Below are 60,948 nucleotides of genomic sequence, written 5' to 3'. Positions count from 1 at the left end.
GGAAATGACCAACTACAAACTACAGTTTTTGGGAATGAGTGAAGTTCATTGGAAGACATTTGGTGAAAAAAAGACTGCAATCAGAAGAAGCCCTTCTCTTCCCTGGAAAGGAAAAAGATTTCCATGAAAATGGTGTAGCATTACTACTAAATTTGGTTAACAGAAAAACATACAGGTGAGTGGAAAAATGGTTTGCTAAAAAAACTACCTAAGAGTGGAGATCTATCCCAATGTGAGAAATGGCGTGGCATCACTTTGTTTTGTTGTCAGTAACAGAATAAATGGAGCATGTGATGAACACCTAAGGGAAGAACAGGCCGGATTCAGAAAAGGGAGATCTTGTGCTGACCAAATAGCAACACTCAGAATAATTGTAGAACAATGTGTCGAATGGCAATCTCCTCTTTATGAAACATTTGTCGACTTTGAAAAAGCCCTTCATAGTATTGACAGAGAATCTATCTGGACAGTAATGGGACATTACGGTATACCAAATAAAGTAATAACAATAATCAAGAACCTTTATAATGGTTTCACATGCCAAGTAGAGGAATTTACAGTCACAACAGGAGTCAAACAGGGGTGTCTTCTTTCACCACCCCTGTACCTTATAGTATTGGATTGAGTCACAAAAGAAGCTGACTAATTCAGGGAAGCAAATCCTATGGACTTTCACACAAAAGCTGGAATTCGCTGATGACATAGGCTTATTATCACACAGACTTCTGGATATGTAAAAAAAAAAAAAAAGGTCTCAACTTTAAGTAGAAAAAAGAGTAGGCCTCAAAATAAACCATCAAAAAAAGTACTTAAAGTAAACAACAAACAAAAAGAGACATAGAACTAGATTTTCAGATCATAGACCAAGTAGATAGTTTTATATACCTAGGGAATGTAGTCAGTGTATCAGGTGGAACAGATGAAGACTTTAAACGTCGTATAAATCTAGCGCGTCAGCAAACTGTGGGAGATGGGTGGACAGAGAAATATAGAGTTGCAGATCTTAGAGAGAAAGTGGAGATGGATTGGTCACACCCTTAGAAAAGATACCAACAACAGAGCTAGACAGACCTTAGAGTGAAACCAACAGGGCACAAGACCTACAGGAAGACCAAAAAGAACGTGGCGTAGTGTACTGGATGAAGCCGAGGGGACATGAAAGAGCTGGCAAGCCATTAAAAAACTATCAAGAGACCATGGGAAGGGAAGATGATAATGATGAATGTATTCTAAACCGGATGTTTTTCTCTGACATTATAACAGTATAGGGGAGACAAACACAATATCACAAAATGTGATTAGGCCAAGCCAAAATTTCAATAGTCTCGATGACAACAGTTCTAAACATCAAAAAAGTATACATATCCGCGCCACTAGTACACGAATGAAAGTACAGTTAATTCCCCTTTGCTGCTAATACAAAGAGTTGTTTTTATCCATGCATGAACGTAGGGTGTCACGTTTAGCTAATAATGATCACCGTAAAGTAGGGTGTCACGTTTAGCTAATAATGATCACCGTAAAGTAGGGTGTCACTTTTTCAACAATTTGATAGGATTTCAACAACAACTTTTTGCAGCCAAACAAAAATGAAAATATAGATTTATAGATTAACCTTGCATACAAATGTTTGGGTATCTTGAGATACATTTACTTATTTGTTTAAACTTGACTGCTTATGGAAACGTGTTTAATGTTTTTCCAATTGCGTGCAGGGTATTACACTGTGCGGTCCCGCATCCCCGTACCCACCTAGTGACGCTTCTGCCATCGCACACTTTATTTAATGTTACTAAATAAAATATATGTATAGGGGATTGACGTGAGCAGCCATCAGGTCGTGCGTTTGCCTCATATGTATTGTCTGGTGTATTCTTGACTAAACTGAGCAGGAAACGTTTGTTAGAAACAACTAAGAATGTGTAGACATAGCACATCTACTTTTTAAAACAAGAGGTCAGGGTTCAAAGTATTTTTTTTTTTGAAGTAGTGGCTGCAACACTTATTAATTTAAAAACAAAAAAGCAGAGCCTTGAGATCGAAGAGAAGGACCTCTTCCAAAAGCCAGTTAGGAGATACAGTCCTCCCCAATGCATAGAGGGAGATAAAGAGTGTAGGTTTTTTTGGTACCCGGCAGTATAATAACTTCTAATATTTGTGCTTAAATATCAAAACAACACAAATCTGCATTGCTCACCAAACATGGACTAATGTGGACATGGACAACTCAAAGTTTATGTAAAAGACTGACTCTCTTTTTAAATCTTTTTAAGCTACGAATGCCATTAAGTTACACAAATACGTAAAATAATAAGTTTACTTTAGACACAAAAATAGATTCATACAATAATGTGGGATTGAAATGATTATTTTTATTTGTATCTTTTTCTTTTCCAACTTGAAGGAGATGCGGGACCAACATCAGCAGCAAAGTCTGGCATATTTATTGTCGTAATACGAGCACAACAGTGAAAACATTCCAGACTATTGGATTAAAATTCTGTGAATGGTCGTTTAGATACATAGGCCTTGATTTTGTCTTGGTTGTCTACCTTCTTGTACAAAGTATTTAACAAGTGAAAATCATCAAGTTTGACAATTGATCTTTGTTGAAAGTTAAAAAGCAAGTCATAGACGTACAGCTCTGCCAATGTTAACTGAAAGAATGCAAGGAGATTTTTTAAAGTAAAATTTTTAAAGTGGAATTTATTTTTTTAATTGATAAATATTAAAATAAAAATTGAGTAAGTAAGTAATAAAAATTAAATAGTTACAATCAAAATAACATAGACAGAATACTAAGCTATTTTTTTTTATTAAGGTAAAAATTCATTTATTCATCAAGCAGATACCATTAGTGCACTGACAGCAGTGTAAGTAGAACTGACAGCAGTGTAAGAAGAACTGACAGCAGTGTAAGAAGAACTGACAGCAGTGTAAGAAGAACTGACAGCAGTGTAAGAAGAACTGGCAGCAGTGTAAGAAGAACTGGCAGCAGTGTAAATAGAACTGACAGCAATGAAAGTTGAACTGACAGCAGTGTAAGTAGAACTGGCAGCAGTGTAAATAGAACTGAAATCAGTGTAAATAGAACTGAAATCAGTGTAAATAGAACTGAAATCAGTGTAAATAGAACTGAAATCAGTGTAAATAGAACTGAAATCAGTGTAAATAGAACTGAAATCAGTGTAAATAGAACTGAAATCAGTGTAAATAGAACTGAAATCAGTGTAAATAGAACTGACAGCAGTGTAACTAGAACTGACAGCAGTGTGAATAGAACTGAAATCTGTAAATAGAAGTGACAGCAGTGTAAATAGAACTGAAATCAGTGTAAATAGAACTGAAATCAGTGTAAATAGAACTGAAATCAGTGTAAATAGAACTGAAATCAGTTTAAATAGAACTGACTGCAGTGTAAGTAGAACTGACAGCAGTGTAAGTAGAACTGACAGCAGTGTGAATAGAACTGAAATCTGTAAATAGAAGTGACAGCAGTGTAAATAGAACTGAAATCAGTGTAAATAGAACTGAAATCAGTGTAAATAGAACTGAAATCAGTGTAAATAGAACTGAAATCAGTTTAAATAGAACTGACTGCAGTGTAAGTAGAACTGACAGCAGTGTAAGTAGAAAAGACAGCAGTGTAAATAGAGCTGACAGCAGTATAAATAGAACTGACAGCAGTGTAAATAGAACAAGTGGAACAGAAATAAGTGTAAGTAGAACTGACAGCAGTGTAAATAGAACTGAAATCAGTGTAAGTAGAACTGAAATCAGTGTAAATAGAACTGAAATCAGTTTAAATAGAACTGACTGCAGTGTAAGTAGAACTGACAGCAGTGTAAGTAGAAAAGACAGCAGTGTAAATAGAGCTGACAGCAGTATAAATAGAACTGACAGCAGTGTAAATAGAACAAGTGGAACAGAAATAAGTGTAAGTAGAACTGGCAGCAGTGTGAATAGAACTGAAATCAGTGTAAGTAGAACTCACACCGTTGCAGATACAAATCGTTTTTGGGAAACTGTTTTTCTGCTGTGGAACCTCTTGCTGACTAAAGAAACATGTCTAAAGTAAAGTTGATCTAAGTCTGTTCTTAAGAAGCTGAGTATTGTGAGGAAGATGTCACTTTTTATTTGTAGATTTATGGTTGAGAAAGCAAAGCTCTTTTGCTCACTGATTTTGCTACTGATAATCGTTTAAGGAAATATAATAAATCAAGGTCTGCTACTAAATTATAGAAGTTAATCTATTTACACATTTTACTTACAGAGGAACCAACAAAGTATCCAGAGCCATTTTCTTTTAGAAGTTTTTCAAAAAATCCAAGATATTTAGGAACTTCTACTTCTCTCAGATTTTTAAGACCTTCAGCCTACAAAAACATATGTAAACTGCTAGTTAACGCAAGGTAAAAAAATTAACACTTTAAGAAAGCTAAAAGCCAAATGCAGGTAGCACACTTACTTTTTTATTTTCATCTTTTTCGAAAAAAACTTTTGATGCAGAGTTTTGAAAGTCAACACAGAGTTGAACAACTTGGTCTATTTTTAATCCGTCCAGATTAGTTTTGCCGTACAAATCTGAGGGAAAACCAAATAATTGCAAATGTATTAAATTCAATAAAAGTTTTTTTAATTGATGTACGTTCATTTAGGCTGAAATTTTTATATTCAGATGAATTTAGAAAGACCGATGAAAGAGAATGAAATAAGAGAGCGAGGGAAGAGAATGAAGGAAGAGAGCGAGGGAAGAGAATGAAGGAAGGGAGCGAGGGAAGAGAATGAAGGAAGAGAGCGAGGGAAGAGAATGAAGGAAGGGAGTGAGGGAAGAGAATGAAGGAAGGGAGCGAGGGAAAAGAATGAAGGAAGAGAACGAGGGAAGAGAATGAAGGAAGGGAACGAGGGAAGAGAATGAAGGAAGGGAACGAGGGATGAGAATGAAGGAAGGGAACGAGGGAAGAGAATGAAGGAAGGGAACGAGGGAAAAGAATGAAGGAAGAGAGCGAGGGAAGAGAATGAAGGAAGGGAACGAGGGAAGAGAATGAAAGAAGGGAACGAGGGAAGAGAATGAAAGAAGGGAACGAGGGAAAAGAATGAAGGAAGGAAACGAGGGAAGAGAATGAAGGAAGGGAACGAGGGAAGAGAATGAAAGAAGGGAACGAGGGAAAAGAATGAAGGAAGGGAACGAGGGAAGAGAATGAAGGAAGTGAACGAGGGAAGAGAATAAAGGAAGGGAACGGGGGAAAAGAATGAAGGAAGAGAACGAGGGAAAAGAATGAAGGAAGGGAACGAGGGAAGAGAATGAAGGAAGGGAACGAGGGAAGAGAATGAAGGAAGGGAACGAGGGAAGAGAATGAAGGAAAAGAACGAGGGAAGAGAATGAAGGAAGGGAACGAGGGAAGAGAATGAAGGAAGGGAACGAGGGAAGAGAATGAAGGAAGGGAACGAGGGAAGAGAATGAAGGAAGGGAACGAGGGAAAAGAATGAAGGAAGAGAGCGAGGGAAGAGAATGAAGGAAGGGAACGAGGGAAGAGAATGAAGGAAGGTAACGAGGGAAGAGAATGAAGGAAGGGAACGAGGGAAAAGAATGAAGGAAGGGAACGAGGGAAGAGAATGAAGGAAGGGAACGAGGGAAGAGAATGAAGGAAGGGAACGAGGGAAAAGAATGAAGGAAGGGAACGAGGGAAGAGAATGAAGGGAGCGAGGGAAGAGAATGAAGGAAGGTAACGAGGGAAGAGAATGAAGGAAGAGAGCGAGGGAAGAGAATGAAGGAAGAGAATGAAGGAAGGGAACGATGGAAGAGAATGAAGGAAGGGAGCGAGGGAAGAGAATGAAGGAAGGGAACGAGGGAAGAGAATGAAGGAAGAGAATAAAGGAAGGGAACGATGGAAGAGAATGAAGGAAGGGAGCGAGGGAAGAGAGCGAGGGAAAAGAATGAAGGAAGAGAGCGAGGGAGGAGAATGAAGGAAGAGAGGGATGGAAGAAAATGGAAAAGAACGAGGGAACAGAATGAAGAGAGGGAGGGAAGAGAATAAATGAAGAGAGTGAGGGAACAGAACGAAGAATGCGAGGGAAGAGAATGGGAAGAGATCGTGGGAAGAGACGAGTAGGACCACAAGATTTCTTGATCTGTAAAAAAAAATTAAATTACTTACTAAATTCTCGAGCTAAATACGTAGCAATGGCAAGACTCTGACCAAATGTTTGACCATCCACTTCTAGTACTGGAAGTTGTCCGAACGGAGTTTCTGAAATAGAATTTCGTTGTTTTTTTTTTAAAGTCCTGTAGTAGACTAGTAGTAGGGTTGGGCCTCTACTGTAGAAAAAACACTAGCTACAGAAACACCAGACAGCAATCAGTGTTGTAAGCCTGTTCCCCACTGACCATGTTTTTTCCACGTTAGAACTATTTGAATTTTGTTTATGTTGTAAAGCCAGCTATAAACGATACTTGAGGACATGACAGCTAAAGTCGTGGGATAATGCAGTATAGCCAATAGAGACTGGTTTGACGAGAACAATACCGCAATTCAGGAACTGTTAAAGAATAAGCACAAATACTATCGCTCTGTTCTTGCGAACCCTAATGACAACGCAGCCAGAACTCTCTTAATTCTTCAGACAAAGGTCAGGGAACTAAAAAATAATTGGTGGTTTGAGCTGTCCGTAAATATGCAGAGACATGCCGACACTGGTGTTTTAAAATATTTTTTTTTTAGTTTGCTTGTTTGAGATCTAAATGTTACAGACGGACAGAACACATAAAACTAAGACTGGATTTTGAATTTTCCCCCTTCGTGTGCCGCTAAAATGTACAGAAAACGTATAGATTCTACAATTAAATAATTATTACCCTTTTGAAATGATTAAAAGCTAAAGGTGCATGTTCAGGGACGTATCTAGAGATTTTGGGGCCCGGGGGATTGACCTCTTTGGGGCCCCTTGCATTTTGACATTAGACATCATGACATGAGATAATGTACTTAATAAATATATAACCCTCATTCTGAGATTTGACCAGAATTCCAGATAAGTGAAAAATTCATAATTTTCCACTGTATGAAGAAGATTCTGTGCATTGCTTCTAGTGTCCATTCTTTCAGTTGTTGATTCAGAAAGTTTCTCCAACAGTTTGGTGATTTTATCGAGATGCAAGGAAACTGCCGACGTTTCTTCTTCTCTTGCGGACCACCCTCTATTACTGTCATTTTTTTTAACTCCAGGCTCCAGCTTCTTTCAGTTTGGCCCATCTCTGGGGTGAATTTGAAAAAAAAGGTTCTACAATTCATGTACAGTTCCAAAAAAGGTGAAAATAGCTGGATCTATCTCAGCAGAATGAAGAGCTGCCAGGTTCAGAGAGTGATTATCACAGTTCAGAAATGTTACCTTTGATTTATGTCTGATACGTTTCTGCAAACTTGCTTGACTTTCCCAACAATTGATTCCCTAACTTTGTTGCCCATCAAATTTATGAACTCATTTTGAATTTCTGTTGACAAATAATGTGTCTTCCCATATTCAATTCTATGTAAGTGATGTTTCGTAACTTCATCAAATTCTGCAAGAAATTTCAAATATGCATAAAAGTTCCCAGGATTGGGTGAATTAAGTTTTTCGTTGTGACCACTTAAGCTTGCATTTGTTTTTGCTAATTGCTTAATAGCTGCTGCTACACACTTCAGAATATCTCTCCAATGCTGCTGATTTTTCAAAATTTGCGCATGAAACATATGTAAGAGTTCATCTGGTTCTGCCTTTAGCTTTTCTTCTTCCTACTTTCACTTCAAAAGAGCTTGTCAGTGGTGGACTCCATCTTCCTGTTCTTTCAATCTCTTAGGTTTCTTCTATTTGGTGAAACCAACTCCAGGTTAGCTCAATTTACTAGATGTCTGATGCCTCAGAACACATGCAAAAAAAAAATAGACATCCCAAGAGTGGGGAGAAGAGGAATCAAGATCGGTTGCAAATTTCTTCTGTTGGAAGCTTTTTAGTGAACCATGGTGTTAAACTTCGTGATTTATTTTGGGTAAACTCTATTGGAAACAATACCGTTCATCTTTGTTTTGGAAAAATAAGCTACCCTTTAAGTGAATTTTGCTCGCAGTTCCTCAGATAAAATTTTAGGTTGGATATATCCGAAGTCTTTGTACTTAATTACAGCTTCTTCCACTTCTGGAGAAAATAATTTTGGAAGACCATCACTTGACTCATCATCACTTACTTCAGATGTTTTCTCTGCCTGTGGTAAAAGGTATTCCCCTGGGGTCTCTTCAGCACTACTTCTCTCATCAAGAGACATTTTCAATTCTTCGACTGATGTATCTTTGTACGAATCATCTGAATAGTGACACTTTTCTTCGACACGTTCATGGTCTCCTTTGTTTTCAGTCCTCTTATCAGTTTCTTCTTAAAGAGAAACTCCGATGGTTTTTTTTAAATTAGAGTTATTGACATATTTAAATTCTGCGTAAAAAGTTGTAATAGTAAACATTATTCCATTTTTCATTTAAATGCTTAGAAACATTTATATTTCATAAATTAAACAGTAAATACTTGACATTTCAAAAACATAAAACAGGGTTATTTGAGATTTTGTTTTTAGGTTAGGCATACGTCACTTCCCTCAACAATACTGAAAGAGAAACTACATTTAACCAATCGTATCGCTTCATTCTTACAGTAGCTGTTAGGCTTAGTGACGACCTAGTCCAGAGCTATGGTACAGTTATATATAATATATATATATATATATATATATATATATATATATATATATATATATATAGAGAGAGAGAGAGAGAGAGAGATCTAAAAGCATTAGTTTAACCAAATTGATAAAAAAAAGTAACATTTTCATCTAAGCCCCCTCATCGTGTGTCTGACTGATTCTAACAAAGTGGTCAGTGTAAGGGTAGTCTAGACTACGTGTAGTTGGTCATGACAAGACAACCAACGATAGTGTTTGTGTGTATTGAGTGGTCAGGCGAGAAAAAAAAAACCTGCCGTGGTTAGTCAAGCAAGTAAATCTTCTTTCAACACGCATTTTTTTCTTTGTTTACAAGATCTAGATCTAACTGCATAGACAAATATATATTTTTTTACGAGAATGTAAACTTTACTGCATGGTCTCCCGTTATATAAATCAACAGATTAAATTAATAGGCTAGTGTGACGTCACATAGAAACCCGGTAAAAATCTGATCGTTTTGGATGCGCAGAAAAATATGTCAGAAAAACATCAATTATTAGTTATTATTGCAAATTTTTTTTAAAAAGAATAATATATTCATTATCTGTAAATCAAAAAACATATAGTATCAAAAATTGTCAAAACCATTGGAGTTTCCCTTTAAATGATAAGGATGCTGAAATAAACTACCGTATATACCAAGTTACTTCTTGCGAGCACGGCACTAGTCAGCGCTATGGAAGTTACTCGTTGAAATTGAGATTAACCCGGCACGTAAAGTGTTAATAACCTGTGTGGAAAACATACAACAGGGTCACTGACTTATATAACAACATGAAAAGCAAGATTACATGGCAGTGACGTAATATTTAATTTAGTCAAAAATAAATTCGGATACTCATTTGGGGAACCCAACAAGTGGGGGCCCGGGGATCTTCAAATTCTTCCCCCTCATCCCCCACCCTAGCTACGCCTCTGTGCATGCTCTGAAAGAAGAGAAATTTATAGTCCCAATCAATAGGCCTATTGATTCACTTTGAATATGTAAATAGGTAGTTTACAGATGGCCTAAAACATTCCATGTCTTTGTACACCATCGTTACAAAAGATGAGAGCAAACTTAAACAAGATATCTTTGAGACATAGTAAATGTTGGTCATTTCTTAGACTCTATACTTTGGAGTGTTTGTTTGTCTGAAGTGGAACTGTTAAACGTGTTGGAATGTTGAACAACTTTGATGTTGTACACATTGAAAAGGAAATCACTAACTGGACTTCTCAGCTGGCCAGTTCTCTCCAACAATTCGCACATCTTCATACTTTTGTCCAGCCACAGCCAAGATCAAGCGAGAGAGTTCAGCTCTACCACGTCCATTAAAGTAGATCAACTTGAGACTTTTTGGTGCCATTATTGCTCAAACAAACCTACAAAAAAAAAGAATGAGTTAAAAAAAATATACATATAATATATCGCTGGTGGATCCGGGGGGGGGGCGGTAGAGGTGATCGCCCCCCAACTAGGCAAATCTTTTACTATTTTATTACTATATACTAATTATTTATATTTTATCACATTTTTAGATCATGTCGCCCCCCCCCTTTCTAGTATGTTGACCGATTTGCTGGGATAGGGGGCGATTTATCGATCCAGTGCACTCCCATTAAATTTTCGAGTTGGGGGCGGTCAAATTTTTTGGGTAGAAATTACAGTTTGTTAACTGAATTAGTTTACATATCTATATGATAAAAGCTTCTTATTATATTTTAACCAATATTTATATTATGTCGTTCTCCTTCTGGTATGTTAGCTAATTGGATGGGGTGGGTGTGGGCGATTATATATACTGCAAAATTAGTTGAATATCTATATAATTTTTATATTATGTCGTTCCCCTCTGGTATCTTGGCCGATTTGGGGGGGGGGGGACGATTGCATCAACTGCCCTCCGCACTCTTGTCATTTGAGGGGGGGCGATCCAAATTTGTAGAAATCATAGCGTGTGAACAAAATTAATTGAATATCTATACAATATAAGCTACTTATTGATATTTGAAACCATTGGTATATTATCAAAGAGAAGACTCTTCAAGGATTAATCGATTTCACGCTACTGTCCCCTCACCTTTTCTGACGAAAATATGACGTTTTAAAACAGAATCGTCAAATATGGCGGCAAAGTCTGTGAATTTATGAATTTATCCTAATTATTTTGAGAAAGACTTTGTTCTGAACAATGTAATATTCATGAGAAAGTTTTAAACATCAGAGTCACAATTGAGATCTGAGTTTTGAAATATTCTTTACTATTCGCCTTTTCCCAAATTTAACTCAATCTTAGATTTTATTATTATTATTGAAAATATTTATATTATTTTTATATTGTAATTTATATCACTCTTTTTAACTTAGTTTAACGTTATTATTTTGCTTATTTTGTTTGAAGCTTGCTTCATTGTGCTGAACATTAACTTAGTTTTATTATTATGGGCAACGTGGTTATTTAATACGGGTATCACACAATGCTCTTACTTAAACATCGTCCCTCCTTTCGATCCCATTAGCCTTACATTCAATTCTCTCGCACACACGCAATGGTCAGCATTACAAGATCCAAAACAGATTCCAACTAAAAAAAAAACAACTCAAACTACAGGAGTTGATAGAGAAAGCGGCAAGGGACAGAGCGTGTTGGATACCATCCTGAAACATCTGGATACATGGGAAAGAGAAGCTGAAAGGGAGAAAAGGGAATTTGAGTTAGCAACGAAAAGGGAAAAACATATGACTGGCAGAGCTAAAATAGAGAATGAGACGGCTTGCTAGCCCAGCTTCCAGCCAAGGTTCCTCAAATAGCTCACCCAATATCCCCTTCGAAGAGAAGAGCGAAAGTATTGAAGTTTATTTAACACGATTCGGTGACACGCTTTTACAGCTTGCTTAAGGATAAGTGTTTTAGACTTAGCTCAATGTCTTCGAGGCAGCTGCTTACGCAAAGCTCCTCTCTTACAAACGGGAGGACTTTGAAGCCCTAAAAGCTAAAAGAGGCTTTTAATTTGAGCAAACTGCTGACTCGAACCACAAAAAGTTTCGAGGGTCCCTCCTCGAGCGCTATTGTCAATGCCCATTATAATTATTAATTAAGCCTTAAGAGCTTTTTTTTTTCTCCCTGTTGTCTCATTGCTACTAATTCTCTCCTGATTTGCATACGTCTGTGTTTGGTGTTTTAAAAAAATCAACGGGTTTGTCTTTTAGTTCATTATGATTTGTTACAAGATGACGCTTCGGTTTACCATGTTTCAAACTTTCATTAGATAACGCATTGAAACATACGACACATTGTAACGCGTTGAAACATATCACAATGTAACGCATTCAAACATATCACACTGTAACGCATTGAAACATATGACACATTTTGGCTGATCACTGTTGCCTTTGTACGATAGAAATCCGACTATTCAGAAGCATATTGACATCATGTTCATTGTCACTATTTCACTCCTGCTCTTCTTCACATGTCTGCTCTGCTTTAGATTAGCAAGAAAAACATTGGAACTAAAACGAAGTATCACAGGAGAACTTAATAAGTTATCATACAGTGAACACGATTAATAAACAGACTGATGTCACTGTTTCCTGGAGTCTCAGGCTCACCAGTTCGAAACGTAAACACAAAGCTTGGCCTACTTCTTTGAATGGCGCGATAAAGTGGTGAAATTGAAAGAACGACGTTGATTGGTTTGTCAAATAAGTAAACTTTGTATACATGCGGAAATAAAATTATATCGCAAAATAAAATTCCATCACAGGTCTGTTATTAATCATTGTTCGTAATAGTTCGTAATAAACATATTAAACAGTAGTACTGTGCGAATTGATTATTATTCAAATTATCTGCTCGGATTAAACTGGCTATTAGCGAAGAAGATATTATAATTGTATACAAGTTTTATCTTTCTGTGGACCTCTACGGTCATCTTGCGGACCCTGGGGTATGCGGACCACAGTTTTAAAACCACTACCGTATATAACTTTTAAAGGGAATCATTCCTATCATTTCAATTACTCAAAAATAGTTAATTCCACTTATGTTACATGAGCAAAATACCACTGAGTCACTGATTACTTGATTAAGAAATCTCTTAAACTATCGTAAGGTTTGCATGTGAAAGTTCTAATGCAACGGCTACTTTTTTCTTTTCCGAAGGTGAACCATCTAATTTTTAAAATTATATATGCAAGCAGATTTTTCAAAACATTACACCATTTTGAAATGAAAAACTACAGGGGAAGTAAGTCTTATTAAAAAGTTCACAAGCTTCTTCATTAATAAATCAAGCTTCATTCATAGATTCACTCATTGGTACAAAAAAAATTGCATCTAAGGTCATAATTGAAAAAGTATCAATGGATCATTATAAAATAGATTTTACATTTATTAACTAACTCAAGGAGTAGAATACTGTTTCAAATCTTGTTTTTAAAAAGAAATTTTAATACGAACTTTCAATTTCAATTGTAAGTTAAAAAAACAACAACTACTTTTATAACGCGCAGTTTTCACATATCCTCATTATGCTATATACACTTGACAACAATCTAAATTAGCCTACAATAAATAGAGGCCAGACATAGATCGAGATTTTGATTTAATTGTATTAAACAATTTGAACAAAATTTACATTTATAATTCATTAAGAAAAATAGTTTATCTTCTAACAGCTTAGGGGTGCAGATTTATTTATTATGTAAGCAGTAGTATCACATAAAGAAGTGAATCTGATGCGAACAACATAAGCACTCTACAACCCAGTTGACTAGTAGGCCTGCTAATCCTGATCATAATACTGACCTAGATCTAGCTCTAGTAGATCTAGATTATATTTATAGATTTCTAGATCTATTATAGTCAAGATTCTAGTCTAGATTAGGCTATAGATTTAGTTCTTATCTTTATCTAGAGTCTATTTAGTAAGACCTAAACCTAGTCTACGATGGCTGCCTGGTCGTGCGGTTTGCGCGCTGGAATGTCGTTTGGATTTATTGATGGTCCCGTTCACGGTCGTCCTGTGGGAGATTTGGACTAGGAAGTAAACTATCTTCAACTCTTAAGGAACATCCGAAACATGTAAAACATTTTACAAACATTTTCTAGACCTAGTCTAGATTCGAGATCGAGATCTAGATAGATATAAATCTTCAAGAGTCTAGATCCAGATCTAAACTAGATCTATATCTAGAACTAGTCAAGAAATCTAGCTCTAGCCTAGATTCCAATTCTAGTTCTAGTCTGAATTCTAGTTCTAGATTTTAATTCTAGTTCTAATTCTATCTAGCTCAAGTCTAGATCTAGATCAAGAACTAGTCTAGAGATATAGCCTAGTCTAGATGTAGATCTAGATTCTAGATCTAGACTATATCATATATAGAACTAGTCAAGAAATCTAGATCTTGTCTAGATCTATATTCTATATATAGGCCTATTCTATATTCTGGATCTTATTGTCTAGACCAGTGATGTCCAACCTTATTTGGTCTGTGGGCCATTTTAATTTTCGGCATTCGTGTCGCGGGCCATATCACCAAAGAGAACAAAAATTAAATATACAATAAGTTATTTTTAATATAGTTTTATTTGTGGACCTACTTACATAAATTAATGTGATGCATGAAATTTATCCAAAACCATCTTCTGAATATCTGGCTGCATAGATGAAACACCAAGTCGGAGCACTGAATCTAGATGTTCATCCGTGAGGCCATTACGTAGCATGGTTTTCGCCCGTTTCATCATTGAGAAAGTTTGTTCACACAAATAAGTGCTTGAAAACATTGTGATCATCCTTAGCGCTTGTTTTTGAAGATTTGGAAACGCTTCTGCAGGCAACATGGAGTAGAAGTCAATGGTCTGCATCACTTGAAATTTGTCAAGCAGGGATGTCTGGCTTTTCAAGTCAATCAGTTCCAGTTGTAGATCTGTCGGAGCACTTGACACATCGGCAGCAAACGGATTTTCAAAAAGACGGATTTCATTTTTTAAATTCTGAAAATCCACAAATCTTTCACTGAAATTATGTATCAAGAGCCTCAGAAGTTTCATATTTATCTGCTTATCATTTTGTAGAGTGGTACAGGTTGGAAAATGGACAGGATGCACCTTGTCCGCCTGTTGAATGAAGAGTTGCAATTTTGTTTGGAAAGCATATATGTCTGCATACACATCCGAAATCACTTTGTCTTTCCCTTGTAGTTTGGTGTTGAGTTCATTTAGATGTGATGTGATGTCGAATAAAATAGCCAAATCCCACAACCATGAGGGGTCGTTCAGTTGTGGCACTTGTTTTGATTTATCGGTCATAAATATTTCAATTTCGTGTCTCAAATAAAAAAAAAGTTTTAATACCTTTCCTCAGCTTAACCAGCGCATTTCAATGTGAAATAGAACCATTTCATATTCAGACTCTATTTCTGTCCGAAAATTTTTGAAAGTTCTGTGATTCAAAGTCTGTGATTTCATTAAATTTACAGTGTTGAGCACAATCATCATCACATGGTCCAGATTCAAAACCTTTCGACGGAGATTTTGTTGTTTAATGGTGCAGTGAAGCCGCAGGGGTTCAGTTCCATTTGACTCAACAACTGTTTTAATAACTCTTGTGTCATTCCGCTGTGACATCCAACCATTTTTCTAGCGCCATCAGTAGTCACTCCAACTAATTTATTCCAAGGAAGAGCAAGGTCCTCTATAATGGCTGACACTTCTTTGAACAGGTCTTCTCCAGTTGTAGTCCCATGCATGCTCCTCATAGCTGCTAACTCTGTTATATCATAATTGCTGTTTGTACCGCGAATTAATACCAAGAGTTGCGCGGTATCAGTTATGTCAGTGGACTCGTCAGCAGCAATAGAAAACATTTCGAATTCTGCTGCTCTGTCTTTTAATTGTGAATGAGGATTTACTCCCATATCTTCCACTCGCCTTGTAATTGTCATGCGAGAAGTGTTGACAGCTTCTACTGTATTCTTCTTTCAGGACACATTTCTTCCATCACTGCTAGCAAGCACTTTTTTTTACACATTTGCCATTGGAAAAAGTCTTCATTGTTCTACTTAAGATGTGAGCAACTCTGTAGCTGACCCTATCGCAAATTTATTTTCTTGTCTTTTTGTTCAATTTTCTTGTCACTCCCCCAATCTCTAGTCGTAACTTGACAATCTTGTCTTCGCGGCTCAAACCAAGAATGCCACCATAAGTGTTTATGTGTTTGACTTCATAATGTCTTTTAATGTTATGTTCTTTAAAAACAGCCACACTTTCTTTACAAATAAAACATGTTGGCTTAATAATATAATAATAATAATCTTTATCGTCCGTATGGAAATTTGTCTTACAATTTGTGCATTACACCAAACAAAAAACATTATAACTATAAGAAACCAAAGTGTACATTCACACCAGACTCACTCATAATTTACATGTGACAAAGAATATGTCAGATTGTTCTTATTTAATGATTTGATTGCTTACTATCATATTCCACAAAAAAGTAAAGATCTGTCCACTTTTCCTGAAAGTTTCTACTTTTCGTTTTCACACTTTTCATTAAATCAAAAACGTTAAACAATATGATACCAATCGCTTTGATATAAAAAGTACACGACCCAAAACGATGCATCAATGATGTTGTGTTGCACACTGTTAGACACCTTATTTATATAGGTTAGTTATTTAGCGACGCACCATAGAAGACGCATATTGAACGGGACTAGTGACGTTTGGGATATGTTGGGTTAGAGACCGGAAAATCAGTTAGCGATAGAACATTCCAGGGTAACGACGTGTTTAGTGACAGAGACTTCTACTGTGGCCTTTTATCAGAATAAATCCATGTACAATTGTTCATCAGAGTTGACTACATCTCTTCACTTGTTAAAATAGATGTTGTATAGTCCTTGTTTGGATTGTCGTTCAACTGCACGTAATACACCCGAACAATTACACCCAAACGATTGCAGAGTAATTGGTTGACTTCAAGACAGCCTGAACTAGCAACATCACAGTGGCGACCCCCGACGCCCGAAGCCCGGATTAACCGAACCTCGAAGCCGAACATCGAACCGGACCTCGAAGCAGAACGTTTACTCAGGTGAGGGTCGTGCACTCGAAGTTATAAGATTTCATCGGAGTACGGCTGAACACAGCATCATCGCAGAGTGACTTTGTTCTAGATCTACATACAGTCGTCGCCTCCTGTTTGATCGCACGTTCAACGAGCCGTTAACTCAGGGTGACCTTCGTCAGGACAGTAATCATCGCAACGTCTGGTCTACTTAACCAGTATATTATCAACGCCTGATCTTCATATGCTGAATCGACCTACAACCAGAGAAACCGTTCATTCATAACGGGTGAGAGATCGCTAGTGAACCTGTTGGACATATTTTTTCTTCGTCGTAGGAGCCACATCGAGTATCAAGTTTTACCTCGTCAGTTTCGAGAAGGACAGTTTGCCCGCTGTCAGAAGTATTGTGAGTACTACAAGTGTGGTAGCTAACTAAATCGAAATCGCTCTGTCGTCTTACCCTTGGAGAGATTCTTGTGGAGCAGTTTGCTCATTGAACCGGTTGCTTACCACGTTTATAACGGTCACTGTGTTTAACCTTTGGAAGGTTAGTGAAGTAATCTTTATCAGCACTGAACATTGATCTATGTAGTATTCGTCGGTCTAGACCATATCTAGACTTGTTAGCAGTGAAGTTGTGGAAACAGCTACATCCACTTAATTTCGTTGAAAACCGTTAATCGTCTAACGGAACGTCGTCGGAGGTGACCTTGGTCTCACCTAGTCTACATTGGACAGTTTGGTCTAGTGAAGCAGAGTACAACAGAATTGAAAGAGATATGGACTCAAACATATAACAACAATAAGAAGTACAAACAAAGTGCTCATGAGAATATAAATAAGAAAAGGCAATTGAAAACACTAGAAGTAGGAAACAATGTATTAATATTAATAAATGACCTGAAAAATAAAATTGATAAACAATGGAAAGGTCCATTTAAAGTGATAAAACAAATTAATGATGTGAATTATCAAATTGAAATAAATGGGAAAATTAAAACATATCACATAAATAATTTGAAACTGTATTATGATAGAGAAGATGAGTTAATACAAAACATTCAGGAGGAAATAGAAAATACATTTTCAGAAAGAGAAGAATGCTTAATGATAATAACAAATGAAAATCACAATGAAAATGATATTAAGGAAATACCTGTAATAGAAACAAAAGAGAATCAAACTTGGCAAAAGATTAATCTTAATAATTTAACTAAGAAAAAGTCAAAAGATATAACTAAAATAATACAGGAATACAAAGAAATTTTTTCCAGCATACCAGGAAAAACAAATATTATTAAACATGACATTAAAGTAACAGATCCAAAACCTATCAAGCTTAAGCCATATAGAATACCGCTACATTTACAAGACAAAGTAAAGAAAGAAATAGACAATTTACTAGAATCAGGTATAATTGAGCCATCAACATCTCCTTATGCTTCACCAATTGTGATAGCCAAAAAGAAGAATGGAGATATAAGATTATGTATTGATTATAGGAAACTTAACAACATCACAGAATTTGACCCATATCCAATGCCAAATATAGAGGATATTTTACATAAATTAAATGGAGCAAAATTTTTTACTAAATTGGATTTAACTAAAGGTTATTGGCAAATACCTTTAACAGAAAATGCAAAACCTTACACAGCATTTGTAACACCATATGGTATTTTTCAATGGAATTATATGAGTTTTGGATTAGTAAATGCACCTGCCACATTTAATAGAATGATGAACATGATAATTGGAAACAAAGAAAATGTTATTTGCTATTTGGATGACATATGTATTTTTAATAATAGTTGGGAGGAACATTTGGTAGATGTAAAAGAAGTGTTCAAAATAATAAAAGAAAGTGGACTTACAATTCAAGCAGAAAAAGTAGAAATAGGATTGAAGGAAATAATTTTCTTAGGACATAAAGTAAATAACAACATGATTAGCCCTATTGAAGATAACATAAAGAAAGTACTTAATATTGAAATACCTACAACAAAAAGACAAATTAAAAGCATATTGGGAATAGTAAATTATTACAGAAAGTTTATAAAGAACTTAGCAGAAATAGTGAATCCACTAAATGACTTACTTAAAAAAGGAAAACCTCAAAAAGTAGTTTGTAATGAGGAATGTGTGAAAGCTATTGACAGAATTAAAGATGTTTTTAGTCATGAATTAATATTAAGACTACCTGATAAAGACAAAATATTTTATGTCACAACTGATGCATCTGGTAATGCTATTGGTGGTTGTTTAATGCAGAACTATGATAACTTACATCCTATATTATATGTAAGCAGAAAATTGTCAGAGGCAGAAAAAAAATATAGTGTCATTGAAAGAGAAGCCTTAGCTGTAATATGGGTAATTACTAAGCTAGAGAGCTATTTAATAGGAAGGAAATTCATTTTATTAACTGATCATAAACCTATTCAGTATATACAGCAAAAGAGCATGAAAAACAGTCGTGTTTATAGATGGTTCTTAGCACTACAGGAATATAAATTTGAAGTGAAAGCTATTAGTGGATCTGTGAATATTGTAGCTGATCTATTGTCTAGAATGACATTGAAGTGAAATAATTTTGTAAATAAACTATGATTATATTGAGTATGTAATATATATTAATATATTGACACCATTTATATGTTATGGAAAAGGGAGATAGTAAATTTGATGTTAAGCATTTAAAAGTAAGTATGGATATTTTTTTTTTTTTTGTGTGAATCATTTCATATATCATTGACGAAAGTTAGTTCTATGGAAAAGGGTGAGTATAAAAGAAAAATGGACAAAAGCGTATAAAAGGGTGGTAAGAAAAAAAAAATTTATTGAATGTGTAAATAAAGTCTATAATTGTTTTTTGAAATGTTGTATTTTATCAGATTACTGCCAGTGAAGAACACCTGTGACGTGTGACGTGCCCATAAGATGCCACATTTTCTTACATGATGAACTGTGTACTAATGAAGATGATTCTGGAATGTTATGAACATTGACATGTATGTGAGGAACTATCAAGTCAAGATGAAGAGATCAAGATTTTATGTTTGTGGTCTTCCCCTTAAATTGAAAATGCCCTTGTAAGACTTGACAGTAGTGGAAAAATATTGACATATTTTTTTTTCAAGGGGGGGAGGAATCTGTTAGACACTTATTTATATAGGTTAGTTATTTAGCGACGCACCATAGAAGACGCATATTGAACGGGACTAGTGACGTTTGGGATATGTTGGGTTAGAGACTGGAAAATCAGTTAGCGATAGAACATTCCAGGGTAACGACGTGTTTAGTGACAGAGACTTCTACTGTGGCCTTTTATCAGAATAAATCCATGTACAATTGTTCATCAGAGTTGACTACATCTCTTCACTTGTTAAAATAGATGTTGTATAGTCCTTGTTTGGATTGTCGTTCAACTGCACGTAATACACCCGAACAATTACACCCAAACGATTGCAGAGTAATTGGTTGACTTCAAGACAGCCTGAACTAGCAACATCACAACACATAAGATGTCAAGGACACGGCTAGCTCAAGACAGTAGCGGAATTTTCCAAGAATTAAAAATAGCTGTCTAGTTTTATCGTCATTGAAAAAAACAAAACAACACTTGTGTTCTTACAAATAAAAAAAATATTTACTATGAATATTAGAATACCAAACATAAAGATAGAATTCAACAAAGAATGAGTGAGAATTCTATTTTTTGAACATTCTAATTTTTTATTTTTTTTTATTTACATTTAGTACCAATGCTTTGGCGGGCCGGATAGAAGCACGTCGCGGGCCGGATCTGGCCCGCGGGCCGTAGTTTGGGCATCGCTGGTCTAGACATATTAAGTAAATAGTCTAGAGTACTCTAGAGCGATTATGATCAGGATTAGATATGCTACAAGTTGTTAATAGTGTATTAGCCTATGCTGTTCGCATGGGAAAGCCCGTTAAGTTGTGCAGGCCCCCTTTTTTTTATTTCTTACTACGTGCCAACATATTAATCGAAATTGTTGAAAAAGTAGGTATCTTGGAGCAGTGGCGTCATTTGGGGGGGGGGGCGATGGTGCGGTCCGCACCGGGCGACACCATTTTGGGGGCGACTACCAAGTTGTAAAAAATATAACTTGGCAAAAGTAGACACATTGAAGAAGATAATAATAAAATCTCTAGATATATCTTGGAGCAGTGGCGTCACTAGGGGGTGGGGGTGTGAGGGGTAAAAAATAAAAGTAGGTAATCAGCTCACTGTATTGGTTCAACAAAAACAAAACTAGCAATAATGTTCATTGGAACATATTTCAAGAAAGTTGATGGGAGAGATGACACCCTGAGCTACCTCACTCGGTACCCCTGAGAGGTTTCCTTGCTGATCTTAGGTGATCACTTAATGCTACTCTACGTATTCCAGAAGAGTTAGAAGAGTCTTATCAAAGACGACGTGTTGCATTGTTTGCTTATATGTGAAAAAAAAACGCCAAATTTCTTTAAACGATTAAAACATTGGTGAATTTGATGGGGACTCGCCTCTGAGTTTGTGTGATAACACAAACTGTTTTTGTAATCTTGTTGCTTGTATTAAGATTAAAGATTGCAAAACAAGAAATGTAAAAATAAAAGTAAGGTATTGTGTGTGTGAAACATAATCTAGATTCAATTGAGAAGTACGGTGGAATTACGTGGGAGGTAAAAACAAACTGGGGGTTTCAGTGAGCGAACAAAAGAGATAGATAGAAAGAGAAGGAAAGAGAGAGCGAACAAGAGAGATAGACAGAGAAGGAAAGAGAAAGCGAACAAGAGAGATAGACAGAGAAGGAAAGAGAGAGCGAACAAGAGAGATAGACAGAAAGAGAAGGAAAGAGAGAGCGAACAAGAGAGATAGACAGAAAGAGAAGGAAAGAGAGAGTGAACAAGAGAGATAGAGAAGGAAAGAGAGAGCGAACAAGAAAGATAGACAGAAAGAGAAGGAAAGAGAGAGCGAACAAGAGAGATAGACAGAGAAGGAAAGAGAGAGCGAACAAGAGAGATAGACAGAGAAGGAAAGAGAGAGTGAACAAGAGAGATAGACAGAAAGAGAAGGAAAGAGAGAGCGAACAAGAGAGATAGACAGAGAAGGAAAGAGAGAGCGAACAATAGAGATAGACACAGAAGGAAAGAGAGAGCGAACAAGAGAGATAGACAGAAAGAGAAGGAAAGAGAGAGCGAACAAGAGAGATAGACAGAGAAGGAAAGAGAGAGCGAACAAGAGAGATAGACAGAGAAGGAAAGAGAGAGTGAACAAGAGAGATAGACAGAAAGAGAAGGAAAGAGAGAGCGAACAAGAGAGATAGACAGAGAAGGAAAGAGAGAGCGAACAAGAGAGATAGACAGAGAAGGAAAGAGAGAGTGAACAAGAGAGATAGACAGAAAGAGAAGGAAAGAGAGAGCGAACAAGAGAGATAGACAGAGAAGGAAAGAGAGAGTGAACAAGAGAGATAGACAGAAAGAGAAGGAAAGAGAGAGCGAACAAGAGAGATAGACAGAGAAGGAAAGAGAGAGTGAACAAGAGAGATAGACAGAGAAGGAAAGAGAGCGGGCCCTATTGTAACAGACACACACTAATTCACGGACTCAAAAGTAATGGTTAGTTTGATCGTTTAAATGTGGCCCGTTCATTACAAAGGGGGTCCTGCTGTAATAAAAAAAAATAAAGCCTGGGAAAAAATCAAAGGGCGTAGCAGGTCAATAAGTCAAAGAATATTTATCATGGACATTCGGTGGCAAGACCGCACTACAAATAGCGATGTCCTTTTGAACGTCGGTATAGACAGTATAGAGGGACTTCTTATTATGTCCCGACAGGTACGCTGGGCGGAGCACGTATCCCGTATGGGAGACGAACGTGTGCCAAAGGCAGTCTTTTTTGGTGAGCTAAAAGGTGGTCAACGTAACAGAGTTGCTTCACCAAACGCTTTAAAGACCAGGCTTAGGCGCCTACTTGCCTTAGCTGACATAGAAGAGAGCACCTGGTTGCGTGCGGCATCAGAACGAGACAGCTGGAGGTCACTCACGAAGGCCGCGTCATACACATTTGAGACCAAAAGAAAATCCGCTGCCGAGGACAGACGCAGACGGTGAAAAGAAAATCTAAATCAACCACCTGCGGACAGTGGTTATGCTTGCCCTGCATGTGGCAAAATATGTAGCTGGGTCTGCGCAGCCACGGGAAATACTGCATTCCTCACTAATCTTTGGACTCCAAGTCAAGCCTTATTATTATTATAATATAATAATAATTATAATAATAATAATAAACAGCAATATATATAACATAAAAATGAGTGAGAAACATACCAAGAGATCCTGTTAAGAAAAGACACGAACTGGTGAAGCCACTTCTAAAGCGACGCAGTTTATTTATATCGTTAAGTGCTAATACGAATGGAACGTATAGGGGAGGGTCTTTTGTGGAAATACACACGCACGCACACAAACACACACAGACACGGTGCTTGCTATTGATCAAACAACGCCAAGGTCTTAACAGAGAAGAATTGACCTCTTTCTGCTTCAGTGGATTCGGAACATTCTCCACACAAATGCACTTAACACCAATAGAGTGATTTTGTCTAGTTTTTTTTTTTAACTAGGATACATTCTAGTTGAATTCTAAATGAAAGTAATAAAATAAAAGAAGGATTCGTGTTTTTTCATTCAATACAGTCACAGTGGCCTTTCTCTTCTGTACCTAAGTGCCGTAATTACTCGATTACTAACATAGGTCTACATTTATTCAGCCGGGAAAACTGGAATAACGAAATTCTATATTTGAAACTCAATTTTAGCTAATGTCATGGAGACTCGAACTTCTCGAAGTGATATCAAATTGAAACAATAAAAAAAATGCAAAAGGGTGATCAAGTTAGATCGTTACAGGATAGATGTTGATTGTTGATATATGTTGATTACAACAGTACAGTATAGATGTTGATTAGAGTAGTAGCCTACAGGATAGATGTAGATTTCAATAGACTGCCACAGAACTGCATCAAGGTGTCCTCAACTTATCATTACTTAAAGTTTATTAAGAACAGCATCTGAATAGAATGTTGTCATTTTCTATATATCCTCAAAAATACATAATGCGCTTGCTATTCCGTACAAAAGTTAAAGAGATGATTGCTACTGAGATACTCCATGCGGATGATTGCTACTGAGATACTCCATGCGGATGATTGCTACTGAGATACTCATGAGGATGATTGCTACTGAGATACTCATGAGGATGATTGCTACTGAGATACTCCATGCGGATGATTGCTACTGAGATACTCATGAGGATGATTGCTACTGAGATACTCCATGCGGATGATTGCTACTGAGATACTCAATGCGGATGATTGCTACTGAGATACTCATGAGGATGATTGCTACTGAGATACTCATGAGGATGATTGCTACTGAGATACTCATGAGGATGATTGCTACTGAGATACTCATGAGGATGATTGCTACTGAGATACTCATGAGGATGATTGCTACTGAGCTGCTCCATGCGGATGATTGCTACTGAGATACTCCATGCGGATGATTGCTACTGAGATACTCCATGCGGATGATTGCTACTGAGATACTCATGAGGATGATTGCTACTGAGATACTCATGAGGATGATTGCTACTGAGATACTCATGAGGATGATTACTACTGAGATACTCATGAGGATGATTGCTACTGAGATACTAATGAGGAAGATTGCTACTGAGATACTCATGAGGATGATTGCTACTGAGATACTCATGAGGATGATTGCTACTGAGATACTCATGAGGATGATTGCTACTGAGCTGCTCCATGCGGATGATTGCTACTGAGATACTCATGAGGATGATTGCTACTGAGATACTCATGAGGATGATTGCTACTGAGATACTCATGAGGATGATTGCTACTGAGATACTCATGAGGATGATTGCTACTGAGATACTCATAAGGATGATTGCTACTGAGATACTCATGAGGATGATTGCTACTGAGATACTCATGAGGATGATTGCTACTGAGATACTCCATGCGGATGATTGCTACTGAGATACTCCATGCGGATGATTGCTACTGAGATACTCATGAGGATGATTGCTACTGAGATACTCCATGCGGATGATTGCTACTGAGATACTCATAAGGATGATTGCTACTGAGATACTCATGCGGATGATTGCTACTGAGATACTCATGAGGATGATTGCTATTGAGATACTCATGAGGATAATTGCTACTGAGATACTCATGAGGATGATTGCTACTGAGATACTCATGAGGATGATTGCTACTGAGATACTCCATGCGGATGATTGCTACTGAGATACTCATGAGGATGATTGCTACTGAGATACTCCATGCGGATGATTGCTACTGAGATACTCCATGCGGATGATTGCTACTGAGATACTCATGAGGATGATTGCTACTGAGATACTCATGAGGATGATTGCTACTGAGATACTCATGAGGATGATTGCTACTGAGATACTCATGAGGATGATTGCTACTGAGATACTCCATGCGGATGATTGCTACTGAGATACTCATGAGGATGATTGCTACTGAGCTGCTCCATGCGGATGATTGCTACTGAGATACTCATGCGGATGATTGCTACTGAGATACTCCATGCGGATGATTGCTACTGAGATACTCCATCAGGATGATTGCTACTGAGATACTCATGAGGATTATTGCTACTGAGATACTCATGAGGATGATTGCTACTGAGATACTCCATGCGGATTATTGCTACTGAGATACTCATGAGGATGATTGCTACTGAGATACTCATGAGGATGATTGCTACTGAGATACTCCATGCGGATGATTGCTACTGAGATACTCATGAGGATGATTGCTACTGAGATACTCCATGCGGATGATTGCTACTGAGATACTCCATGCGGATGATTGCTACTGAGATACTCATGAGGATGATTGCTACTGAGATACTCATGAGGATGATTGCTACTGAGATACTCCATGCGGATGATTGCTACTGAGATACTCCATGCGGATGATTGCTACTGAGATACTCCATGCGGATGATTGCTACTGAGATACTCATGAGGATGATTGCTACTGAGATACTCATGAGGATGATTGCTACTGAGATACTCATGAGGATGATTACTACTGAGATACTCATGAGGATGATTGCTACTGAGATACTCATGAGGATGATTGCTACTGAGATACTCATGAGGATGATTGCTACTGAGATACTCATGAGGATGATTGCTACTGAGATACTCATGAGGATGATTGCTACTGAGCTGCTCCATGCGGATGATTGCTACTGAGATACTCATGAGGATGATTGCTACTGAGATACTCATGAGGATGATTGCTACTGAGATACTCATGAGGATGATTGCTACTGAGATACTCATGAGGATGATTGCTACTGAGATACTCATGCGGATGATTGCTACTGAGATACTCAATGCGGATGATTGCTACTGAGATACTCATGCGGATGATTGCTACTGAGATACTCATGAGGATGATTGCTACTGAGATACTCCATGCGGATGATTGCTACTGAGATACTCATGAGGATGATTGCTACTGAGATACTCCATGCGGATGATTGCTACTGAGATACTCATGAGGATGATTGCTACTGAGATACTCATGCGGATGATTGCTACTGAGATACTCATGAGGATGATTTCTACTGAGATACTCATGAGGATGATTGCTACTGAGATACTCAAGTGGATGATTGCTACTGAGATACTCATGAGGATGATTGCTAATGAGATACTCCATGCGGATGATTGCTACTGAGATACTCATGAGGATGATTGCTACTGATATACTCATGAGGATGATTGCTACTGAGATACTCATGAGGATGATTGCTACTGAGATACTCCATGCGGATGATTGCTACTGAGATACTCATGAGGATGATTGCTACTGAGCTGCTCCATGCGGATGATTGCTACTGAGATACTCATGAGGATGATTGCTACTGAGATACTCCATGCGGATGATTGCTACTGAGTTACTCCATGCGGATGATTGCTACTGAGATACTCATGCGGATGATTGCTACTGAGATACTCATGAGGATGATTGCTACTGAGATACTCCATGCGGATGATTGCTACTGAGATACTCATGCGGATGATTGCTACTGAGATACTCATGAGGATGATTGCTACTGAGATACTCATGAGGATGATTGCTACTGAGCTGCTCCATGCGGATGATTGCTACTGAGATACTCATGAGGATGATTGCTACTGAGATACTCATGAGGATGATTGCTACTGAGATACTCATGAGGATGATTGCTACTGAGATACTCATGAGGATGATTGCTACTGAGATACTCATAAGGATGATTGCTACTGAGATACTCATGAGGATGATTGCTACTGAGATACTCATGAGGATGATTGCTACTGAGATACTCCATGCGGATGATTGCTACTGAGATACTCCATGCGGATGATTGCTACTGAGATACTCATGAGGATGATTGCTACTGAGATACTCCATGCGGATGATTGCTACTGAGATACTCATGAGGATGATTGCTACTGAGATACTCATGCGGATGATTGCTACTGAGATACTCATGAGGATGATTGCTATTGAGATACTCATGAGGATGATTGCTACTGAGATACTCATGAGGATGATTGCTACTGAGATACTCATGAGGATGATTGCTACTGAGATACTCCATGCGGATGATTGCTACTGAGATACTCATGAGGATGATTGCTACTGAGATACTCCATGCGGATGATTGCTACTGAGATACTCCATGCGGATGATTGCTACTGAGATACTCATGAGGATGATTGCTACTGAGATACTCATGAGGATGATTGCTACTGAGATACTCATGAGGATGATTGCTACTGAGATACTCATGAGGATGATTGCTACTGAGATACTCATGAGGATGATTGCTACTGAGATACTCCATGCGGATGATTGCTACTGAGATACTCATGAGGATGATTGCTACTGAGCTGCTCCATGCGGATGATTGCTACTGAGATACTCATGCGGATGATTGCTACTGAGATACTCCATGCGGATGATTGCTACTGAGATACTCCATGCGGATGATTGCTACTGAGATACTCATGAGGATGATTGCTACTGAGATACTCATGCGGATGATTGCTACTGAGATACTCATGAGGATGATTTCTACTGAGATACTCATGAGGATGATTGCTACTGAGATACTCAAGTGGATGATTGCTACTGAGATACTCATGAGGATTATTGCTACTGAGATACTCCATGCGGATGATTGCTACTGAGATACTCCATGCGGATGATTGCTACTGAGATACTCATGAGGATGATTGCTACTGAGATACTCATGAGGATGATTGCTACTGAGATACTCATGAGGATGATTGCTACTGATATACTCATGAGGACGATTGCTACTGAGATACTCATGAGGATGATTGCTACTGAGATACTCCATGCGGATGATTGCTACTGAGATACTCATGAGGATGATTGCTACTGAGCTGCTCCATGCGGATGATTGCTACTGAGATACTCATGAGGATGATTGCTACTGAGATACTCCATGCGGATGATTGCTACTGAGATACTCCATGCGGATGATTGCTACTGAGATACTCATGAGGATGATTGCTACTGAGATACTCATGAGGATGATTGCTACTGAGATACTCCATGCGGATGATTGCTACTGAGATACTCATGAGGATGATTGCTACTGAGATACTCATGCGGATCATTGCTACTGAGATACTCCATGAGGATGATTGCTACTGAGCTGCTCCATGCGGATGATTGCTACTGAGATACTCATGAGGATGATTGCTACTGAGATACTCATGAGGATGATTGCTACTGAGATACTCATGAGGATGATTGCTACTGAGATACTCATGAGGATGATTGCTACTGAGATACTCATGAGGATGATTGCTACTGAGATACTCCATGCGGATGATTGCTACTGAGATACTCATGAGGATGATTGCTACTGAGATACTCCATGCGGATGATTGCTACTGAGCTGCTCCATGCGGATGATTGCTACTGAGATACTCCATGCGGATGATTGCTACTGAGATACTCATGCGGATCATTGCTACTGAGATACTCCATGAGGATGATTGCTACTGAGCTGCTCCATGCGGATGATTGCTACTGAGATACTCATGAGGATGATTGCTACTGAGATACTCATGAGGATGATTGCTACTGAGATACTCATGATGATGATTGCTACTGAGATACTCATGAGGATGATTACTACTGAGATACTCATGAGGATGATTGCTACTGAGATACTCCATGCGGATGATTGCTACTGAGATACTCATGAGGATGATTGCTACTGAGATACTCATGCGGATGATTGCTACTGAGATACTCATGAGGATGTTTGCTACTGAGATACTCCATGAGGATGATTGCTACTGAGCTGCTCCATGCGGATGATTGCTACTGAGATACTCATGAGGATGATTGCTACTGAGCTGCTCCATGCGGATGATTGCTACTGAGATACTCATGAGGATGATTGCTACTGAGATACTCCATGCGGATGATTGCTACTAAGATACTCCATGCGGATGATTGCTACTGAGATACTCATGAGGATTATTGCTACTGAGATACTCATGAGGATGATTGCTACTGAGATACTCAATGAGGATGATTGCTACTGATCTGCTCCATGCGGATGATTGCTACTGAGATACTCATGAGGATGATTGCTACTGAGATACTCATGAGGATGATTGCTACTGAGATACTCATGAGGATGATTGCTACTGATAAACTCATGAGGATGATTGCTACTGAGATACTCATGAGGATGATTGCTACTGAGATACTCCATGCGGATGATTGCTACTGAGATACTCATGAGGATGATTGCTACTGAGCTGCTCCATGCGGATGATTGCTACTGAGATACTCATGAGGATGATTGCTACTGAGATACTCCATGCGGATGATTGCTACTGAGATACTCCATGCGGATGATTGCTACTGAGATACTCATGAGGATGATTGCTACTGAGATACTCATGAGGATGATTGCTACTGAGATACTCATGAGGATGATTGCTACTGAGATACTCATGCGGATCATTGCTACTGAGATACTCCATGAGGATGATTGCTACTGAGCTGCTCCATGCGGATGATTGCTACTGAGATACTCATGAGGATGATTGCTACTGAGCTGCTCCATGCGGATGATTGCTACTGAGATACTCATGAGGATGATTGCTACTGAGATACTCATGAGGATGATTGCTACTGAGATACTCATGAGGATGATTGCTACTGAGATACTCATGAGGATGATTACTACTGAGATACTCATGAGGATGATTGCTACTGAGATACTCCATGCGGATGATTGCTACTGAGATACTCATGAGGATGATTGCTACTGAGATACTCATGAGGATGATTGCTACTGAGATACTCATGAGGATGATTGCTACTGAGATACTCCATGAGGATGATTGCTACTGAGCTGCTCCATGCGGATGATTGCTACTGAGATACTCATGAGGATGATTGCTACTGAGATACTCCATGAGGATGATTGCTACTGAGCTGCTCCATGCGGATGATTGCTACTGAGATACTCATGAGGATGATTGCTACTGAGCTGCTCCATGCGGATGATTGCTACTGAGATACTCCATGCGGATGATTGCTACTGAGATACTCATGAGGATGATTGCTACTGAGATACTCATGAGGATGATTGCTACTGAGATACTCCATGCGGATGATTGCTACTGAGATACTCATGAGGATGATTGCTACTGAGATACTCATGCGGATCATTGCTACTGAGATACTCCATGAGGATGATTGCTACTGAGCTGCTCCATGCGGATGATTGCTACTAAGATACTCATGAGGATGATTGCTACTGAGCTGCTCCATGCGGATGATTGCTACTGAGATACTCATGAGGATGATTGCTACTGAGATACTCATGAGGATGATTGCTACTGAGATACTCATGAGGATGATTGCTACTGAGATACTCATGAGGATGATTACTACTGAGATACTCATGAGGATGATTGCTACTGAGATACTCCATGCGGATGATTGCTACTGAGATACTCATGAGGATGATTGCTACTGAGATACTCATGAGGATGATTGCTACTGAGATACTCATGAGGATGATTGCTACTGAGATACTCCATGAGGATGATTGCTACTGAGCTGCTCCATGCGGATGATTGCTACTGAGATACTCATGAGGATGATTGCTACTGAGCTGCTCCATGCGGATGATTGCTACTGAGATACTCATGAGGATGATTGCTACTGAGATACTCCATGCGGATGATTGCTACTGAGATACTCCATGCGGATGATTGCTACTGAGATACTCATGAGGATTATTGCTACTGAGATACTCATGAGGATGATTGCTACTGAGATACTCAATGAGGATGATTGCTACTGATCTGCTCCATGCGGATGATTGCTACTGAGATACTCATGAGGATGATTGCTACTGAGCTGCTCCATGCGGATGATTGCTACTGAGATACTCATGAGGATGATTGCTACTGAGATACTCATGAGGATGATTGCTACTGAGATACTCATGAGGATGATTGCTACTGAGATACTCATGAGGATGATTGCTACTGAGATACTCCATGCGGATGATTGCTACTGAGATACTCATGAGGATGATTGCTACTGAGATACTCATGCGGATGATTGCTACTGAGATACTCATGAGGATGATTGCTACTGAGATACTCCATGAGGATGATTGCTACTGAGCTGCTCCATGCGGATGATTGCTACTGAGATACTCATGAGGATGATTGCTACTGAGCTGCTCCATGCGGATGATTGCTACTGAGATACTCATGAGGATGATTGCTACTGAGATACTCATGAGGATGATTGCTACTGAGCTGCTCCATGCGGATGATTGCTACTGAGATACTCATGAGGATGATTGCTACTGAGATACTCCATGCGGATGATTGCTACTGAGCTGCTCCATGCGGATGATTGCTACTGAGATACTCCATGCGGATGATTGCTACTGAGCTGTTCCATGAGGATGATTGCTACTGATCTGCTCCATGAGGATGATTGCTACTGAGCTGCTTCATGCGGATGATTGCGTCCTTTTTACACAAACCAAGCAGGAGCTTCAACTTGCTGTTCATGAAATGGCATACATTAAAGTAGCTGGCAGCGAGTTGCTTCTGAAAAGCTGAAGAGCTCTCATAAAGGCCGCGGGTACTACATTTGAGACCCAAAGAGACGCCCTTATTGAAGGCGCAGAAGAAGAAAATACAAATTAAATGGACCGCAGACGGACAACAGCTTTATCTGAACGTGATGTGGAAAAATATGCAGGCTGCAACTGGGTTTGGGTAGTCCTTTGAAACACTGCACTTGGACTTAATCTTCGGAATCGAAGACATAGCCATTATTATTATTAAATTATTGCAATAGCGATCACTTTGCTCTAAATAACTAATGAATAATAGATTAATTATTATCCCGCTCCGATTCTCACCCTTTATCGGAAAATGTCCTGGTTTAGCGCATGTATTGCACAGATTATATGAAATTCTTATTATATAAAATTCTAATGATAAAAAATTCTTATGCTAGGCCTTATAGATTCAGTATATAGTCTAAGGTTCAGACTTAGACGACGGTGTGCAAAATGCATGGGCGTAGCCAGGGGGGGGGGGTGTTTGGGGTTCAAACCCGAAATGATATCCCCCCCCCCGAAGGGGGGAGTCGGAATTTAATGACTGATATTTTGCTTTGATTTTGTTTATTTTAGGTGAGTTTTTAATACTAAACCATCACTTGCCCCAGCACAACCAAAGGGTTTTGATTTTAAAACCCCCTAACAGGGGGGTTCGAGTTTTAAAACCCCTACCAGGGGGTTCGAGTTGAAAACCCCTACCAGAGGCGTTCGAGTTTAAAAACCCCTACCAGGGGTTTTGCGTTTAAAACCCCCTACCAGCAGTTTTGAGTTTTTTACCTGGAGTTTTTGCAGTTAACTCCCCCTCTTCTATAAAATAAAACAAAAAAATGCAAACGAAAATCCCCTAATTCCAAGAGCACAGTTAAGGAAGATTTTGATTTTAAAATAGTGCTTGGCGGCGGGGCTTCGCCCCACGCTGGGGGAGCTCCTATCGCTCCCACAGACCTTCTTGCTAGTAATGGCGGGGAATCTACAATTTTCCCACTAACTCATGAAAGAACCTATTCTAGGGCACAATAAACGTCTTCCGAAAGAATGAAGGGTCAGAATGTAATAAAAATTATGTACACACACACACACATAAATACATATATTTTTTTTTCGCGGGGGGGGGGAGAGAAAAAAATCCCCACCCAACCCCCCCCCCCCCCGAAAAAAATCCTGGCTACGCCCATGGCAAAATGTATTTATATACTTCATTCTTTCATTAATACATGTGAGAATACCAGCTGACGTACGAGCGTTCAAGATACTAGACCGCGCGACCAAATTTAATTATTATTATTAGATTACTAGCCATATGTTGCCTCAATATGCGTGTCACTAATATAGAACATTAGAACTATATGGTGAGAAGCATGGTCGAGAGGCTAAGTGCGCTTAGCTTGGCTTGGCTACCTATGAAGGGGACTCGAGGTTCGACACCCGACTCGGGCAGAGTTGTGTATACTGAGCGCCTAAAGGCAGCACAGAAAAACCTTCTCCTAGATACCCCCTCCCCCCCCCCCCCACTGGTTCACAACTGAGATGGACCAAAGCGCTCTGAGCATGCTATAAGCATGAAAGTAGCTCTATAAAAATGCCATAATTTATTTATTTAGAATAGTTTGTGCGAAGCGTGGAGGCTGAGTACGCTTGAACTTGGCTTGGCTACCTATGAAGGGGGCTCGAGGCTCGACACCCGACTCGAATTGAGCTGTGTTTACTGAGCACCTAAAACAGGGGTTCTCAACCTGTCGGTCGCGACCCCCTTGGGGGGTTAGGGTTTGGGGTTTTTGCCAGGGGTCGCCAGAGACCATCGAAAATATGAATAGTTTTGTCTATTCTTCTATTGCTGTGTGTCTGAGCTGGGGGGGGGGGGGGTCGCGGCAGAGTGTGGGATTGTAAAGAGGGGTCGCCGAGCTTAAAAGGTTGAGAACCGCTGACCTTAAGGAAGCACGGGAAAAAATGTGCTCTGAGCCATAGCGCTCTGAGCATTCTATACGTATAAAAGTAGCGCTATATAAAAGCTATAACAATAATTTCAAACAATTAAACTAAATAATAATGTTATAAGTAAAGCAAATGCGTGAATGTAAAAAATGGTTTGAATAGTGCTATTAAAATAGCTAATCGACAAATTTGAATGTTAATTTGATTAAAATATGAAATGAATGGACTATAATTAGTATGTTTACGTGTTTAAGTATAAAACTATCTTTGCGAAGAAAAGTTCTATCATCTTAGAGTTGAATTAGAGTTTTAGACATTGAATAGAGAGTTGTGTAACAGTTCGGTCTTGTCTAATGAAAGAATGTACATTATGTACGTCAGAACATCTAAATTCGAAGATATAAGGAACGAATTTATGTAAAAATGTTTTTTAAAGACAAATTTGAAGCTCAATTTTATTAAATAAAGAAATCAATAGACTATATTTTGTATTTTCATGTGTCAAAGTAAAAAACTATATGTGCAAAGTGTAGTTCTTAAAATGAGATCTAGATCTAAATCCTTTCGATCTTTTCTAATGTCAACATGTTAAACATGGCCTACATTTTTAAAGATACAATACTTTAATAGAGTTGGTCAACTTTTTTTTTGAGGTTCTTAAGTTTGTTTTAGGGCTACAATACATACACTACGGTCCCAGTTAGTAACCTACCCAAGGGACATTTATGCCAAGTTTTATCAAGTTTGGTCAAACGGTTTTGATTTCTATGCGGGACATACATATATGCATACTTACATACGCCTACTTTCTACTTTATAGTATAGATTATACTTAAAAATAATCACGGTCAAACCAGTGTAATTCTTTTCCAAAAGATATACACTTTCTAGGAAAATCGTTAAAGTCATTTCGAGAACTGAGTCCAGGTTTTTCAAATTTTCCACCTTTTCCAAAGAAATTGCAAGCTCAAAAGAGGAATTGTAAAGGCAGTCAATGAAAGCTAGCAGGTGTGTTTCAGGAAAATGGCCGTTCATCAGAAAGACTCCATAAAGTGCTGGACTGTCTACTTTTAGTGTGGTACATCATGTAAGAACTTTTTTCTTCACCAAACGCTAATGCTTTGACATGAAGTAATGATTGTGTCTAGTGCATAGACATAAATAAATATAGACTGGAAGTAGGAAGTTATTTTTATTTGGGGGAAGTCAAATATGTTTTATGTACTCTATCTATGTGGAAAAAAAATGGCGGCAATTGAGCTATAAATTCTAGGACCAACATTTCAGCCAATATATAATTATGATCTTTAGTTTTGAAAAGTACAAAACTGCCATATTCCCAATATTTTGCCTTTGTTTCATAATCATAGACATAGGCAAATATATATAGGTTTGTGATGTAGATCTATGTTTGTTGACATGGCTTCTTTATTAATGTATGGCGGTCGTCTTATCGATTCAAATTGTTAGAATTAGTTTTTAGTCAAAAAAGTCAAAGAAAATGAGCAGAACGTGCTCTAATGTTCCTAGTACGATAGGCCAAGGATAAATTCTAAAGGTTGAAAAAAAATTGAATATTATACACAGTAACTTTTAGTTTCAGTAAGTCAGAATAATTCAGTATCACTGTGACTGTGACTAATTTAATATTGATAGATCTAAATCTAATAAATATGACTAATATTTGTAATAACTAGGTCTAATACTTTTTACTACTAACTATTAAACTAGTCAGTCTATCATCTATGCATGCAGACTATAGACTAGATCTAGTATAAGTATAGATTATAGATCTAGTGACAATCTTGAATCTAGTCCTAGACTATTTATATACTAACTATAGACTATAGACTAGACTATACAGATTACAATTATATTTTACTAGACATATGTTACCCGCGACCCGCGAGTCTTTATTTGCGCATTACTGTCGATATATATTATAGTCACTGAGAGTGTTTTGTTAACAATTAACAATTAAACGAAATAACAATGTAATAAGTAAAGCGAATGTGTCAATGTAAAAATAGTGTGAATGAAGCTATCAAATCAAAATAGCTAATAGGCTTATATCCATTTTTTTTTCAAATTAAAACATTTGCTTGCAGGCTTACATATATTTGATTAAAATTTGAGACGAATAGACTTAATTTTGTATGTTCATGTGTTAGAGTTCTTAGAGTTCAATAAGAGTTTTAGACCTAGGCCTAGGAATAGACTCAGTAGAGAGATGTGTTAATGTGTAACCATTTGGTAATGTCTAATGAAAGAATGTTCGCCAGGAAATCTGTAGTCACACAGATATCAGGAACTAATTTATGTAAAAAATGCTTTTGAATAATCTAGTGGATTGGATTTAGATGTATGTTAAACGTAGCTAATGATCCTTTCACGTTATTTCTCTTTCGCTACGAAAATAAAATTAGTTTTGCGAAAATCGGTTTACCCGAAGTCGATACATTCTTATCTATTAAAAACGAAAAGAGCGATAGCTTTGTTAAATGAATGGGATTATAAAGTGAACAATTAAACGAAATAATTTTTAGTACGCGATTCATGAATGAATATAGATCTAGGCCATGGAACTATACTAATGGAACACCAGCTTCGAGATTTTATGATCAGAGTGCCGTCGCGCATCTTTTTCGCGCACCATACCAATTTGAAAAATCGATGAGGATGCCAAAGAAGAAATTTACTTCGAGAGCCACTTGGATTTACCTTCATTGAGAGTAAAACTTCCCCACACTATATTTTATTAGATCTGTAAAAACGTTATCCATTTTCTGACTATCTGATAAAATAGATACAATTTCCCTGAATAATGGAACGTCACAAAAGATTTTTTTTAAGGCCACTTCATTAAAATAGGTGTTTCCAGTACTTCCTCATTTGGGTATTTTACACAAAATCTGGATTTTTTTTTTACATGCCATTTTTATCATCTGTCCCGCGCTACCAAACCATCCACTTTTCCCGGTCACCAATGTTCTTAACAAGATATCAAGAGAGAGAGGCTGGTCCATTATTTGCGTAGTCCAGCCAGCTTTTTTTTTTTTGACAACCTTTTTTCGTTCTCTCTCATGAAGGATATGTTTTGAAAATTAGTCTTATAAAATACAATTCCAAACCAACTCATGCAGTTATCGTCTTTTCACAGTATTGAGGAGTCATCCTTTTTGCTAGCCAGAGTGTTAATTGGCAAAAGTGAAAAATTCATTTTCTTTAATTTTTTAAAGTAAATATTCATAACTATATCTTTTATATAATAATATATTTTTAAAATAATAATCTTTTATATAGACATGCTTTAATAGATCTAATAAATGATTAACTCGGACCTACCAATATGGGTATATAAATACTTAAATCTGGGTATTTAAAATTTCGAATGCGAATTTAAAAAAAACCGAACTTATATTGATCTAGATCTCTTGTATAATATCTAGAATAAATAGATCTACAACACCTAGACTAAAGTTAAAGACTAAGGTCTAGATTTATTTAACGTTTTAAAAAAAAATCAATAGATCTAATGTAGACAGTCATGAGATCCACTCTATTTTACCTAGATCTAGACCATACATGAGATCAATAATTGTCAATATGAATATTTATTATAGAATAGATCGAGTCTAGATCTATCGATCATCTAGATCTAGTCTGTATAGCTATACTTACTTACTATTATACACTTTTACAGTATATGAGTATACTCATACGAGTCATACTGGCTATACTATAGTATAGACACTATAGTTATTATAGTTAATACTTTTTAATAGTAGATCTATAATCTATCAATTCTATCTAAATCTAGACTTCACCTTCACATCACATTCACACGATTATCGATACAGCTGAGACAGTGAATGAAACGAATGCAGTGGTTATACTGATTATACTTAAAGTGACGATACTACTTATAAGTTATAGATCTACCAGTTGATAAACATCATCATCATAGATAATAATCTACATCTATAATCATAGTGCCCTTTATTTAGTCAATATAGTCAAGTCAAGATAGTGGAATGTAAACTCGAAGGTTTAATACAATACAGTATGAGTCTATGAGTTAGTATAAGATCTAATTATTTTGTTTCTTTGTATATGACAGTATGTCAATGTCTCAATTAAAATAATTAATATCATCAGCCATATCATTTTAAATATTTAAAAAGTAGACATAGATTTTTATTATATTATAAGTAGATAGATTAGATCTACATATAATTTTACAAACTTTAGAAATGATTGATTTTATTTTTTATTGATAAGCCTTCTAGACTAGATTGTCTAGATCTAGCATCTCTAGCTAGACTCTAACATGTAGATTGTAGATCTTTGAATTGGATCGATATTCACCTTCCTAAATTGTCTCTAAAGTATGTAGCTGATTTGAGAGGCCCAACGAGGCAAGACGAGTCTATTAGTACTATGTCTCTTGATCTATCTAGTAGGCCTACTAAGCTAGTGCATTAGCCATAGTGTAGTCAAATCTTGACAACTAGTCTTCTAGATCTAAGCTTCTAGAATAATTAGATCTAGATCCAGTTTAGATTTAGAATATAAAAGTTTTTACTACCTAAAATACTAAATCTACTGATCTAAATTCTAGATATATAGATCCAGTTCAGATTAGGATATAAAAATATTCCACTAGCTAAAATTCTAAATCTACTGATCTATACTTAATATGTTAGATATTATATGACATCTACAAAAATTATTATTAAGATATAATTATAGATTCTAGACTAGTTATATATGTACATAAAATATATAAATAAAAGATAAAATTTATGCAGGCCTAGGTCCCATAAATTTATAACTGATCCAGATCTATCAGTAAAAGTTACCTTCGATTGGCAGTTTTACCCAATCTAATCTATACAAGACAATTTATAATCCATGCCTTGCCTACATCCCATATATATTAAATAATAGTTTCTATTCCATGCCATACCCAGACCCATGAGTTCATGAAATAATAAATGATGTGGTGTCAAGTTGGATCTATCCCCTGAAATTCAGTACTTTAATATAAAACTCACATATCTATTTAATTATTTGCTATGACACTCTGATAAACTTGAACTTGTGTGATACATATATGTTTCTTATCAGATTTAATTAATGAAGTTTTGGTGCATTTTAACCAGTAATAAGGCTACAAAAGTAGCATCAGGTGTATTCTAACCATTGGTATTTTTCCTGGCAACATTTCTATTCTAGTCTGTGATAAATTATAATAAAAAAAAATGTTTGTAATGTTTCAGTTATTAACAAGTAGAACCATGGCAACCAGTTCTGATGATGTACCAGAATGGCTCAAGGATCATACTTATACTATTTCTACTCTCTGGGCATCCATTCAATATTTAATGTAAGTACTACTATACAATTTTTATTTTAGTTATCTAATAGATGTTTTATGAATTGTGTGATTTTCATGGTCAAGCAACATCCAAATATCTGGGATGGAATTTAACATTTTTCTCTAGTTTTTTTTTTTTTTATTTATAACACTCTTAAGCACATTCATCTTTCATGAATGCCTAATATACCTTGGCTGTTGTGCAGGCCATTCCTTTACAATAAACTGTTTGATGAAATTAGGCAAAATTGTCTGATAATTTGTATGTTTGATACAACAACGTTTTCAATTTAATAATATTATTTTTTAATTTTAATGTTTTCAAAAGAAATTAACCAATATGCCTAATTGTATAATTACAGTTATGTTTGGAAATGCAAGAAAAAGGCATGCATTCCTGAAAAGTCAATGATTGGTTGCACCTCTTAAAGGTAAGGTACTGCAATTTTTCCCATGTACTTTTCTCATAAGCTGAAGTACTTGTATTTTTGAAAAACTAGTTTTCCATGAAAATGTAAATCATAATATATGTTATAGTTGCTTTTAGATTAGTTCAATGTGCATCAAATTAACTGAACATCTGCCTTCACCTATAGTAATAATTCATAACTATTAAGGTCAGGGCCATGTCTACACATTAACGCAGTAGCTCCTTTTAGGTACAGACTATTTTTAGAATGGCAAAATCATATAACTATAATTAATAACATATATACGTTTAGCATGGTCAACACATATGTCACACATATATTTTTTTATTTTTTTTTAAATCCTTTTATTTATTTTTATAACTAGATAACTTTCTGTTATGAGAAAAGATGAGATTCTTGGACTCCTGCATAGCACCACCAGAAAGGGAAATCCCATCATGTTGCAAAATAAAAGTCTTGGACCAATTTTAATTTAAGATATATATATTATACTGTAAGCTGTATACATATTTATGTATATCCTGTCATTCAGCCAACAGGTTTGGATTTAGTATATCTTTAAATCTGTTTGATATTGTACTTGAAAACTATTAATCTGAGCCCCATTAAAACAAGAGGGAGTGCAGTAGATGAGTGGTAAGGGAAATTTTACTTTTTTAAAATTAAAATAAGAATCTAACAAAAGTTAACATATAAAATATGGTGCATTCTCCTTAAAACTAAAACCTGGTGCAAAGGTTTAAAATGTTGGCAAAAAAAAAAAGCAACATCAATTAAATATTCTTAATTCCCTTTGCAAAACTTACTGAGAAGAACATGCATGTTGTTCCCTCATAAGTTTCTTGACAGAGGAAATCTTGTTTATATTAGATTTGAATTAAGCAAATTAAGAAAAAAATTATAATCATTATTTCAAATGGTTTTATCTAAACCTTATGAATTATTTTTCAGTTATAAGTATATTGAAATGAATGGATAATCATGAAATCGTTAAATAATTGCTGCTATCATTCCATTGACTAAAGAACCATAATTTTTTTTTAAATTAATTTCAAAATGATTTTTTTCAAGCAGAGTTCACATAGATCTTGAGTGAAATTTTTCTTTTTTTGACTAATGCTTCAATTTTATTGTATCATTAGTTTTTTATTTTTATTACCCAGAATATTTTAAAAATGAGTACACTATTTTCATGTAATAATGTAACTTGGTATTCACACATCAAAATACGCTATAATCTTTAGGCCATATAGATTTGTATAAATATAAATTAACTTGCTTAAATACATTGTAAATGTATATTGTTTGGATAAGAATAAAGTTTTTCTGTAGACAATTATTGTTCAAGATTTGTTGATGCTCCTGCTTAATAAATTATATATACAGGTCATTAGTTTTAACACACTACTGACACAAGAAAAACTGGTCGCCCCCACTTCCATTACATAGATGTAATAAAACGTGACCTCAAATCAGTGAACATCAATACTGACAATTGGGAAGACATAGCTTTAGACCGCAACAGATGGAGAGACAGTGACCAAGAAAGCTATGGACAGTGAAAGTACATAGGTCTCAGCTCAGGAAGAAAAACGTACAGTCCGAAAAACGGCCAGCTCCTCTACCACCGAAGCAAAAGCCACCTTAACCTGTGCTATCTGTGGACGGGAGTGTCTCCAAAATAGGGCTCCACAGCCACATGAGGAAGTGTGCTCTGAGATGAAACCTTAGTCTCTCTACGACTGAAGGAGGCCAATGATGACGATACAGGTCATTAGTTTTAACACGTCTGATAATAAATGACAGTACAAGTTATTGAATGAAAATTTGTCATTATTTCAGGTGCTTTAGGCCTACATCAATGTGAGGTACCAGTATTGATTGTGTCATATAACAATTTAAAGCAACATTTTGAAATGAATAGTGTGTAGAATTGACAGTAAATACATTTAAGTGATGGGCTGTGATCTGCATGAATTGAGAGCTGATCATGTATTGAATTTGTGTTTTTGATCTTTACTTCAAGTAAATGTTAATGAACAATTAATTTTTAATGAATAAATAATTTTAAAATAAATACAAAGAAACCATAAACATCTACTTTATTTTAATAATTTTTTTCATCAGAACAGAATTGCCAACTTTGCATTCTTAAAATCAAATATAATTTATTTAGAGTAGAGTCAGAACACAAAATCATAGTTTTGAAATTAAGTAAATTAAGTTTTAGAAGCTGTGATCTCTTATAAACATTTGTATATAGACTACACACAATTTAGTTATTATTTTTCATCAAATTGCAGGAACTAGTACATGTACTTATGCATATTTGACAATAAAAAACCTTAGTCAATGAAATAGTAATACTAGTAAATGAGATAAAAGTAAACTAAATATCATCAATGCTATTGAAGCCACACTTGTTTCTTTTTATCTTGTTTGGTGGACTGCAATTAAAGTTGCTATTAATTTTACTGATTGTCTTAGCTGAAATGCCAGTGTCGTCTCTTTGAATCCTAAGCTTATTTTCTTGGTTAATGGAAGTCCAGATGTTTGGAGTTTCATTTTAAACACCTATATATTCCGAAATGGCCTTCCGATAGGCAAAACCTATTTGCCTAACATGTCATATGCACATAAAGAGGTACCACAGAAATGCTTTAAAGACAAGCTAAGGCGCCAACTTGCTTAAACTGACATAGAATAAGAGAGCACCTGGTTGCATACAGCTTCAGAATGAGACAGCTGGAGGTCACTTACAAAGGTGTGGTATACACCAATAAAAATTAATTGCCGAGGGTAGACGGCAAAAAGAAAAAAACAACTGATTCTACCACAGGTGGACAATGGTTATGTGCTCAGTGTGGCATAATATGTAGGTCACAGCTGGGGCTGAGTAGCCACTGGAAACATAGCATTCCTCATAAGTCTTCGGAATCAAAGACAAGCCTATCATTTTTGTAGAATAGTTTGTAGCTTCTGTAAATGCATGAAATGCCGTCACAAATGACACAAGTCCTCTGTGAGTTTGATGGATTATAAACATCTTACTTCTTTGCCTTATATTAAATGGTCCTTCTGTCTGTTCCACTAGGTACTTGCGTTTATCTAAATATCATTGATATATCGTAACATGTCATCAAAATAAAAACTAGAATCTCTGCAACTGGTTTACAAGTCAGAAGTCATCAATAACACTTGCCATTTAAAAAAAAACAACAATTTAGATTACTGATTAGTCAAATTAGTGACTGATTATTCGATTCATTTAGGCCTTTAGGCCTATAATTTTTTTATGTGGATATGTAATGATTCTTTACACTTTGTGACTTTACTAGTAGATCTATACTTTGGAGTAGACTTGTTTGTTGAGCTAAAGTCGGAAGTACACATTGAATTTTACTGTGATCTAGATCTAGTAATCATCTAGTCAAATGTAGTGATCTACTTGTACTAGATCTAGAGTCTAGTAGTAGAGAGAGTAGGCCTATCTGTCATATCGTGATCAGTAGGTGGCTGAAGTTTTATAAATCTATTCCATGACAAAAACCCTGGCTAGATTTAGATCTACTGGTCTAGACATCTAGATCTAACTAGAATTAAACTAGATAACTGAATTAGAGAAGTAGCTTTCTGGATCTAGAAGTAGAATCTATATATTACTAATATTAGATCTAGTTGCGTCAAACGCTTAATTTTTGGTTGTTGTTTTTAATAAATGCACATAAAATACATTGTATTTTGGCAATAAAAATACCCAGTTGGTAGTCAAGTAATTCTAATAATTAATTAATGAATGACTATCAGTATTTGTTTTAGATCTATCAGATTCATATGACTTATTATTTATACTTATTTTATATCATTCGTCCAAGAAAATCTAGCTCTAGATCTATTTCATTTTAGATTAGGCTATAGTTGTTTTTTTTTTTTTTTTGTCATTTTATTTAGGCTACAATATTATCAAGATTAACTTTTTCTTTGTTTCCCACGAGACGTGTATGACTATAGCCTAGTCCTTTCGATAATAAAAAAAAACGATTAGAAATGCTTAGCTTGGAGTGTCAAAACTGTATAAGCCTCCTATTTTTATTTCGTGTAATTTAGTATATCGTAACAAATACGCATTTGGCGGAACGGTAGACAGGTCTTCATCCAGATTTAGTGTAAATAAACCAAACACAGAAACACTGAAAGATTGTATTTTCGGAATTTAGATTCTATTTTTTGGAAAATACGTGGCATTTTATAGGGTGATCGAAAAAAAAAACTTTTGTGACGATCTCTTATTCAGGGAAATTGTATCTATTTTATCAGATAGTCAGAAAATGGATAAAGTTTTTACAGATCTAATAAAATATAGTGTGGGGAAGTTTTACTCTCAATGAAGGTCAATCCAAGTGGCTCTCGGAGTAAATTTCTTCTTTGAATGTTTATTTGATCAAAATATGAAATGAATGGACTTTAATTAATATGTTTATGTGTTAAAGTATAAAACTATCTGTGCGAAGAGAAGTTTTATCATCTTAGAGTTGAATTAGAGTTTTAGATCTAGGGATGGGATTATAAAGTAAACAATTAAACGAATTAATATTTAGTACGCGATTCATTACGGTATTGTCTAATGAAAGAATGTTCGTCAGGAAATCTGTAGTCACAGATGTAAGGAACTAATTTAGGTAAAAAATGCTTTTGAAACACAAAATTGAAGGTTAATTTTATTATATAATGAAATCAATGGATCTTCTTTTGTATTTTCATGTGTCAAAGTAAAAAACTATCTGCGCAAAGTGTATTTCTTAAAATTAGATCTAGGTCTAAATCCTTTCTATCTTTTCTAATGTCAACATTGTAGACATGGCCTAGATCCATAAAATACTATAGCTGTAATAGAGTCGGACAACATTATTTTTTTTTTAGGGTCTTACGTTTGTTTTAGGGCTACAATACATACACTAAGGTCTAAGTTGGTACCCAAGAAACATTCCTGCCAAGTTTTATCAAAATTGGTCAAGCGGTTTTGATGTCTATAAGTAACATACATACATACACCACACATTCTACTTTATAATATAGATAGTATAGTATAGTAGTATAGTACTAGTAAAAGTAGTATTTTTTTTACTATAGTATTTATATAGACTAGATCTAAATCTAGTATTTAAAACTATTTATAATTAGGCACGATTAGAGATATAATAATACAGAAGGGATTCTATCAGTTATATAGGTTATGACTGAAAAAAACAACAACTATAAATACTTTTAATTTTACACTGCTCATAACTGCTGTATAACTCATACAAACTTATCTTTTCCCAAATGTTTCCCATAATCATTTTTACTTTATCGTCCAGTCTATATATATATATATATGTCTATGGTCTAGTGTAAACCGAAACAAGAACAGCATTTAAAATACTCCTTTTAAAAAGACAAGGTTGTTAACCCCGGAAGTGGTAATGGTTCTAAGCCCACCATTGCCTATAAAATGTTTCCAATGGCACGCATCTCAAATAGCCTCTGACAACCAGTCCAACTCCTGGCCTTCACGTGTGGTTCAGATAATGAGCCCGGCGGAACTGTTATCACCAACAGGAGAAGGGGCAAAGGCGAGCAACTGGCGCCTAAATCAGTGAGCTTCGGGCAGGAGGGGCTCGTTAGCCTTGGTTGGCTACTGTTATGACATGATTAGGAATTAGTTATTTGTTTCGGGAATAAGGGGAAAGTTTTAATTAGCGACAAGTGACGTGACAGATCTTTAAAAAATAAGAACGCTCTAAGTGACGCTAAGAGGAAGACGCTTCTTGTAGAGTAGTAGACTTGGGTACGACATAATTGACATCGGACGATTCCCTTCTTGAGTATTAAGCATATTTGTAGAACAACATATCAGCGTCGACTACATATTTGATTGTTTCGGCCTTTCGCCGGTGTTACTGAAGTAGTTGAGTTCAGCGTTACTTCCAGTCAGATCTACACTAGACAGATTGCCAAGAATCAACACCGCGCGGAGGCTTTAACACTACCCATCTAGGAGAAGGAAAACTCTGAATCCAAACCTCCGCTGCCTTGCGGCTATACCCAAACATGGGAAAGGCTTCGGGAGACAACCCTGAGGAAAAATCAGGAGCTGGTGACCCTTAGGAAGGTTGCTGCACACTGTGTTACAGCCTGGTAGAGCCTTCGGCGCTACTTATCCCAAACTGTATCGGATATTCCGTTTCTTGGGTCTCATCAGATGCGCGGAGAGGGGGAAAATGCTGTGTGGGCGACATCGTTCCGACCATAGACAATGCCCAGGTTTTCATCTCGCTTACTCAAAGCCCACTCCAGCATCGCCTTTTGGCGTCGGCCAAACACGGGAAGTGGCAGTCACCGGTAGTAAGCTCAAATGCTCAATTGACGTAGAGCAGGGCGCCAGGGGTCACTTTCGCAAGTGGGAGTTATCCTAGGATCCCAGTGGACAGCTACGCCCACCTTAAGCTGAGCAGCCTCCAGTCTCTAAGGTGCTGTCCCGTCATACCTTTCTTCCTCGTTAGAGTACACGAGGATATGACAAAATCTGAAAAGCCAATTTACCAGTCGACATGAAGAAAAAAAGAGGAGCTCCACTCTTAAACTGGGCACATGGAATGTGCGTACTTTACAAACTGGACTTAATGTAAACTTACCAGTCATATAAGATCCCAAAAAATCTGCAATAATAAACGATGAACTGTCCAGGCTCAAAGTAGACATTGCTGCCCTCCAAGAAACTCGTTTAGCTGACTCTGGTTCAATCAAAGAAAAAGACTGCACCTTCTTCTGGCAAGGCAAAGCCGAAAGTGAAGTAAGGGAACATGGCGTTGGTTTTGCAGTTAAGAACACACTGCTGAACACAGTAGAGCTGAAGTGTAACGGTTCAGAAATACTCCTATCACTACTACACATCTATTAGACACGTAACTTTGATAAGTACCTACGCTCCTACTTTGCGTTCCACACCAGAGGCCAAAGACATGTACTATGACAACCTTTCGTCTGCTCTCAGCGAGATCCCAACTACGGAACAGGTTATCTTCCTCGGCGACCTCAATGCACGCGTTGGATCTGACACCTCTGCATGGGACAGCTGTATTGGGCGTTTTGGTGTCGGAAAAGTAAATGAAAATGGACAAAGGCTCCTCGAGGTTTGCTGACTACACTCCCTCTGTGTCACTAATACCTATTTCAAGACTAAACCGCAGCACAGAGTATCTAAGAGGCATACTCGCTTCAAACACTGGCACCAACTAGACCTAATCTTGGTAAGACAAAAGTGCTTAAAATTTGTCAAGCCTACCAGGTCCTATCACAGTGCAGACTGTGACACAGATCACACCTTGGTATGTTGTAAGATCAATATTCTCCCTAAAAAGCTCCACCATACCAAGAAGATTGGAAGACCCCAATCGGATGTAAGGAAGATGTGCAACCCTGATCTCCAGATACACTTTGCGGAATCTTTTGAACGCGACTACAAAAGTGCTTCTGGAAATACAGCAACAGAAAAATGGGAACACCTCAAATCCACTATACAAAAGACTTCCCTGGACATCTTTGGAAGAAAACTTACAAAGCCAAAATATTGGTTCGACTCTAAATCAACTATACTAGCATCTGTTATCAGAGCAAACAGAGATGCACTCGCTACATACAAGGCGAAACCTACCCAATGCAATCTGTTCACTCTGAAAGAAGCTAGTGGACAGCACGGATCTGTGCCAATTATACTGGATAGAGCTCAGTGGGAATATTCAGCTCGCTGCTCAAACAGTATAAGCAGCGGAGTCAAACATGGATGTTTCCTTGCCCCAACCCTCTTTGGAATACTCTTTTGAATGCTAATCCACCACGCGTTTGACAACTCCACCGAAGGCAAATATATTCATTCCAGATTCTATAGCAAACTTCTAAATATTGCTAGACTGAGGGCCAAAACTAAAATCAGAAACACCCTCATAAGAGATATGCTCTTTGCGGACGACACAGCGGTAGTGGCACACTCACAAGAGGAGCTTCAGTCACTAATGTCCTGCTTCTTTAATGCTTGCAAAGAGTATGGCCTAACCATTAGCACAAAGAAAACTAATGTTATGGGACCACCTGCTACAGCACCACCATCCATCCTCATTGACGATAACAAGCTAGATGCCGTAAACGAATTCTGCTACCTTGGGTCTACAATTCAAGATCACCTGTCACTAGAAGAGGAGATCAAAAACGCATAGGGAAGGCCGCATCAACCTTCGTTAGACTTTGACCAAGAGTTTGGGAAAACCAGAAACTCACCACAGCGACCAAAATGGAGGTCTACAAGGCATGCGTCCTTAGCACGCTACTCTACGGCAGTGAGTCGTGGACAACCTACACAAGAGAGAAAACTAAACTCATTCCACTTGCGCTACCTTCGAAGGATCTTAAAAATAACGTGGAAAGAAAGAGTGTGTAATACTGAGATCCTCGCGAGAACGGGCATTCCCAGCATCCTTACGGTCTTTGGGCAACGTTACCTGCGCTGGCTCGGACATGTTCGCCGGATGGAGGACAATCGCATCCCGGAAATCATTCTGTACGGGCAACTTGCGTCTGGCTCAAGAAAAACTGGTCGACCCCACCTCCGTTACGTTGATGTGATAAAAAGAGATTTTAAATCAGTAAACATTGATACTACTGACCATTGGGAAGACATAGCCTTAGACCGCAAGAAAGCTATAGACAGCGAGAAAACATGGACCTTGATTCTTGAAGAAAAGCGTGCCACACGGAAAATGGTCACCTCCTCTACCACCAAAGCGAAAGCCACTTTGACATGCAATATATGTGGAAGGGAGTGTCTCTCCAAAATAGGGCTCCACAGCCATATGAAAAAAAAGTGTACGAGATGAACCATAGTCGTTTCACGACTGAAGGAGACCAATGACTGACTGACTGACCTCCTTTACACAACTTTTAGAGCAATTGTTGTTCTCTTAATAACGCATGAATGTTAGATTCAAAAGACACAATGGGAAAAACAACAATAAAAAAAAAGCAAAATTAAAAAAAATTAAACATGTTTTTTAAGGGAAGAACTCCGCACATACAGCAATATATCTCAATAATGTAGAAGTTATTTCCCTTATTCAATATCAAACAAAATAATTTAGTACTAATAATTAATTACAAATATATTGCCTCCGTCAGTCACGAAGAGACTATTGACATCTTATGGAAATGAGATGAGTGCCTAGTATGAGCTATGGGGCGATGTCGTCCACACAGCAGTCGCCCCCTCTTAATGCAGCTTATGTATGAAATAACATTTACAATTATCTAAGGAGACCAAACCCTACATATTTGTATCGTCAGAGATTGAGTGTAGGAGAAATAACGTGTACAAACGCTTTACCAGACAGACAGAGTGAATTGTAAAAAAAAAAAAATACTTTTGAAAAAAAAAACACTGCTTATATTACGTGTAATTGTATCAATTAGTTTGGATCAGTCATGTGATTAATATTATATAATTTACCGCCTAAATAATATAATACGTAATATTTTTACCAATTGTCTTTTATTAGCTTTTATTTTTCAGAACGCGCTATGATCCTATCACTCGTCTGGACCAGTTGGGAAAAAAAAGGAGGGGTGTGTGTGTGTAGGGATATATGGGTCAAGGTTGTCGTGTTCGAATTAAACCAAAAAAAACACAAGTTCACTTAGGGTCTATGCCTATTCAAGGGAACTAATTCAACTTGTACCAGCACATCTGTCGAATTAATTACCAATAGTTAATTAACTAATTGTTGTTTTTTTTCATTGATTTTATGTTAGGTAGAAGAAATAATTGTGTAAATTTCAGCTTGATACGAAATTGGGTGTGGGAGAAATAACGTGTACAAACTTTTTAACAGACAGATTGAGTTGATATTTTTTTTACGTCCAAAAATTATAACTGTCAAACTCGAGTCTTTCCGATGTGGCCAACGAGATAGTCCTTCTGTTCTCGGCGATATACATCAACTGTTACATTGATAGGAAAAGCTTGAGAGCCGTGTCCAGGTTCCGTCCTCCAACTTCCACGAAGTTCTGACTTGAATAAAAGTATTCTGATCTACCAGATATACTGAATCTTGAGGCCTATGATTCAGCATTTTTGCCTCATTCGTTTAGACATATACCCTTTGCAATGACTCAGCAAACATTTGTATGAGGAAAAAAATGTGTCCTTTATGACTCAGCAAATCCTTCATCTTGACTCCTCATAAATAGACGTCTCCAAAAAAAAAATCAATATGCAGAAAGCTAGAGGAAAAATTATATTGATTTTTTTCCCCACAACACTCGCTTGGAGAGCAGTATATTGGACTAAATCTAATAAAACTATTCATAATCCTTTCAAAAATCTACAAAATCAGTCATAGAAGATGTGTTGACAAATTTCCAATGACACAATAATACTTTTGTTTAAATGGACTTGTCAAGTCAGCGGCGTAGATATGGTAGATGATGCCCTGTGCGGCTATACTTCAGGATGCCTCCCCCAAGAAAATTAAAACTCTAAATTCTAAAAGGATGTCCCCCCCCCCAGAAAAAAAATGTCAGCGGTAAATCTAGGTGCTCAGGTACAAATCACAATGAAGACTGAAAATTTGAATTTCGGGATTTTTAATGCGCCCCTGAGTCCACTCAACTCTAATGTGGACCTGACATCAACTAGGGAAAAGTAATGGCGGTCGGAACTTTAGCTGTCTACAAGCTGTCTAAAGCCCATTTTTACAATATCCCTATCATCTATTCAAGTCACAACTTCATGGAGGGCGGAGGGTACAGGAGCCTGGACATGAATCTCAAAAACGTTTCTGATGATTTTTCTATAAATTTAAAAGTGGATGTATATTGCTAAGAAAGGTTAATAAAATCGGATGATTATTTCTTGAACAAACCGGTCCAAGGAAAAATGCATTTCCTTTCCTAGCTCTTTCTTGTGAGTAAATACAGAATGGTCATCTTTTTCGCCTGGCATCTTATTCTTGTGTCAAATACGTATATGTACTCCTCCTTAAATTTGAGCACATGCTTTCGGCAAAGGTAACACTTTACTTCAGGGATATCAAATAAGAGTCACTGCCTAATATGCAATTCATGCATTAGTGTGCCCAAAGAGTACAATATCAAATGAAATTCCGCTTATCACAATAAAAGTGTATGATGCTTACACCTGGAAAATGAGGGATGGCAAGCTACTTGAATTGAAAAATAGGCAACAAACAGTACTTGTTAAACTGAACAACGACAGCGAGTCTGCAGTGAAAGCCAACTACATTTTGTCAAACTTAATTGCAAGCCATAGAAAATCATTTAGTGAAGGTGATTTTATGAAGGAGTGTGTCGTTAAAGCTGCAGAAGTCCAGAAAATGTGAAAGCATTCAAAGATATAGCGTTAACTAGAATACGGTGACATATAGAATAAATGACATGTCAGTCAGTTAGCGTGAGCAATTTAAAAAAAATAAAATAGCTGATTTTGAATTCTTTTCATTGACTCTTGATAAGTCAATCGATGTAACGGGGGTAGCACAGTTGGCTATATTCATAAAGGCCTATGACTGAAATTTAGGGATACAAGAGGAACTAGGATGTTATTAAAAAATTACAGGTGATACTACAGTACAATTTACCTTTGGTAAAGCTAGCTAGTCTAGCAGCGAATGGCGCACCAACCATGATTGGGGTTAGAAATGATGTTGATGCAAAGCCGCTTGCAAAAATAAGAGAGACTGATGCTAATTTTAAATTTGCTCATTTTCAATGCAGCGAGAATTCATGTTATGTTTGCGAGCACTTATCTCTGTGAGCAGTTCTTTTCCATAGTGAAAGGTAGGCTACAAAAACACTTCACTGTTCGATATTATCTGATCAAAATTTGTCATCAGTGATGAAAGTGTCAGTGGCAGACAAACTTCAACCTGACATTAATACACTTGTATCCCAGAAAAAATGTCAAGCATCAGGACAGCGAAAATAATTGCGTAATCAAAGTAATTTTCCGTGGACTATAAATTTAGCTAAGGGACTGGTATTCCATTAAGTTTTGTATCTTATTGTATTGTTTCTAATTTACATAAAATTAATAGGCTATGTTTTCCAGCTGATTTTTCGGCTGCGGCCCTTCAAGTCATAGTTAGTTTATTGTGTGGCCCATACCCACAAATGATTTTGACATGCCTGGTCTAGGGGTATGTTTATTTAATGTAAATAAATGTAGTGAACACTGAAGCCCCATGTGCTCTCCCAACCACAGCATCTCCGTATATTCATTTAGTGTACACTTATTTTTTTTTAATACTAATTGTCACCACCTCAAAGTTGGTGCCATAGAGTAGAAACCCTAATTCTGTATTGTGTATGTTAATTCCATATTGTGAATCTTATTCACAACCCATGTTGCACTAAGGTGAACACTTTTGACCTTAGGTGAACCAGAGAGTTAAAGGCAGTCAGTCCACATAGAGATCTTGTAGCAAGCACTTGTATTGAGTCACTTAAGATATAAGCAGTAGAGTTAGATGTTTAAAGTAGTTGGTTATAGAATAAGTACTAAGTTGTGATATTCGTATATTACTGTTGGATTAATACTGACCATCCCTGGGTCGAATTGTATGGTGTATTCATTATGTGGTGTTATATTAAACTTATTGTGTCTGCTACACCCAGCGTCATTGCATTATTCTGTGATTTGTAACAAGAACCCAATGTCACCACCACGCCTACATTGATAACCACAGCCACATTCATAACATATAAAATAACACGGTGACATTTATAGTGTCAGAAGTGTAGTGACATTTAATATCCCACTTCTGACACCATTAAATGTCACTACACTTCTGACACTATAAATGTCACCGTGTTATTTTATAATTCGACCCAGGGATGGTCAGTATTAATCCAACAGTAATATACGAATATCACAACTTAGTACTTATTCTATAACCAACTACTTTAAACATCTAACTCTACTGCTTATATCTTAAGTGACTCAATACAAGTGCTTGCTACAAGATCTCTATGTGGACTGACTGCCTTTAACTCTCTGGTTCACCTAAGGTCAAAAGTGTTCACCTTAGTGCAACATGGGTTGTGAATAAGATTCACAATATGGAATTAACATACACAATACAGAATTAGGGTTTCTACTCTATGGCACCAACTTTGAGGTGGTGACACTAATTTACTAAAGTTAAATTGTACTGTAGTATCACCTGTAATTTCTTATCCATATCCATACATTTGAATTTATCCATACATTTAAATTTAATATCATGTTACATGTAATGAAGAGAAACTAAAAAGATTTATTCTTCTTACAAAATTAGATAAATTGGCAAGACGAAAAAAACTTTTTTGACCTAGATTACTTTAGGTAGTGAGCTAGCTACAGTTGCGTACAAATGACTTGACAAGACTTTCCCCTCGCAATTAAAAATTAATATCTCCGTTGCCATATGTCATACAAACTAGACCTAGGAATTAGATCTAAGTCTATATCTAGATCTAAGTCTAGATCTTGATCTGAAATAGATATAGAACCTTGATATAGAATCTACTAGTCTATATCTATAGACTAGAACTCGTATGACTTTACACGTTTAATATTAAAATTACTGTTCCTTGTGTACTAACTTAGACCGTAGTGTATGTATTGTAGCCCTAAAACAAACATAAGACCCTCAAAAAAGATTTTCCAACTCTATGAAAGCATTATAACTTCGTCAATCATCTATGTTTGCCATATTTACATGAAAAGATCGAAAGGATCCAGATCTAATTTTAGAAACTACACTTTGCGCAAGTAGTTTTTTACTTTGACACATGAAAATATAAAATATAGTATATTGATTTCATTATTTAATAAAATTAACCTTCAAATTTGTGTTTCAAATGCATTTTTACATAAATTCGTTCCTTATTTCTGCGAATTTAGAATTCCTGACGAACATTCTTTCATTAGAAATTACGCAAAATGCTACTCATCTCTCTATTCTTAGGTCTAAAACTCTATTTCAACTCTGTGGTATATTATTATTATTATTTTATTATGCGAATGTATATATTTATGTTTATTCATGTCACTAATAAATAACATCACTTCCGGGTCATTCACTGAAAAATGTTTTGAACCAAACATGTCATCATTTAGCCTTCTATGTCTAATAGTGTATGTAATAGAATCTTGATAAGTCACGACACCACAATTGGCGACGAGGATGGGAAAGCCAGACACGTTTAATGAAGGTACAGAAACATTTATAAATTATAAAGAAAGGCCAGATGCCTACTTTATTGCAAACAGTACTCCATCGGAGAAAAAGGCCGCTATACTACTAGCCTCCATCATCCATGGTCCATAGGGGCCAAACCTTATGCTACATTAAGGTCATTGGCATCCCCAGAGTTGCCCATCACGAAATCACATGAAGAGCTTTGCAAGTTGCTTAACAATCATTACAGCCCTCCTCCATTGGAGATTATGGAAAGATTTAAATTCCACAACAGAATTCAAGAAGACAGTGAAACAATCAACGAATTTATAACTGCTATAAAAGCACTCTCAGAATACTGTAATTTCGGCCCAGCTCTTCAAGAATCACTTAGAGATAGATTTGTTTGTGGTCTAAAAGATGTAAACATTCAGAAAAGACTCCTTCAAGAGGCCAATCTAACATTATTGACAGCTATAAACATAGCTACAGCCAAGGAGACGGCCAAGAGAGATGCAGAACAGATTCAGTCTAATCAAGCCCAATCTCTACACAGGATGCAAACCAAAAAGAGCACAGCAAAAGCTGAACTACAAATGAACGATAATCTCTATACAAGAGATAAAAAGAAAACTTACAACGCATCCCCATCGAAACAAGAAGATAAAGGGGACACCAGAACTATGTGTCTCTCTTGTGGCAAGTCGAATCATACAACAGCAAGATGCTTCTTTCGAGTGCTACTTGTTTCAAGTGTGGCAAACAAGGTCATATAGATAAAGCATGCAAAAGAGAAGGAAATGTACACAATGTACAAGAAGATACAGAAGAAGAAATATTCAGCTTGTCAACAAACACAAACAAAATGTGCATAAAAATTAATATTGACAGAATCGACACAGAAATGGAAATAGAAACAGGTTCTGGGCTATCAATAATGACAATAGAAGATTACAAGAAAATCTTTAAAAGAAACCTAAAACTCGAATGCACTAACGTCCGCTTGAGAACCTATACAGGAGAAGAAATACTCCCTTTGGGAAAAGCGAATGTAATAGTATACAATCAACATGAAACCAAGAAACTTCCTCTGTACATATTGATTAAAGGTAGCAATCCTAAACTAGGACGTGAATGGATAAGATCTTTGAAGATCAATTGGAGTGACATCAAACAGTTAATATCCTCTGAATATACAAGAAAATATCAATTGTCTAATCAAGGAATTTGAGGAGGTCTTCTCAGAAGGAATAGGCACCGTCAGAAACATGCAGGCAACCATAGCAATAAAAGATGATGCTAAACCAAAGTTCTGCAATGCAAGGCCCGTCCCTTATGCTATCAGGGCAAAAGTAGAAAAGGAATTGAACAAACTAGAGAATGAAGGAATTCTGTCTAAAGTGAATTACAGCAATTGAGCAACACCAATTGTACCAATAATGAAACCATCTGGAGATGTTCGAATATGTGGTGACTTCAAGGTAACTATCAACCCAGTGTTAAAAGTCGAACAATATTCTCTACCAAGAATAGAAGATATCCTTGCAAACTTAGAAAAAGGAGACAGATTCTCAAAAATAGATATACGACAAGCATATCTTACACTTCAACTAGATGAAGCTTCAAAACATTTAACAACCATCAATACACACAAAGGCATATATGTGTACAACAGACTCGTTTTTGGGATCACATCAGCTCCTATGATATGGCAAAGAACTATGGATATTATCTTAAATGGACTGCCATGAGTAGAATGCAATCAAGACGACATGATCATCACAGGGAAAGATGACACAGAACATCTTGCAAATTTAAGAAGTGTACTCAGCAGACTGAAGGAATATGGTCTCAAGGCAAATCTTGAAAAATGTGCCTTCTTCAAAGATGAAATTATTTTCTGTGGAATGAAAATTTCGAAAGAAGGATTACATAAAAACCAATGACAAAGTATTAGCAGTAATGAAAGCACCTACTCCAAACAATAAGTCACAACTGAGGTCTTTTCTAGGTATGGTTAACTATTACCATAAGTGGCTCAAAAATATTGCACAAATAGCTAAACCACTCTACAATCTACTACAAGATAAAGTTAAATTCGTTTGGGATGAAAGCTGCACCGAGGCCTTCGAAACAATAAAAACTATGATCGCATCTGATAATGTTCTCATAAGATGTGACCAAAATCTACCAGTTCGATTGGCTTGTGATGCATCACCATATAGTATAGGGGCAGTTTTGTCTCATGTGACTAAATCAGGTGACGAAAGCCCAATTGCGTATGCATCTAGAACACTAAATAAAGCAGAAGAAAATTATTCACAACTGGATAAAGAAGCTCTAGCAATAGTTTGGGCTGTAAAGAAATTCTTCATCTATTTGTGTGGGAGACACTTCACTCTTATTACCGATCATGAGCCACTGAAACACATTTTCAATCCAACCAAAGGTATTTTAATTATGTCAGCTGCTAGACAACTAAGGTATGCTGTATTCTTATCTGGATTTAACTACTCAATTGAATTTAGAAAGTCCAAGTCACATGCCAATGCTGATGGACTCTCCAGATTACCACTAGCCATTACAACCCCAGTAAATGGAGACAACTTCATAGCAGATAATCTCTTCTACAGTGAACTAATGGAAACAATACCGCTAAATGCGACAATCATTGCTAAAGAATCTCGCCATGATCCACAAATAGCACAAGTGTTAAGTTTCATTTCATAAGGCAATTGGCCCAGATTCACATCACCTGGCATCGAACCATTTTTCTCAAGACGTCATGAACTAATGGTCCAACAAGGATGCTTACTGTGGGGTTATCGTATAATAATTCCTAAAAAGCTACGCTGCCCTACTGTTGGACACTTTACACTTAGGCTATCTGGGCATTGTCAAGATGAAAAATGTCGCACGAATGTATTTTTGGTGGCCAGGATTAGATAAGGACATAGAATCGATCACTAAGTCATGTGAGGGTTGTTCTTATCATCAGCCCGATCCTCAAAAAGCACCACTACACCCATGGCAGTGGCCAGAGCGGCCATGGGAATGAGTACATATAGACTTTGCAGGACCTTTTATGAATAATATGTTCTTAATAATGATAGATGCTCTTACAAAATGGGCTGAAGTATTCCCCGTCAGTTTTATAAAATCATCTTCAACAATCGAATTTCTCACAGAAACATTCTCAAGATTTGGAATACCCAACATCATTGCAAGTGACAATGGCTCTACGTTCACTTCCAATGAATTTAAAGACTTGACCAAAAGAAATGGGATCAAGCACATCACAACTGCACCTTTTCACCCGGCTACCAATGGACTTGCTGAAAGGTTAGTGAAATCATTTAAAATAGAATAGCTATGAAGGCTGCAAAAAATGATACAGGCACATAAAATCAGAAAATCTCTAGATTTCTTTTCGCTTACAGAAATGCTCCACAATCCACAACTCATGAGAGTCCAGCATTTCTTATGTTCGGAAGAAGACTACAATCTCGTCTGGATTTATATATAGTTCGTCCATCGTGGTTCGATGATGACCACTTTGTCATCCAGGGGGCTGAGGGCTGTGCACTGGGGTTTTATGCCTCCTCATGTGGCTGGTGAGACCTATGGGAGCCCGGAATGTTCGGCCGCACACTGGGCAGGTTATTCCAGCTGGAGCTAGTGTCGTTTGTCTTGCTTTTCTTTTCTGGCGTTTTTCTTTTGCCAGCGTTGTTCTTTTTTCCTCAGCAACCTGTGCGCCAGTTTTCACAGCGCGACGCCATGATGCTCTGTCATGTGCCTCTGACTCCAGGTGCCAGGGTCTATGCTGAACGCCTTCAGAGAAGCTTTGAGGGTGTCCCTGAAGCGCTTTCTTTGCCCACCTTGCGAGCGCTTTCCTTCGCTTAGTTGGCCATACAAGAGTCGTTTAGGGATGCGGTGGTCTTCCATTCTGTAGACGTGACCTGCCCATCGCAGCTGGGACTGCATCAGGATTGTGTGGATACTTTGCAGACACGCTCTTCGAAGGACTTCTGTATCTGGTATTTGTCTTGCCATTTGACATTTAGTATTTTCTCAGACATGTCATGTGGAAGTGGTTTAGTTTCTTTGCATGTTTACTGTACACTGTCCATGTTTCTGAGGCATAGAGCAATGTAGGGAGGATGACGGCTCTATAGACCCCTATCTTGGTGTTTGTGGTGATACCACGTCTGTTCCAGACATTTGTAGACAGTCTGCCATAGGATGCACTGGCCTTGGCGATACGCAGGTCGATTTCACTATCGATTTTTCCATTTCTGGAGAGTGTGCTGCCAAGATATGTGAATTTGTCCACTGCGTTTATATCCTGTCCATTTAATAGTAATGCTTGGATCCGAGTAGGCTTTCCCAGGAGCAGGTAGATGACTTCAGGTAGACTTCAGTCTTGTTCGTATTGATGGTAAGGCCAAAGTCTGAGCATGCTCTTGAGAAGTCACTGACAATGCTCTGCAGATTGTTTTCAGAGCATGCATTTAGGGCACAGTCGTCAGCAAATAGCAAGTCTCTGATTTCTGCTGCATTTGTTTTTGATTTTGCTTTAAGCCGCCTCGGGTTGAATAGGCCACCATCAAATCTGTATGATATATTTATCCCGTTGTTTTCTCTATTTGTGAATGCATCTGTCAGCTTAGCGGAGAACATGATACTGAACAGTGTAGGTGCTAGGACACAGCCTTGTTTCACCCCGTTTGATACTTCGAAGGGCTCTGATGGTTCTCCACTTTCTTGGACACGAGCCTTCATTCCATCATAAAATAGTCTCACCATGGTTATGAATTTTTGTGGACAGCCATACTTTGACATGATCTTCCAGAGTCCTTCTCTGCTAACAGTGTCGAATGCCTTTGTTAAGTCGACATATATTGAGAACAGGTCAGCATTTTGTTCTTGGCATTTTTCCTGGAGCTGCCTTGCTGCAAAGATCATGTCAATGGTTCCACGCTCTTTTCTGAAGCCGCACTGGCTTTCTGGTAGTAGACCATATTCTATGTGTTGCATAAGCCGATTTAGTAGGATGCGTGCAAGGATTTTCCCAGCAATAGAGAGAAGAGATATTCTTCTGTGGTTGTCACAGATTTGGCGGTTTCCTTTTCGCTTGTATAAATGAACAATTTTGGCATCTTTAAAGTCTTGTGGTATTGACTCTTTTTCCCACATAATTAAGAAGAGCTTATGAAGTCTTTCAATAAGGGCTAATCCACCTTTTTGTAGACCTCTGCGGGTATGGAGTCAGCTCCTGGGGCTTTTCCGCTTGCGAGCTGTTGAATGGCAGGATCGGTTTCCTTTAGCGTAGGGGGGTCATCCATTTTTTCATTAATTGGTACTTGCTGTAGCCTGTCTATGGCTGCTTCATTTATGATGGAAGGTGTATTGAGAACCTTTTTGAAGTGCTCTGCCCAGCGTTTTAGGATTTCTTCATTATCTGTCAATAGGATTGTCCCATCAGCATTTAATAGAGGGGATGAGCCTGACTTTGTGGGTCCATAGATTTCTTTTATGGCATGGTAGACGTTCTTCATGTCATGCTTGTCAGCAAATTCCTGTATTGTTTCCACTTTCTTGCTAAGCCATGTATCTTGCATTTGGCGTAGCTGTTTTTGCACATTTTTGCGGATGTTAGTGAATGCATCTTTAGTGGACTGGGAGTTTGGGTTGTTCAGACACAATTTGTGGAGCTTGTGCTTTTCATCTTATAGTTTTCTGATCTCAATACTGTTTTCATCAAACCAGTCCTGATGCTTTCTCTCCATAGGACCGAGTATGTTTAATGATGTGCTATAGATAGCTTCTTTGATGCATTCCCAGCTTTTATCTACATTTAATTCAGTTAGAACGGTGGACTTGAGGCAGTTCTCTATTGCATCTGCAAGCGACTTTTCAGTTTTGTCATATGCTAAGCTGGCCGTGTTTAGCCTTTTTAGGGGTTTTGATTTTTGCGGACGTCTCTTAGGTTGGATACGAATGTTTAGTTTTGTGATGATGAGGCGGTGGTCTGTTCCACACTCTGCACCACAGCAAGATTTGGTGACACGAATGTCCTGACGGTCAGATTGTCTGGTGATGACGTAATCTCTATGAGGTACCAGTGTCTTGAACGGGGATGCATCCAGGAAGTTCGCTTTCTCATTGGAAGACTGAATATTGTGTTCGATATGAGCTGCTTGTGTTCAGCACAGGTCTGGAGTAGTAATAAACCGTTGCATTGACCTATCCCAAATTTGCCTAAGACTCCTTTCCAGATGTGATGGTCAGAGCCGACTCTTGCGTTGAAGTCACCGAGAATGAGTAGCTTTTCTGTTTTTGGAATATCAAGTAAGGTGGAGTTTAGTTCTTCGTAAAACTTTGCTATGACATCATCTGGGTTGGTCATGGTGGGTGCGTAACAGCTAACAATGGAAATATGTTTCTTTCCGTTTTGTAAAGGCAGCTTTAGGGTCATTGTCGTGCGCGCGTGAAGTTTTTCTTTGCATTTAATATTGGTGTTTTAGCGTATAGGAAGTAGTTTCTTTTTAAGTGCGTTTTGTTGTCTAGAATATTGTGTTTACGTCATCCTTAGTTCCCGCAAGAGAGAGAGAGCTTCGTTTGTTGGCTGGGTAGCTGGTTTTGTGTTTCCCCCTTGTAAGGGTACGGTGTTAGGCTTTGGGCTATGGGAAAGTGTGTCGCATTTCCGCCTTTGGAGTTTTGCAGTAACTCTTGTTGTTGAGGTGTAGGGAGTTGAGGTTACGTTGGGCGCCGAGATGGAGTGTGAGCGTGAAGGTGTGTTATGGAAACTTATTGACGTTATATTAGACTAAT

The 60,948-nt window shown here is 37.3% G+C and overlaps 1 protein-coding gene and 1 long non-coding RNA gene across 3 annotated transcripts; one reads left to right on the top strand and one right to left on the bottom strand.

The window, feature by feature from the left end:
• Window positions 1-2,352: 2,352 nt before the first annotated feature.
• Window positions 2,353-23,308, bottom strand: LOC106079509 (probable glutathione S-transferase 6). Of its 2 annotated transcripts, none has more exons than XM_056027193.1 (6): window positions 23,153-23,308; window positions 9,963-10,117; window positions 6,159-6,251; window positions 4,469-4,584; window positions 4,272-4,376; window positions 2,353-2,657 (listed from the first exon to the last, which is right to left on the bottom strand). In XM_056027193.1, exons 2-6 carry the CDS (start codon window positions 10,099-10,101, stop codon window positions 2,493-2,495), a joined length of 618 nt encoding a protein of 205 aa, XP_055883168.1. In that variant the 5' UTR covers window positions 10,102-10,117; window positions 23,153-23,308; the 3' UTR covers window positions 2,353-2,492. The 2 variants fall into 2 exon arrangements, with proteins under 2 accessions (XP_055883168.1, XP_055883169.1); XM_056027194.1 differs by lacking the exon at window positions 23,153-23,308 and adding an exon at window positions 22,959-22,982.
• Window positions 23,309-36,991: 13,683 nt separating this feature from the next.
• Window positions 36,992-41,183, top strand: LOC129926099 (uncharacterized). The gene is made up of 4 exons (XR_008777789.1): window positions 36,992-37,274; window positions 39,319-39,425; window positions 39,779-39,847; window positions 40,212-41,183. It is a non-coding gene; the product is annotated as an uncharacterized LOC129926099 (long non-coding RNA).
• Window positions 41,184-60,948: the final 19,765 nt, after the last annotated feature.

This window comes from Biomphalaria glabrata, chromosome 4, assembly GCF_947242115.1.
Source record: "Biomphalaria glabrata chromosome 4, xgBioGlab47.1, whole genome shotgun sequence".
In the NCBI taxonomy this organism is placed as follows: domain Eukaryota; kingdom Metazoa; phylum Mollusca; class Gastropoda; family Planorbidae; genus Biomphalaria; species Biomphalaria glabrata.
The sequence above is the reverse complement of the archived record's forward strand: the minus strand, read 5'-3'. Positions and strand labels throughout refer to the sequence as shown.

What these genes read in the sequence shown, in the direction of transcription:
- LOC106079509 (XM_056027193.1), bottom strand. Translation starts at nt 10,101, where the DNA reads ATGGCACCAAAAAGTCTCAAGTTGATCTACTTTAATGGACGTGGTAGA. An exon ending in GTATTTAGCTCGAGAATTTA is followed by an intron (nt 4,585 to 6,158) that starts GTAAGTAATTTA and finishes GTTTTCCCTCAG; the next exon opens with ATTTGTACGGCAAAACTAAT. An exon ending in AAAAAGATGAAAATAAAAAA is followed by an intron (nt 4,377 to 4,468) that starts GTAAGTGTGCTA and finishes ATGTTTTTGTAG; the next exon opens with GCTGAAGGTCTTAAAAATCT.